Source organism: Salvia miltiorrhiza, chromosome 1 (assembly GCF_028751815.1).
Source record: "Salvia miltiorrhiza cultivar Shanhuang (shh) chromosome 1, IMPLAD_Smil_shh, whole genome shotgun sequence".
NCBI classification, from domain to species: Eukaryota; Viridiplantae; Streptophyta; class Magnoliopsida; order Lamiales; family Lamiaceae; genus Salvia; species Salvia miltiorrhiza.
Genome location: NC_080387.1, coordinates 16,577,359 through 16,647,312, shown reverse-complemented (window position 1 = coordinate 16,647,312; position 69,954 = coordinate 16,577,359). Strand labels below are relative to the sequence as shown.

General features: G+C 40.0%; 8 protein-coding genes across 11 annotated transcripts in view; 2 read left to right on the top strand and 6 right to left on the bottom strand.

Moving 5' to 3' along the window:
* Nucleotides 1–13,141: 13,141 nt before the first annotated feature.
* Nucleotides 13,142–14,830, bottom strand: LOC130987060 (uncharacterized). The gene is made up of 3 exons (XM_057910664.1): nt 14,495–14,830; nt 14,152–14,383; nt 13,142–14,049 (listed from the first exon to the last, which is right to left on the bottom strand). The coding sequence occupies exons 1-3, from the start codon at nt 14,828–14,830 to the stop codon at nt 13,142–13,144; spliced, it is 1,476 nt and encodes a 491-aa protein (XP_057766647.1).
* A 1,846-nt stretch (nt 14,831–16,676) lies between these two features.
* On the bottom strand, nt 16,677–17,918 carry LOC130986978 (uncharacterized). The gene has a single exon (XM_057910560.1). It carries the CDS (start codon nt 17,916–17,918, stop codon nt 16,677–16,679), a length of 1,242 nt encoding a protein of 413 aa, XP_057766543.1.
* A 3,530-nt stretch (nt 17,919–21,448) lies between these two features.
* LOC131006766 (uncharacterized) lies at nt 21,449–23,922 on the bottom strand. 3 transcript variants are annotated; one of them, XR_009095758.1, is made up of 3 exons: nt 23,352–23,922; nt 22,528–22,753; nt 21,449–21,764 (listed from the first exon to the last, which is right to left on the bottom strand). XR_009095758.1 is itself a non-coding variant. In XM_057933896.1 (2 exons), the coding sequence occupies exons 1-2, from the start codon at nt 23,757–23,759 to the stop codon at nt 22,601–22,603; spliced, it is 561 nt and encodes a 186-aa protein (XP_057789879.1). In that variant the 5' UTR covers nt 23,760–23,878; the 3' UTR covers nt 21,449–22,600. The 3 variants fall into 3 exon arrangements, 1 of the variants encoding a protein (XP_057789879.1); XR_009095759.1 differs by having other exon boundaries at nt 21,449–21,749; XM_057933896.1 differs by having other exon boundaries at nt 21,449–22,753; nt 23,352–23,878.
* Nucleotides 23,923–24,132: 210 nt separating this feature from the next.
* LOC131006765 (transcription initiation factor IIA large subunit-like) lies at nt 24,133–30,452 on the top strand. The gene is made up of 11 exons (XM_057933895.1): nt 24,133–24,268; nt 24,477–24,653; nt 24,759–25,001; nt 25,217–25,268; nt 25,430–25,488; nt 26,698–26,802; nt 27,574–27,690; nt 29,472–29,535; nt 29,642–29,799; nt 29,917–30,000; nt 30,110–30,452. The coding sequence occupies exons 1-11, from the start codon at nt 24,146–24,148 to the stop codon at nt 30,131–30,133; spliced, it is 1,206 nt and encodes a 401-aa protein (XP_057789878.1). The 5' UTR covers nt 24,133–24,145; the 3' UTR covers nt 30,134–30,452.
* Nucleotides 30,453–35,073: 4,621 nt separating this feature from the next.
* Nucleotides 35,074–38,518, top strand: LOC131006764 (D-xylose-proton symporter-like 3, chloroplastic). Its single transcript, XM_057933894.1, has 14 exons — nt 35,074–35,343; nt 35,451–35,536; nt 35,831–35,909; nt 35,978–36,037; nt 36,146–36,212; nt 36,301–36,425; nt 36,503–36,604; nt 36,690–37,067; nt 37,164–37,211; nt 37,322–37,384; nt 37,502–37,582; nt 37,719–37,817; nt 37,933–38,070; nt 38,183–38,518. Exons 1-14 carry the CDS (start codon nt 35,119–35,121, stop codon nt 38,315–38,317), a joined length of 1,686 nt encoding a protein of 561 aa, XP_057789877.1. The 5' UTR covers nt 35,074–35,118; the 3' UTR covers nt 38,318–38,518.
* Nucleotides 38,519–39,030: 512 nt separating this feature from the next.
* On the bottom strand, nt 39,031–42,072 carry LOC131006763 (uncharacterized). Of its 2 annotated transcripts, XM_057933893.1 has the most exons (4): nt 41,743–42,072; nt 41,254–41,652; nt 39,806–41,080; nt 39,031–39,615 (listed from the first exon to the last, which is right to left on the bottom strand). In XM_057933893.1, the coding sequence occupies exons 1-4, from the start codon at nt 41,849–41,851 to the stop codon at nt 39,572–39,574; spliced, it is 1,827 nt and encodes a 608-aa protein (XP_057789876.1). In that variant the 5' UTR covers nt 41,852–42,072; the 3' UTR covers nt 39,031–39,571. The 2 variants fall into 2 exon arrangements, with proteins under 2 accessions (XP_057789876.1, XP_057789875.1); XM_057933892.1 differs by having other exon boundaries at nt 39,398–41,080; nt 41,743–42,071.
* Nucleotides 42,073–45,193: 3,121 nt separating this feature from the next.
* Nucleotides 45,194–48,316, bottom strand: LOC130986892 (uncharacterized). Its single transcript, XM_057910471.1, has 5 exons — nt 48,051–48,316; nt 46,594–47,737; nt 46,033–46,220; nt 45,547–45,848; nt 45,194–45,357 (listed from the first exon to the last, which is right to left on the bottom strand). Exons 1-5 carry the CDS (start codon nt 48,314–48,316, stop codon nt 45,194–45,196), a joined length of 2,064 nt encoding a protein of 687 aa, XP_057766454.1.
* Nucleotides 48,317–66,171: 17,855 nt separating this feature from the next.
* The window catches only part of LOC130986809 (uncharacterized), a 5,279-nt gene continuing 1,496 nt past the window's right edge, over nt 66,172–69,954 (bottom strand). The window contains exons 2-3 of the mRNA XM_057910371.1: nt 66,993–67,486; nt 66,172–66,436 (exon numbers count right to left, since the gene is read on the bottom strand). Coding sequence (XP_057766354.1) covers nt 66,387–66,436; nt 66,993–67,486 — 544 coding nt within the window. The 3' untranslated portion in view covers nt 66,172–66,386. The remainder of the gene's footprint in view (nt 66,437–66,992; nt 67,487–69,954) is intronic.

Genomic DNA, 69,954 nt, shown 5'->3' with positions numbered 1-69,954 from the left:
AACGGATCATCACTCGTCATTAATCTAATCGTCACTCTAGCTTAATCCTCTTTATAGTGACTCTCAACCACTACCTCGACTCTATCTCTCGCACTTCGTCTCAACTCGAAAACAATTAACATCTCCATCTCAGCTCTAACATCATTCTCAATTCTCTTAACATCTCTATTTTACTCATATTACCATCCATCGATAACTTCCTCTCGTCTTTAGTAAGCTAGTCCTTAATCTCTCAATAGTATTTCGATACTATTGCAAGGTAAACAAAATACGGGGTGTTACATCCTACCCCCCTTAAGAAAAATTTCATCCCGAAATTTGTGTTACTCACCTTCGGGAAAAAGCTCTGGGTATTTTTCCTTCATCTTTTCTTCAAGTTCCCATGTTGCTTTTTCTTGGTCGTGATGTCTCCATTGTACTTTCACCAAGGAAATTGCTTTGATTCGTAGTTGTTGAATCTTCTTGTCCAGAATAGCTTCGGGTCTCTCTTCATAGCTCAAGTCTTGTTCAAGAGATACTTCTTCTTGGTGAATGACATGTCTGGGATCAAACACGTACTTTCTCAATTGTGAAACATGGAAAACGTCGTGGACGTTCGCAATACTCGGCGGTAACGCAAGTCTATAGGCTACAGGGCCTACTTTCTCTAGTATATCATATGGTCCAATATATCTCGGTTTCAGTTTCCCTTTGATTCCAAAACGGTGCACTCCTCGAGATGGGGAAACTTTGAGAAAAACTTTATCACCTACATCGAAATGAATCTCCGTTCTCCTGGTATCTGCATAAGACTTCTGACGGTCTTGTGCTTCTTTAATCCTCTGCCGAATCTGTCGGACAATGGTGATCATCTCATCTATTGCTTCGGGACCAAGTATCTTCCTTTCTCCAACTTCATCCCAATATAATGGGGATCTGCACTTTCTTCCATAAAGGGCCTCGTATGGAGCCATGTTGATGGTTGATTGGAAGCTGTTGTTATACGCAAACTCAATTAGGGGCAACACTTGCTCCCATTGGACTCCTCTGTCTAACACAACAGTTCGAATCATATCTTCCAAGATTTGTATGGTCCTCTCGGACTGTCCATCCGTTTGCGGATGAAATGCTGTACTAAAATTCAATTTAGTACCCAACTCTTTTTGCATGCTCATCCAGAATCGCGATGTGAACTTTGAATCTCTATCCGATGTGATCGTCATCGGTACTCCATGCAATCGCACTATCTCGCGAATATAGATCTGAGCTAGCTTGTCGGATCCATAAGTGATCAGAATCGGTATGAAATGTGCACTCTTCGTCAATCTATCAATGATTACCCAAATGGTTGTGTTCCCTCTTTTTGACTTTGGCAAACCAGTCACGAAATCCATAGCTATATGGTCCCATTTCCACTCAGGAATCTCTAGTGGATGTAACTTGCCATATGGTCGTTGGTGAAGTGCTTTCACTTGCTGACAGGCTAAACATCTCTCAACGAAGGATGTAATCTCTCGCTTCATGCCTTCCCACCAAAACTTTGTTTTCAAGTCTTGGTACATTTTTGTACTCCCTGGGTATGCAACGTAGGGTGTGTCATGAGCTTCGCTCATGATTTCATTCTTTAAATCTTCTACATTGGGCACACACAATCGTTCTTCAAACATGATGGCGTTGTCGGCCGCTTCATGATATCCATCCACCTTCTCAGTTCGGATCTTCGATCGCAGCTTCTCAAACTTTTCATCCTCTCTCTGCGCTGTGACAATCTTTGATCGTAGATCGGGGGTAATACTCAGCGTAGCAATTATGATCTCTGCCGTTCGGGGTGGTATTACTACTTCCAATTTCATCTTCTCGAACTCTCTAATCAGGCTCTTCTCTTGAGTAAGGAGAAATCCTAACTCTACTTGATTCTTTCTGCTCAACACATCAGCCACGACATTGGCCTTTCCCGGGTGGTAATTGATTCCACAATCGTAATCTTTTACCAACTCAAGCCATCTTCTTTGTCGCATATTCAGATCCTTTTGCTCAAAGAAATATTTGAGACTCTTGTGATCTGTGTAGATCTCACACCTAACTCCATAGAGGTGGTGTCTCCAAATCTTCAAAGCATGTACTACTGCTGCCAACTCTAAATCATGCGTTGGGTAACTCATCTCATGCGGTCTTAGTTGTCGTGAAGCGTATGCTATAACTTTTCCCTCTTGCATAAGCACGCATCCTAGACCATTCTTCGACGCGTCCGTGTAAACGGCATACTCCTTATCTGCCTTGGGTACGACTAACACTGGGGCAGTAGTGAGTCTCTTTTTCAACTCTTGAAAACTTCGTTCACAATTATCCGTCCACTCGAACTTGACTTCTTTCTTTAGCAGGTGCGTCAATGGCTTAGCAATTTTTGAAAAGCCCTCAATGAATCTCCGATAATACCCTGCTAATCCTAGGAAACTACGAATTTCATGCGGTGTAGTCGGCGATCTCCACTCTTGTACTGCCCGAACTTTCACTGGATCTACCTCAATTCCTCTCGCAGAAATGATATGGCCGAGAAAATTGACTTCCTCGAGCCAAAACTCGCATTTGCTGAACTTAGCATAAAGCTTTTCAGCTCGCAACCTCTCTAATACGATCTTCAAATGCTCTTCATGCTCTTGTTTACTCCTCGAGTATATTAGTATGTCATCTATGAAAACTAGCACGAACTTATCCAAGTATTCGTGAAAGACTCAGTTCATGAGATCCATAAATACTGCGGGGGCATTCGTCAATCCAAAAGGCATAACTATGAACTCATAGTGTCCGTATCTCGTGCGAAATGCCGTCTTCGGAATGTCTTCTGCTCGTACCTTCAATTGATGGTATCCTGTTCTCAAATCAATTTTTGAAAACGTGCTTGCTCCTTGAAGTTGGTCGCACAAATCGTCAATCCGGGGCAACGGATACTTATTCTTCAACGTCACTTTGTTTAACTCTCGGTAGTCGATACACAACCTCAAGCTGCCATCTTTCTTCTTAACGAAAAGGACCGGCGCTCCCCACGGGGAAACACTAGGTCGAATAAAACCTAAGTCTAGAAGTTCTTGGAGTTGTAGCTTCAATTCTTGCAACTTTGCTGGGGCCATCCTGTATGGCGCTTTCGATATCGGTGCGACTCCAGGTTCAAGGTCGATCGTAAACTCAAGCTGTCGATCAGGTGGTAAACCTGGTAAAGTTTCAGGAAAAATGTCTTTGTACTCTCGCACAACTGGCACGTCATCAATATCTGCTTTGGATTCCTTCCTCTGATTTAAATATACGACATACGCGGTCGTATCTTTCCTTTGCAAAAGCTTCTTGGCTCGCAAAGCCGAGATGATTGGCGTCTTCTTCCATTTTCCTTCAATGCCAACGAAGGAAGTAGGCTCTTGGCCAGGTAGCTGGAATGATATCCATCTCTCCTTGCATTGTATCTTCGCATGGTTCTCTTCCAACCAGTCCATTCCCAAAATTATATCCAAGTGCCACATAGGCATCAACCTCAGATTTTTAGCCTCGAGCTTTAACGTTCCTAACTCGAATTCTAAGTTAGGATAAACGTGTGAAATCGTAGTAGTTCTGCCTATGGGTGTAGTCACTTTCAGACATTGTGGAGCAGGCTCTACTTTCAGTTCCAAAGTATCTACACAAGTGTGAGAGATAAAAGAATGCGATGCTCCAGTGTCGAACAAAACTACTATGGGTACACCTTTCATCTCGCCTATACCTGTTAGATTACCCCGATTCTGGCCTTGAGTTTTCTGATCGATCGCAAACATTCTTTGATGATGTTGCTGTTGACTCGCCTGCGGGTCAGCTGGCTGTCTCCCCGACTGATGTTGTCGATGGCTTGATTGCTGGCGTTCTGGCTGTGGTAGCGGTAGGGCTCCTTCCATGGCCTTGAGTTGCGGCTGGAATGGTTTCGGTCTTCCACCGGTTCCACTTTGCTGTCGGTTCGGGCATTGGTTGGAGTAATGTCCGACTCTTCCACAGGTGAAACAGCTATTTGTTCCCATCTTGCACTCTCCCAAATGTAACTTATTGCATTTTGGGCAGGGAGGTATTCCTCTTGGTCCTTGCGCTGCTGCCGCTGGGGCTACATAAGGTCGTTTATCTTTGCCTTGAAAATATGATGGCGCATTCTGACCTTGCCACGGCTTCTTGGGACCTTGGTTTCTCTCATCCCACTTCCTTTTACCTTTCTGTCCTTGTCCATAAAAGGATTGACTCCCCGATTGAGCATTCGGGTTCAAATGGAGTACAGAGGGTTGACTCGTCTTTTCTGGCTGCATTGCCAGTTCCATGTCCAGTGCTCAGTTCAGTGCTTCAGCATAAGTAAGTGTGCTCTGACTTGCTAGAACGACTCGAATTTCTTGCTTCAAACCGGCACAAAATAATTCTGAGATCTTCTCATCGGTATCTACTCGATATGGTGCATATCGAGCTAAGTCACAGAACAATCGGTCATATTCGGCTACCGTCTTATTCCCTTGCTTCAAACTCACGAACTCCATTTCTTTCTTCTTGCGATAGCTACGTGGTATGTATTTCTCACAAAGAGCTGCTTTGAATTGCTCCCACGTAAGTTCGTCTACTTGTTCTGGGGTCAAAGTTTTCTGTTTGGCCTCCCACCAAAAATCTGCGGACCCCTTGAGCTGGTAAGACATGCACATGAGGCGCTCAGCATCGTTACATCTAAGGAATCTAAAAATCCTTTCCATGCTTCTAATCCATTCTTCCGTTTCAGCGGGATCTCCAGTTCCGCTGAAAGTAGGTGGATTTTGTCGTAGAAAAAGCTCTTCTACTCTTCTCTCTTGCTGTGGGGGAGGTGGAGGTGGTGGTGTGGGATCTCTCTGTTCTTCTTCCTCCTCTTCCTCTTCTACTCGGTTTCGATTCGGTCTTCTCGGAGGCATGCTATAAGGAAAATAAAAATTCATGTTAACCTCGGAACTAATCTCTCTCTATGTTACATAACTGATGAGGAGTAATATGTGCAGAGCAGAGAAATGATATAAAACAGAGGAGCAGGCTCTATTAGAGAAATGGGCTTCACCAGTGGAATGGATAAATCAGAGAAATGGATTGTGCCAGAGGAACCACCTTTGTCAGAGGAATCACTAGAAACGCGGAAAATCCTCCCGCGTGAGGACAATTTTACTATTATGCTCTTGACCACGCAAGGCGCATGCTCCAGTGATGAATTTACCATTTTACCCTTTATGTGAAATCTATATCCACTCGATTAGGTTTCACCCATAGCGTAAGCTCTCTTTGCCTCTACTCTATTGTATTTCTCATCATCTCATAGTTCTCGTTCATCGGTTACTCAATTCTATCATCACACATCAAGTCAAGCAACATCGAAGATCAAGTAAAAATAAAGACCCTCTGGTCATCATCATATATATAGTGAAAATTGCCTCTTCGAGGTCTTTTACAAAAGCTGGGATCTATGTACAGCAAAACAACCCCTAATACAACAATGATGCTCCATCTATACCGGCATCATAAGTACTAGGCATCTATAATTACGCACTATTATACTTTTCCATCTATGTACATCAGCTATGCATCACTAATATATACTGACATCCATGCTAAACAGCACGGTCATCGACCGTCATCAGCTCCAGACACTCCACTCTCTGCATCATCAACTAACATGTCCTCACTCGGCTCGGTCTCTTCATCCTCGTATTCATCGATTAAGCGATACACGCTGTCATCATTCGTCTCGTCCTCCACATCGGTATCCATCATCGGCCCGTAGACAGGCACCTCGGGAACAGGTACCCACGTCTCCTCTCCATTGGCAGCCGTCTGACGCTGCAGTGGCCGGGTCTATCCATAACCAACTGTCATCTCGGGAGTTTCCTCATCGGAATCCTCCTCATCACTATCGAGTCGTGCAGGCCGCGATCCTCCCTCCTGGGTGTCCCAGGATGGCGGATACAGAATCGAGTGCATATACAGCTGGAAAGCCCGCGTGCCCGGCTCGGGTAGAGGGGTAACTCGCGGGTAGGGATCAAAAGGCACAGTCTTAATCGGCGGCTCTGCAATCACAACAGACGGTGCTATCTCTGGGAGCGGTAATGGAAAAGGCGCCGTCACCGAAGTAAAATCCCATGATGGTAAATCGGCACTGGGAAAAGGCATAAGTGACAAGGATGAAAACGGATCATGATCTCTCACGGGCGAGTAAGTCTCGAAAATAATCGGATCGGAAGCAACCGGCTCAGGTAAGACTGATATAGAATCAGCTGGAGGTGGGGGAATAATTGGATAAGGATCCGCTGGCAGTGGAGGTGCTTCTTCTGCTCTTCCCTGCGCTGGTCCGTCGAGGGCTCCATAAGGCGGTGAAGGTGGCTCGTCGAAAGCGTAGTAGTGGTAGCTGATCATCGCAATAAATCCATGGAAATTGGCGCTCACGAAGCGTCCAAAGTCAGTCCTGAAGATGTACTGCGGTACTAGCGAAGCTGCCCAATCCCGCCACTCCGGAGGTAGCTGCGGAATCAAATGAGTGATGGCCTCTGCCTCGTCAATGCCGTAAGAAGTAGTCTCTATCCAACGTCGGTGGTAGAGTGCTAAGAATTCTCCCAGCGTTTCGCCCTCTCGAGGTCCAGCCTCTCTGAACCATCTACGCATCGCCTCTCCCAATCGTCGCTGCATCCTGTAATAGTAACATCGTTTTTATCAAAAGTGGACGTAGCACTTGCTTGGTATTCCTCAATCAACAACATACTCATTCTCGTTTGGTACGGTGGTGCAACGGCTATACTAGCCTCAATATCTCTCCACAAAAGGAACAATCGTCGTCTCATGTCATACTCCATCACCTCAAGCAGTCCCATCATTAAACCAATTCGTTAACTTATTAGTGAAACAAGCTTAAAACTCATCATGAAAGCAGTAAGGAACAACAATAACTCTTACCTCAGTAAGCAGGCGGAGATGGGGTGTTGGGGTGTCGTTTCGAAAAAAAAAACTCTCAACTAGTCTAAGATTCAAATTTAGACTAGGACTCCATTTAAGGACAGGTGCTAGCAAAGTTCGACTTAGTTAAGAAACATACTCAGAGCAGACGACCTGATCTCTTACCACTCTGTCGCAGCCCGCCGTCTAGCCAGTGATAGCGTAGACCGGGTATCGATACGACTAAATAAAAGAAGGAAACAAAGGCTGGAAAACTGATCTCATCTTTATGCGGAAGCAAGGTAACAATTCATACTAACTTTAGCAGCATAATATCCTTTCTAGATCATAAACATCGGCATCGCTATAAAAACCAAAGCATTGGAATTTTTGTCAACATTTACAAACGGTCGTAATTCAATATTTACAAGGATTCAATATATACAGAGTTACACAACAAAATGGTGATCAAACTATATGTATGGAGACATATAGCTGAGAGTGTATTCCTTAATTAAGTCTAGAACAACTCAAAAACATAATGCTGCCATAGAGATAAAAGTACGACAGAAGGTGATCATCCGAAACAACAATCCCCACCAACACCAAGCCATCCTCCGACCATGCTTATCCTGCACATTTAGAAATATATGCAGGGCGTGAGCACATAATACTCAGTGGGCAGACGCCGAAAGACAAGAAAGGTGCTCTTAGAGCTATATGTTTGAAGCTTGCCACATCGTCAGCAATACACAGAAATAAAGTTAGCGTAAATGAATCTGTGCATGCAGTTTTAATCATAAACATCGTAAATAAGTGTCTGCAGACAAGTAATCAACATGTATGTATCGCATCTACAACTTATCATCATAACCAAGATACTGAGAAGTAGGCCTACTTCTCAAGCACCGTGACCGGCCGACCCGAAGACGGCTCACAGTCACCTCTGTGTACACAACCCCGCTGGTGGCAGGATCCGAATTCGTCTCATCAGTAGAGGGTAACACACAAGTTCATCGTCAAAAATTGGCAAGTCGAACAGTTCTTAAACATCATTTAACTCAACATTTGATAAGCTCATAACATCATTAAATCATTTCAGAAAGCTCGTAATATTTGCATACTCAAAGTATTGTCCACGTAATAGTGGTTATGAACATACTGCCCACCTGTAGAGCTCGGCTTACTGCAGGTGGTACTCAGAGAAATCTTCACTTGCGTCCTCGACTGGTCTCTTCAGTTGTAAACATCAGAGTAGTGCATGCGACAAGTTAGAGGAACTAGTTAGAAACTTCCTCTCTAAAAGCTTAACCTTAATCTTATTATAACATCCATCATAATTATTCTTCAGCTTATCTCCGTCTAATCACTCAACTCTATGACAATAAACTCTAATCTTATTCTCAACTTAACACTCAAAAGGCTAGATTAAAAGCAATCAAGCACATAGGCATGCACAAACACATAAGCATACAACTCACATATAAACATATCACAAACAAGCAAACATAAGTTTGACTCGGTGACCAGAGCAGAGAAATGCTCGGTGGTCAGAGTGGAAAAACTCAGCAGAGCAGAGAAGAAATACTCGCCAGAGCGGAGGAAAGCTCGCCAGAGCAGAGGAATGCTTGCCAGAGCAGAGGAAAATTCACGTCAGAGCAGAGGAAAATTCACGTCAGAGCAGAGAAATGAACTCTCTGTCAGAGCAGCAGAGAAACGAACTCTCTGTCATAGCAGCAGAGAAATGAACTCTCTGTCATAGCAGAGGAATGACTTCTCGGTTCAGAGTAGCGAAATGAATTCTCGGTTCAGAGCAGAGGAATCACAACTCGGCAGAGTAGAACAAGACTCAAGGTAGAACAGTGCAGTCAAGAGCAACTCGAAAATTCGTCAACTTTTCATTCTCAAAGTTCATCAAACACTCCCAAACATCAAAATACTATCATTCAGCATCATAGCCAACTCACGAACTCTTACAAACACTAAAATCATCAAATATCACGTTAATCCATTCATAAGTTCTTACTCATCATCAAATCATCATTCAAGACATAACTTACAGATTTTTCCCAATTTCTTATATCAAACTAAATTTTGTAAAAACTCATATCTCAAGACTAAGTTTTGCAAAACACACCTTAATCACTTCAAATCATCACATATGACACATTTCTCATCTCGATTTAAGAAAAGAAAGATTTTTAAAGGGCATGAACCCTAATTTTCGAAAGTGAAGAAAATGGAGGGGAGGGAGTTTCTCATGCTTAAATCATCCTTTTTCACACATATATCTCACAAAAAGTCTAGACCCAAAAGATCAGAACACTTACTCAAATAGTTTCAAGAAAAAGGAAGTCTTCTTCTCTATTCTTCAAGCTTTAAACTCCACTAATTTTCTTGAATCAAGAGTAGAAAGTGTTTAAGGACTAGATTTAGCGGAGTATTTTATCACAGTTATGACTTGAGAAGCTTGAGCTTAGTCTCCAATGGAGGAGAGAGAGAATGGCGTGAGGGAGAGAGAAGAAGGTGAAGGGCCGAAAATGAGAGTGAATGAAAGAGAGAGAGAAAGTCTTTTGTTTTAATCACAAATCTTACTCTCTAAGCTAAAAGCATTAAATGCCCAAATAGTACTTTGTCTCCCCACTTGGCCACTTGTCTAATCCCACATGTGAGGAAGATTAAAATAATGGGAGTGAGTGTAGGAATGTGTGGTGGTAAATAAAAATCATGTATGCTATTATTCAAAAATCACAATTACTCAATTATAAGTGCACACGTATCAAGTAAATCACATAACGTCAATCAAATAGCTCACAAGGTTATCACATTAAAAACGGATCATCACTCGTCATTAATCTAATCGTCACTCTAGCTTAATCCTCTTTATAGTGACTCTCAACCACTACCTCGACTCTATCTCTCGCACTTCGTCTGAACTCGAAAACAATTAACATCTCCATCTCAGCTCTAACATCATTCTCAATTCTCTTAACATCTCTATTTTACTCATATTACCATCCATCGATAACTTCCTCTCGTCTTTAGTAAGCTAGTCCTTAATCTCTCAATAGTATTTCGATACTATTGCAAGGTAAACAAATACGGGGTATTACAATGCTGAAGGGGACAAAGCGCTGGCCTTGCCCGCAGGGGAGCCAGAGGCTTCTGGCTCCAAACCAATCTCGGCTCGGAAGGGGCGAGACTTCGTCCACGCTCTGCTTTCCCATATCCATCCCAAGGATAGGGAAGCCACACAAAAGATAAAAAAGGCGACGTTGGCTAACCAACTCAGCCAGTTGGTTCTTTAGGTACCCTGCATTTTTTGCCATGTTTAAATGACTTTATTACTAACCTCTCGATTTCTCTGCCCTGACATTTTCCCTTCATTTCTTTGCAGCTGGAGTCCCGGGTGGGGGAGGCCATCCAGTGCATCGATGACTATGATGCACTGGAGAAGGACCTTAAAAAGGAAAGGGAGCGGACAGCTTAGCGCGACGAGGAGGTCGCATGCACAGTGGAGCGGTACAGTAAGGCTGAGGCAGACATGGCCAAGCTGCAAGCCCAACTTGCCCAGGCGGATGTGGAGAAAACCTCTCTAGCCTCTGAGCTGGAGAGGGCTAAAAAGGAGGGCTACGATAACCTCGCCATGTTTCGGGCGAGGTATGATGAGGAATACAAGGAGGCCAAACGCGGCTGGAGGCGAGCTTGCGAGGGTGCTCAGAACCGGGGCTACGCGTTGGGGGCCCGGGACCAACGCCTAGAGTTTTTCCTCTCTCCCCAGGGTCAGCAGTTCCTGGGTATGATGTTGGAAGGTACCCTGACGACCTTTCAACGGACTCCGGATTACCTGGAAGGATTCGCCCCCATCTTCGCCCATGTGATAAAGCAGACATCGACGAAGGCGGCAGAGATGGTGGGTGCATCAGCGGAGCAGGTTGCTGCTCTGGATATGGAGGCCTTGATGGACAACATCAAGGATGAGGATCTGAATAGGCTGTTGGGGATCACTGCTGAGTCCCCAAAGAAACCTGAGTGGTGGTTCCCGGTCTTGGAGAAGGCCCTCCCCCAATTTGCTTTTGGGGTCTGCTCTGAACCGGCGCCTGCTGCTGCCGTATACCGGCCTCCCTTCTGCGCCTCTCTGGTGAAGTTCGTGAACCAGCTGATGGGTCAGGCTGGTGACAGCTCCTTGGGGTTCTCACAATTCAGCATGGAGCCTCCTCTTCCTTCTGGCTTCCAGGCCTCAGCCTTTGAAGATCTGGCCTCCCTCTCTGCTGTGGTAGATCGACTCTATGCCCTGTACAAAGATGAAACAAAATATGCACAGGAGGCACTGAAGTTGTTAGACGTGGAAGCTCGTCTTCCCGTGGTGAAGGACTCTGGCACGTTGCCAGTGTTTGAGGTAGGGGGCCCTCTGGCGAGGCCTCTGATGCTGTTGCTCCGGTTGCTGTGAATCATCCCGTCTTTGCTGCTTCCGCATCTACTGTCCCTGCTCCTTCAGACTCCACTACCCCTGCTCCTGCTCCTCCCTCCTGACTGCTTCTGCCCTTCCCTCTCTTACCTTACCAAAATTTTTGTAATTTCGGTTTTGTAAATATTTAGTGTTATTTTGATCATACTGTACAGTCTCGCTGTTTTGGCGTTTATGAATGAAATTTCTTCATGCCTCTTTTCTATGCTGTTCTGCATTCATTCGTCCTTCATATTGTTTTATTGTTTGTTGTGGTTGATGTGAACTTGCATTCCAGGACCTCGAGAAGTGACCCATGTTTTTGTTGTGTAGAGTAGGATTCTTGTTTTTTGTTGAAGTGTTTATGGTTCCTCTAATTGGCCTCCCTCTAAGCGGCTTCTCTGGTTATTCTCCCTGTTTGATTGCTCGGAAAGATTCTCCTGGATGGTCCCTCTAAGTGATTTCTTTGACTTTTCCCTCGTGGATTTTTTTGACCTTTCCTTCGAGGATTTCTCTGACTTCTCCTTCTGGGATTTCTCTGACTCCTCCTTCTGGGATTTCTCTGACTCCTCCTTCTGGGATTTCTCTGCCTCCTCCCGCGAGGTTTTCTCTGACTTCCTCTTCGGGGATTTCTCTGACCTGACTCCTTGCTTCTAGCTATTTCTCTGCCGCTTCCCTTTGAGTCATCCCTTTGCCGCATTCCTCTGCTGCTTCCCTTTGAGCCATCCCTCTACCACTTTCCTCTGCTGCTTCCCTTCTTGCCGTCTGGAACACTCTGCGCGGAGCATGGAAGACCCGGTGGGTACGACCAACTTTCGCGGCTTACGATTTAAAAGAACACCCTGCACGGAGCATGGAGGACCCGGGGGGTGCAACCAACTTTCGTGGCTTACGATTCAACAGTAACCCTCTGCGCGGAGCTTGGAAGACCAGGGGGTGCAACCAAGTTTCGTGGCTTACGATTCAACAGTAACCCTCTGCGCGGAGCATGGAAGACCCGGGGGGTGCAACCAACTTTCACGGCTTACGATTCAACAGTAACCCTCTGCGCGGAGCATGGAAGACCCAGAGGGGTACAACCAACTTTCGCGGCTTACGATTCAACAGTAACCCTCTGCGCGGAGCATGGAAGACCTGGGGGGTACAACCAACTTTTGCGGCTTACGATTCAACAGTAACCCTCTGCGCGGAGCATGGAAGACCCGGGGGGTGCAACCAACTTTTGCGGCTTACGATTCAACAGTAACCCTCTGCGCGGAGCATGGAAGACCCGGGGGGGTACAACCAACTTTCGCGGCTTACGATTGAAGTGATTCCTCTGCTCTTCCCTTGATGTTTGTTTTTCCCTTGAGTTGCTTAGTAGCAATTTTGAATTTGTTTTTCCCTTGACTTCCTATGCAGCAATTTGAATTTGTGAATTGTGGATTGTGGGTATATACCCTACTCCCCCCTCTGGTGACATGTGCAATGCTCTGCATGAACATGTTAAGTAAAATATGTAATTTGGAAAGAAATGAATTAAAGTAAATGAGTCAACACCAGGGAATTCCCTAGAACCACGTATCCGATTTTATTGATATCATGGCCCCGAACCTCGTTAAAACCCCTGTGGGGAAAAAGAGTATTCGGTCTACAATTTGACATGTCATTGAATCAACATTATACATAGAACTTTTTCAAAGTATTGATATTCCATGGTCTGGGGAGGGCTCTGCCGTCTGGATCCGACAAAGTGTACGCTCCGCCGCCCAGGACCTCGGTGATGATGAAGGGACCTCCCAATTAGGCTCGAACTTGCCCATTGGCTTCAGTGCATCGGCCCTCTTGAGGACTAGATCGCCCTTGGCTAGCTTCCTTGCTCTGACCCGCTTGTCGTATCCTGCCTTGATGATGCTTTTTGTACTTCGCTGCTATGACTTGAGCTTCGTCCCTCTGTGCTTCCACAAGGTCAAGTTCTGTTCTTCGGAGTTCGGAATTTTGCTCTGTGTCGTAGGTGGTGATGCGGTATGACTCCAGTCTGGCCTCCGCTGGTATTACTGCATTGGATCCGTATACTAGGGTGAAAGGCGCTTCTCCGGTTGCTGTCTTTGGGCTAGTTCGGTAGGCCCAAAGGACAGTGTCCAACTCCTCAACCCACTTTCCTCTGCTCTGGCTCAGCCGCTTCTTGATTCCCTCGCAGATTGATCTATTTGCTAATTCCACTTGCCTGTTTGCTTGTGGATGAGCCACAGACACGAAACGTTGGGTGATGTCCATTCGGTCACAGAAATCAGCAATCCTCTGCCCTGTGAATTGGGTTCCATTGTCTGACACAATGATTCTAGGGACTCCGAACCGGCAACATATGTTTCGCCAGATGAACCGTTCCACTGTTACCTCATCAATTTTCGCCACAGCTTCAGCTTCTACCCATTTTGAAAAGTAATCCACCGCCACTATGAGAAAACACTTGCCTCCTGGTGCGGTAGGCAACTTCTCGACGATATCTATACCCCACTTATCAAATGGGCATGCGGCATACATGACCCCCATGGTTTCCCCGGGGACATTGATTCTCTCAGCATGTCTCTGACAAGCCTCGCATTTGCGGACGAATTCCCTGACGTCCTTGTTGACATTAGGCCAATAAAACCCTGCACGAATTATTTTTCGTACGAGAAACCTGAATCCCGTGTGCCCACCACAGCAACCTGCATGAATTTCTTTTAAAGCAAAGTTAGCTTCTTCAGGCGATAAACATTTTAACAAGGGTTGGGTAAAAGATCGCTTGTACAGTTGATCATTGATCAAACAATAATTCTCGTATCGAGCCCTCTGATTAGATTCTTTGCTCAATCGTTCCCCCGTATTAAGAAAGTGTATAATTGGTGCGCGCCAGTCATCCCGGATTTCCACTGAAAAGACCTGTGAAGTCCCCATTTCTCTGGTGTCACAGAGCAGCGTAATCTCATCATTCCATGTTTGTTCCATTGCGCTGGCCATTCGCGCCAACAAGTCTGCCTTCGTATTCTCTTCCTGAGAAATCTGCTCGATTTTAAACTCCATGAACTTTTGCTTCAGTTCATTGATTTTGCAGTGATATGCTTTCATCCAGTGTTATTTGATATGATATGCCGCTGATAGTTGCTGAGCTACCAATTGGGAATCGGTTCTAATGATAACACACTCGTCCCGCAACTCTGATAAAATGTGCGCCCCTCTAACCACAGTCTCGTACTCAGCCTCGTTGTTAGACAATTTGCAAGTGAATTTTATGTCGAATTGATATACCTCCGAGCTTGGAGAAACAATATACACACCAATTCCGCATCCCTCCTTTGTGACCGACCCATCCACAAAAGCTATCCAGAACTCTTGTACCGGGCGGCGAGTAGTTTCCTGAATGAAGTCCGCAAGGGCCTGCGCCTTAATAGCCATCCTTGGCTCATACTCCACGTCGTACTCCCCTAATTCCACAGCCCACTTCACCATTCTCCCCGATAAATCTGGCCGCCCCAACACCTGCCTGAAAGGTAAAGCAGTTCGCACTACTACCCGATGTGATAAAAAAATAGGGTCTCAATTTTCGTGCCGTGACCATGACTGCCAGAGTAGCCTTTTCAATCTCGGAGTAATTCAACTCAGGGCCCTGAACGATTCAGCTGACAAAGTAGATTGGTTTCTGATGACTCCCTTCCTCTCTGATAAGCACAGAGCTGACTGACTCCTCTCATACTGCTATGTATAAGTACAATGTCTCTCTCGGGACTGGCTTAGTCAGAGTTGGGAGCTCCGCTAAGTAAGCCTTGAGATCCTCAAAAGCTGTTCGGCATTCCGCTGTCCACTGAAACTTAGTCCCCTTTCTCAAGATTTTAAAAAATGGCAAACTCCGTTCCGCTGATCTTGAGATGAACCTGCTCAGAGCAGTGATGCGCCCATTTAGAGTTTGTACTTCCTTGATTCCCCGGGGTGGTGTCATATCCATGATGGCCTTGACTTTATCTGTATTGACTTCGATTCCCGCGGGAGTGACTTTGTATCCCAGGAATTTTCCCGTAATGACCCCGAAGGTACATTTCGCTGGATTGAGCATTAGCCGATGCTTTCTAACGACTATGAATATCTCTTCCAAGTCAGAGACATGATCCTCCACCCTGACACTGCGCACAAGCATGTCATCAACATAGACTGATATGTTTTTCGAGAGTTGTTCCTTGAAGATTTTTTCCATCATTCTCTGGTACGTGGCCCCCGTATTTTTTAATCCGAAAGGCATGCTCCTTCAGCCATAAACTCCACAACAGACGGCAAAAGTCGTTTTAGCGATGTCCCCTCTGTTCATCTTCACCTGATGATATCCCTGATATGCATCCATCATGGATAGTAACGCACAACCCGATGTGGAATCTACAAGCTGGTCAATCCTCGGCAGAGGATAGTGATCCTTGGGGCAGGCTGCGTTAAGATCCCTGTAATCCACGCATATGCGCCAACTGTTCGTTTTCTTTGCCACCATCACGGCGTTCGATATCCACTCTGGATATTGTACTTCTTCAATATGGCCCGCGTCCAGCAGACCCTGGACTTGTTCCCTGATTGCGGTATCTTTCTCAGCCCCAAAATGTCTCGTTCTTTGTTTCACCGGTTTGACCTTCGGATCCACATTGAGGCAATGCTCTGCCAACCCTCTGTCTATTCCCTTCAGATCGGCCGTGCTGAAGACAAATACATTCGCATTCCTCCGAAGGCATTTGATTAGCTCCTCTCTGGTTTGGTCATTCATGGAGGACCCAATCTTGGTCTGGAATCCCTCTCGCCCAGGAAATAATTCTATCATGTTACATACATCGCTGGTGGAGACCAGGGCGGCCTTCTCTGTACTATCCCGATCTTTTAACAATTCCGCCAACTTCTGTCGCTCCTCTACCGGAGCAGTGATTTCGCCCACTTTCCCTTTTTTCCGAGCGTCTGATCCCTCTGTTATTCTTTCCTTTTTCTGCCCTGAAGAGTGTGTAAGCATCTGCACATGGCATACTTTCGACATTTTCTGGTCGCCCCATACTTCTCCCACTCTTCTCCCTCCGATGGGGAATTTCATTTTTAGGTGGAACATGGAAATGATTGCTCTGAACATCGTCAATGCAGGACGGCCAAGTATCACATTGTAGGATGGTTTCGGCATATCCACTACCAGGAATCGTATTACCCTGGTTTTGCTGGCATCTGCGTTGCCAAGACTTAATGACAACTCCACAAAACCTATTGGCATAACCATTTCTCCCCCAAACCCGAATAACGGAGCGTTCGTTAGTTCAATGTGGGCTTCGACTCCCATGTTCTAGAGACACTCCAGATATAAAATGTTCACTGTACTGCCCGAGTCCACGAAGACGCGATGGACAATGCAACCGGCTATGTCAGCTGTGATTACCAGTGCATAGTCGTGCGGATACATAAGCGTTCTCAGGTCCTCTACCCCGAAGCTGATGACCGGCTCCTCTGCCGCACCCGTAATCTCCATTACTTGCTTGGGATAGTACCCTGATTTCACTGCTCGTACAACCTGTTTCTTGGCTCTGTTGGATGTGGGTGTCCCATTTTCCCCAAAGATCATGTGTACCTCTCTTCGGTACGGGAAGGGAGGTACCCGACCCTCTACTCCCCCTCTGCGATTATCCCAATTTTCCTCTTGTCTACGATCCCTGTTATTCCCCTGATCTTGTCGGGGCTCATTTCTCTGCTCTGGTCTCTGAACCTGATCCTCGTTTCTTCTGGCTATGAACTGATCTAAGTTATCCTGGCGCACCAGAAACTCCAATTGGTGTTTGAGATGTCCGCAGTGCTTGGTGTAATGCCCATAAGAATTATGGTATTCACACAATTTATTATTAGGGCCCTGTTGTGGCTGCCCATCCCGATAAGTGTCGGGTGCCCGGAAAAACGGCTGATTTTTGATTAGATGAAATATCTCCTCCGGAGATTTGTTCAAGGGAGTATATTCGTCAAAACGATTGACTTCATTCACAGTGCGTTGCTGGCGGGGTGGTCCCTCTGCCTGGGGAGGAGGTACCCTCGGGGGCAACCCTATGAAAGGAGCCCGATCCTGGTTTCTGTTATACCGCTCTGCTGTATCCTCGGCCTTCTTAGCCTTGTGTTTGTTGTTTTCTGCCTTCCTTGCCATCCTGGCATCCTCCAATTGTAGATACCCTGGCAGTCTAGCCATGATGTCATCGAAGTCCCTGGCCGGTCTGATTTGTAACTCATCAAAAAAGAGTCCCGGCTTTAACCCTCTGACATAAGTACAATTTTTAATTTGTGACTCCGCCTCTGGAACCTCCAGAGCGGCGAGGTTGAACCTAGCTGTGTATTCTCGTAGTGTCTTGCTCTGGTCTTGCTTGATGTCCATCAGGGAAAGAGCTGACTTCCCAACCCTCCGCGAGCTCGTGAACTGCCTTAAGAAACACGTCTGTAAATCCTCAAAAGAGTGAATAGAATTTGGGGCGAGCGTCCCAAACCACAGCTGGGCAGGTCCAGTTAACGTGGTGGAAAATATCCTGCACTTGATGCCCTCCGAGTACATGTGAAGAGTGACTAATCCCTCAAACCGGTTGAGGTGTACTTCCGGGTCGGTGGTACCATCATAATCCAGAGAAATGGGTTTATAACTCCTTGGTAGAGTATCCGCCAAGATGTCAACGGAGAAAGGGCTTTTGCTGGTGGTGGGGACCCTTGACGTTTTGGTTCTCTTATCATCCTTGTTCCTCCCATGCTCCCTTCTGTCCCTTGGTGAGTCATGAGCAGGACGTTTGTGGACCCTGTGGTCCTACTTCCCAGAGGAATACTCCTGCTCCCATCTCTCTGGCTTTCTTGTCTGGTGTGACTTCGCTGACCGGGGCGATTTCTTGGACCGGTATGATCTCTCTGGCCTATGGGATCTCTCTGACCTCTGCCCTCGTTCGTTCCTCTGAGATTTCTCTCTCAAGGAATCCTCCAGATCTCTGAGCTGATTTTTCAGTTGTGACACTTGATTCTTTAATTTTGCGGTCTCCCTTGGTCTTTCATCCTCGAACGTAGGAGTGATAGAGTGATGTCGGATTCATCAACCCCTTCCCTTATGACGATGCTATTGAGCCTGACTCGGCTCCCCTCTGGCCTTCTCTCCAGTTCCCTCTCAGCGGGGCCCTTTGGTGTCTCCTTAGGCAGCATAGCCTGCTTGTTGACGAGTGGATCGTTCACCTCCAGAGCAACAGGAGGCAGGGCTTCAGTGCCCTGTGGGTTGATCATACCCATAGCGGGAGTTGTGGCGGGAACGGTGGACAACAGGGGAGTCCCCATCGCCTGTCGCACAGCAGCGTAGTTGAGCAGAGCCATCATCTGTTCTGTCAACACAAAGTTTAGTGGTACACCACTAGATGTGGGGACCAAGCTTGGCATGTCGGAACCTGGGGTCACCAGAGCAGATCTCTGGGCATTAGCATTCTGACCCGTCAGCAGGGTAGCAGAGACGGCGTAAAAACCCGGCGGCGTGGTGAAGACGGTGCTAGCTTGCAGACCGTTAAACAGCGAGGTAGGAACCTCAGTGGTATGAGCAGCGGAGCTAAGGACAGCGTTGTCAAACTCCTTCTCAAGAGTGCGGTGAGCATCCGAAGAACCCATAGTACCTACACAGGGAAAATGTGAGAAAATATTTCGAGAAAAGAAACAGATCAGACCGTCCGCTATCAGAGAAACACAAAATGTAGAGTGCCCCGATCACTGGCACGAAGGCCATTAGGAGATCCCATGAGAAACACCCCCGTGTACTGGGAAATAAACCCAGGACACGATTTAAAACGTGAGCAAAGAGAACGATGGAGATTTTCCATAGATTCGGAGTCAAACTTCGTGAGAGATAGCGTATTTCCCGGTAAAATAACCATGAAAACCCAAAAAACACAAAAACAGAGCACCAATCAACAGATCGTTAGCAAAATACATTAATTCGTAAGAAAAACATGAATTATGCGAGAAAACATTATAACCATGCACAATTATCACGATTACGTAAAATAATCACAAACTAACGCCCGACCCTCAGCGTCCACCACCTTCCCAACATGCACATGCAAGGAAAATCGTAAAAAACCACAGATCTCAAAGGTTCGTAGGTAGATCCGCACGAAAAATATGAGTATCGGTCCGGATTTGCTTGGGTACTCAGATTATCGGCTCAATTAGGGCCCGCGCACGCGAATTCGATCGTAATTACGGATCTGCATACGCAGGTGGTCGAAACTCACGTCCTAGCCCAGTTTTCCCACAGACGGCGTCAGCTGGTGAATTGTGATTGAACGGATATAGATTTAATCGGTACATTATTGTTAGATTTCGAATTATACCTAGTGTTGTTTGGAAGAATGAGAGAAATGCTAAATTGTTGAAAGCACGAAGATAAAACCGCAGTAATATTGCTAGTGAAGTAAGCGTGAATTACAAGGTGCGTGCGCATGGCTATTTATAGATTACATGTTGAGGGTAAAATAGTAAATTCATTGCTAACACATGCGACCCGCGTGGTCAAGGGCATAATAGTAAATTTGCCCTTAGTCGGGAGGTTTCTCCGCTCTTTTGATGATTTCTCTGGCGAAGGCCATTTCTCTGGCGAGAATCACTCCTCTGGTAGGGATGACTTCTCTGACATAAGCCAATTCTCTGGTGAAGTCCGTTCTTCTGACAAGGCCCGTTCCTCTGACCAAGACCGCTTCTCTGATGGCATCCGTTCCTCTGACAAGGTCCGTTTCCCTTATAAAGGTCATTCCTCTGCTCTGCATATATTACTCCTCATCACAATGTGGTTGCCGGAAATGACAATGTGACACATTTATGACATGTGGAAAAAAAAAATTTAAAAAAGAGGAAAAAAACCACATCATCATCTTCTCCCCAACCTCCCCCTTCCCCCAAACCCTAACTCCCATCCCTTCCCCTCCCACCTGTCGCCGCCACCCTCTGCCGCACCACCACCGCCCCTTTCCCCTTCCGCCACCCTCCTTCGCCACCAGCCACCGCTGCCACCTTCGCCGAATTTGAACAAAACAACCAAATTGAATTTCCCACCTTGGCGCCCCCTCCCTCTCCTCACCTCTGGCAGTAGTGTTCTTAGAACAAGTCGACGACGCGGCGGTTGATAGACATAGACGACCTAGGCGTCAGCCTCGCCAAGTTCAGAAGCGACGACTAGAATCGCCGGATCTATTCACGAAATTTCGAACGAGGGAGAGGAGCTTCGTTCTGGGTTTTGCTTGGAGTTTTTTATTTTGTAGGTAATTGATAGGTGGGATCTCGACAACAATGGCGATAGATTTTCGGCCAGCCCGATCGAGTACAGCGATCCACGCATCTACCTAGAACGCGAGTCAAAATTCCAGGAGCTGGACTGGAATTTCAAGGTGGAAGGAGAGAGGTATCGGGGTGGGTGAGCTCCAGCGCGAACAACCTCATGACCAACGTGTACAGATTTGGGGAGGGGAAGGCCAAGGCGGTCTGGGGAGGGGAAGGCCGGTGAGATCTAGGGAGGGGGATGAGAAGGCCGGCGAGGTATGGGGAGAGAGAGGGGGCGGCGGGCGCCAAACTGGTGGCAGGCGGCGGCAGCGACAGGTGGAGAGAGGAAAGGTAGGGTTTGGGAGTTGGGGAGCTTGGGGAAGATGATGATATGAATTTTTTTATTTTTTTTAAGTTTTTTTCCACATGTCATACATGTGCCTTGGTATCAATTTTCAGCTGCCACAGTGTTAATTCCGGTTGTCACCGTGTCAATTCCGGCGTCGGCGTGAGAAAAAACCGATCACCGAATAAATTCGAGACAAAAACAAAAGGTTATGTATGTAAAAGTAGAAAAATAAAATTAAGTGCAAAAACCAATTCCGTGTATACGTTATAGATTTACAGACAATTACCCATTGAATTTATGACAAGTATGCGTGTATCTAGATAAAATTTCAAATATATAATTTTGGTTGGTTTTCTTTGGAAAAACACACTTTTTAACATAATTTTTTTATTATAATTTTATTTATTTTTTAAAACTTCCTTTAATGAATTGTCGAATACTATTACATTGAAATAAAGTAAGTATCGAAATAAAGTGTTGATTTATTTTTTTAATTCACACCACTTACAATTTACCAATTTAAGTGATTTTTCATCGTAGACGGATGTCACTAGTAGCACCTAAACGTAATACACCTTCAAGTTATTATACAACAAATGCCTAAAAGCAAGTTTGTACATCAAATGTAGCAAAGATAAATTGGCTGTTGCAGAAGGACTTTATACTTAAGATCCAGACACCATCAACTTCAGGATATATCTGAAATCATATTCATCAACATCCACTCCAGGTAGGGTGAATCCTGCCTAATTAACTGATTTTCTGCATTGAAAATACCTATAAAATCAAATTAAAAATACTTTAAACCACAGGGCAATAAAAAGATATCTTCTTTATTCTTTCACCTAATATATAGCAAAATCACAACTTTCCAATATATTGGCACAAATCAGTTATAAACAACTCCCCTTCCAGCTATATTGTACAAATTTACTAACTGTGCAGATCAATAAAATTTACTGATATATACCTTTCTCATCAAGTTTTGAATAGTATCAAACACAAGGCCAACAACATTCTTGATTCTTCTAATCCCAAATCAAATCACCAATGCCGCTATGAATGTCATCAACCAATATAGATACGTTCAAGTTTAAGAGGTAATATCACGAGCTTTGGCGCCCACCCAAAGTGCTAGTGTTAGAATATACCAAAACCAACCCACTGATCACGAGTTTTAAGGCACGCTTCCTTTTTGAAACGATTTTACAATGCATGAGAAAGTATAGTTTTAAGAAATCATTTTATCCCCTCCAATATCTAAGTCACAACTATCGAATAACTTCTAGATCTTGTTGAAACAGGTATCAACATCAACACCTGTGAGAAAAAGCACAAGGACAATTTTCTCACAAGTATAGACAGAAAAAACCCAGAGCTAAAAACAAAAAGATTGATTCAAAAATATTCCATCAAATTGAGCTTCCTCCATATATTTGACTTGTCGTTGACCCATCAGACACAGTCTCAAGTTATTGTGATTAAAGGTGTATAGTCAAAGAAAAAGTATTGTATGATACAACTTCAAGAGTCAAAAAACCTGGAAAGTGATATCGTGCGTGACATCCGGCTGAGCTGGCATTTGTGTTTGATCTCATATGAAATGACTGTCTCTAATTTTTCCTGGGGCGTCTCATTTTGAGCAGATGGGAAACACCAGCCACAACATGGAGTCGACTATTGGGAATGCCTGTTTTTGCGAGAGCATTGCCGTGTTTATCAACTAGGACAAAGCACGGTACATACTTAATGTCATAATGGAGAAGCTGCACCAAATAAAATCACATAAACTCATGTCAACAAAGTTAGCTCCATATGTCTTGGATATAAAAAAACAGATGCACGTCTTTTCAAAAAAGTCAACAAATGTGAATGGGATGTGTTCTTGATTAGATTAGAATTCTATGCTTATTAGGGTTTTTTCCTTCGTTATAAATAGTCCGTCATTGTAATTGTAGAGTGCATCATATCTTCATCATAAATTCTCTAGTGGAAAGATTCCTAGCTTGGCAGGCGTGGGTAACCAAATATATCTAATTGGTATCTTTCTTAGATTATACTCAAACCTACACATCAAATTCTAAAAAAATGTTTGTTCGTATACTGAAATGCGAATTGCAACAAGAATAAATGCAGATTAACTTGAGAAATTTTTCATCACATTATGCAGGCATGCTGCTCTCTCTCTCTCTTATGCATAGGCGTTTCAAATTTCAATAGTATGCTAGATATCACCAAGTCCAACTACCGAATTTTGCAATGGCTAATAAGCGACTAATAATAAAAGAGAATTTAATATTTTTAGTACATATCAAGATAATCAAATCAAGCAAGGAAAACTTAGAGAGAGGAGAAAAAATTAACCTCAGGTAGCCAAATATCATTCTCAGCATCAGCCATGACAATGTTGAGCCAATCAGAGTTGCGATTCTCGATTTCCGTGACAAATGGGAGCAGAGAATTGCAGAGCCTACACTTGGGAGAGTAGAACTCAAGAAGCGTGGCGTCTCTGGCGGTGGCTAGGGCGGCGGCGAATGCCCTTTGCTCCGCCTCTCCTTGCACTAGTTCGGACCCGCTGGTCTCCTGATGGTTGAAACGGAGAGGAGCGTTAGCGGCGGAATTGATCAATTTGAAGGCGGCGACGCCCAAATTCTTGAAAGACTTGAAAAGCCAAGGAGTATCGAGAGTGCAGGGAGGAGTGTTGTTGTTGAAACTGGGGTTGTTCCACGGCCATTTTACGCAGAAAAGATGGTGTTTTGGGGCTGGATTCATGGGAGGGAGTGAATTTAGGGTTTACGGAGGGGAGAATCAAGAACGCCAAAGGGCATTACAATTGAAATTAGATTGTCGCGACGACAACGCTCACTGCGTTTCAATGAGAAAAAGAAAAAGAAAAAGAAAAAGAAAATGTAATCTATCAGATATTGCCACGTAGACTCCAAGATCACAAGCGGATGCAAACCTATTTATATTCCCTTCTTTTTTCCTTTTTTCTATTCCGCTTCTTCTCTCTCATCGCCCTTGGGCGTCATTACCTTCTCCACACTACTCCGTCTCAAACAAAAACATCATCATTTGTTGATATAGAACCCAATTCAAGTGTGTTTTTTGTCTGTTGGCATTGAGGGATTCCAATTTCTCCCAGGAATTTTGCTAGAATGGGGAGCTCGGCAACCAGTAACGTATACATCCATGTCATTGAAGACGTCATCAGCAAGGTCCGCGACGAGTTCATCAACAATGGCGGCCCGGGCGATGGCGTACTCGATGAGCTCCAAGGAGTAATAATTTCCCCAATTTTATTTGATTGTCTGTTTCGATCAATTCTAGGGTTTAGTGAATACATGATTCGACTTACTTTTTGTGGCGTATCTGAATTGTTGGTTTTAACTTACGGTTGAGATTGATTTGGGAGGGTTTTTGTTTTCTAAAATTATTGGATCTGTAGTTGGATTTAACTGTTGATGAGTTTAAGATGGGAATCTACAGTTATGGGAACTGAAGATGATGCAAGCTGGAGCAATTTTGGGGCCGATAGACAGGTCAGCCACGCAAAGGGGGGCCGCTGGTGGTCCTATTACACCTAATCCTGTGCATGACCTCAATGTACCATATGAAGGCACTGAGGAGTATGAAACTCCCACTGCTGATTTACTCTTTCCACCGGTGAGGTCTTAGTCTTTGTGCCCCTGAGGCCCAAAATTTGAACTTGAAAATGGAGTGTTGAATGAATGCTCTGTGATTGAATTTTGGGTTTCTGGGGTTGTGCAGACTCCACTGCAAACCCCTATGCAGACACCACTGCCTGGAACTGCACAGACGCCACTGCCTGGAATGGCTCAGACGCCATTGCCTGGAACTGCTCAGACTCCTCTTCCTGGAAATGATAGCAGCCCGTTATATAATATTTCCACTGGTGGTACGCCAATCACCCCTAATGATTATGCATCGCCAAATGAAAATGGTGGTGTTCCTGAGATCAAAGGTGGACTAGGAAGACCTAGCCAATTCATGGTATCATTATTTCTTGAACTTTGTCTTCTGTTGGACTTCATTTTGCTGTAATATTAAGTGCAGTGTTTTGTTTCTGGAATCTCGTACACCATGTCATGTGGTATATATACTAGTTTCTCCTCTGTCTTAGAATAGTTTATGGTAGGATGCTATGATGGTGAGTCTCTGTAGTGTTTGGTGTATGGTAAAGCTGAGATTTACATTCTAACCTGCAGGCTCCACCATCTCCTTGGTTAAATCAAAGACCTCGTCTTGATGTGAATGTCGGTGAGTACAATGTTAGGACCTTGTATATAAACAAGCATTACTTAACAATACTTATGTTGCAATGCAACATAATGTTTGTGTATATAAATATGTATGCTGGTAGAAGGCATCACGATAATCTATCATTCATCTGATTAAATATTTTCTTTGTCCTTTTGCAGCTTACACTGAAGGTCGGGAAGAGGGTGAGAGGGGAGCGCCTCATCAGCCATCAACTCAGGTTGTTGTCATTTGTGGTGTTTCAGTTTTACCAAGTTTGTTTGTTTGATCTCAAATTTGGTTGGGTTTCTTACAGAGTGATTTCTGATTAACTCTATAATGGTAGAGACTAATTATTTAGTGATTATTAGTAGGTTAGGTTTTGTTTGGCAATATGCTACATTCAACAGAAAGAACCACGCTTGATTCTGTTAGATGAACTGCAGAGCAGCGGGCGTTATTTAACGCTGCTCTATTGGGGGCTGAAGATTTTTGTTTATATCATGTTTTCTTTTAACCAAGTTGGCTCTGTAGTTTTGTTATCTTATGGTATTACTATTAACTATTAAGATGTGTTAAATAAGGCAACTACATTTTCTTACCAATCCAGATAAAGGTCTAATTTCTTGATGGGACCTTAACCTTGGCACATTTGACTTTGAGCTTCAGCTTGCGTCAGTTTTACGAGGAAAATTTTAGTTGTGATATCTGAATATGGTTAGTTCTAGTTTCTTTGAGAGTTTGTAGACTTTATTACTGCACTTTCATGTGATATCATTGATTTCACAGTGATCCAAATCCATATACGTTGATAGTCAGTGTAGTTTGGCATTATTAACTTTAGAACTACTATGGACCTATGGTAAAGTATTCAGATAGTTGAAATTAATTATGTCAGTACAGGACAGTACTGCCTAAATATGATAACTTTTTAAGATAGAACTTGTATGCGCTCAAGTATTTATGCTTGGCCTCAAAGCTCGATTTTATCAATCAAGATGTTGTTTCCTTGCCCTAGCAACTGTGAAGTTGCATGGTTACTGTCATTGATCCAGTATAACAGCAAGATATGAATGATTGTGTTTTGTAACAGCTATTGGAGTGAACCAGATAAAAGATTTGTGTCCTTTAATTAATGTCTGCCTGATTTCGCTTTTTGCTTCTGTGAATATGTGAAAATGATTTCGTTGCAAATGCTCATAACGTGCCTTATAAAAATGACTAAAAGTTCAATTAAAATGGTATGACGATAATTTTCCTGATAAAACCCGACCTTTTGAAAAATAACAAATTAGGAAAGAACCATCCTTTTCAGTTTTTTGGGATGAAAGGAAAATTAGAAAAGACTGGTTAATATTTTTTCTTTGCTGTTTCTCAGCAGCAGATTTCTTTTTATTAAATCTCGATTGCACTTTCAGTTAGTAACATAATTCTAGGGACATAAATACAGGAATTCTTCTTGGCTACTGGAAAGCGAAAACGTGATGGTCCGTATCATCCGGGATACATTCCGCAACAAGATGGAGCGTCAGATAGTCTGTCAGATGAATCAAAGGTATATTTTCTGTGTATCCTCTAATTCTCTTTATTTCCCCTTGAAAGGAAGACTTTCGTAAAGAATATTGATGCATTTTCATTTTGTTTAACAACTTGTACACCATTAATTGTCATTTATTAATTCAGTCTATTATCTGGTCATGTCTCATTATGACTACTTAATTTACATAAATTCCAGAGATATTGCAGAAAATTACATACTGAGTAAAGACACCAGAATTGTTTAGTTTCACTTATCCTTCCGTCCTAATTGAGGGGTTTTTGTTACTTTCTGATTCATCAATAAGCTAGATATTCTTCAGCAGTCATCTTTAAAATTTAAATAATTCTTGGTATGTCATCTTCATGTTCTCCAAATTTTTTGTTTAAACTTCTAGTGATTTTGTATGAATCTCCAACGTGGGCAGTGGGCACAACCATAGTTGTTAAGAAACAGTGTTTTTTGCATTCTTTTTTTAATTACTATGAGCTCTTAATCTAATTGATCAGAAGGCCTTTATTTGACTTGTACAATTATTTTGAGATTATTATTTTGGATTAACTAACTCCATGTGTGTCAATTATAATTGGTAATAGATCCTTTCCGTGGAGAAATAAGTTAAACAAGAATTTGTGCTTCATATTCTGAAAATAATTTCAATCTTTTAAAAAGGTCATAGGGGGAAGCGGATCACCCTCTGGAAACTCTTCACCAATTTAGCCTATCAATCTCCTTGTATATATGTTTCTTTATTATCCACAGTATTGTTTTGTAATTGAAATTTGACAGGTGAATGAAGGGGGTATTCCCCAAACGCTCGATCAAGAGGGGAAAATGTCTGCTAGGATTCCTCAGTTGGATGGCCCTACACCAGATCCATATGATGATGTGCTTTCTACACCCAATGTGAGTTAATCTCCTTAACTATTTGCAACATGAAAATGAGACATGTACCAATAGTGAAATGTCTGGATTACTGGTGATCCCAAGCAGTGACGTAGCTAGAGGGGGGGCAGTGGGGGCACTGGGCCCCACTGAAAATTTTAAAAACATTAGGGGTATTTTAGTAATTTTATATTTAATATTAAATAAATACAAAATATTAGTATTATTTTTAGTAATAATTCCAATTTCTCTCTACTCAATCGTATATGAGATATGTTATCGAATGATTGTCTAATATCTTACATCAGAAATGATGAATTTGTAAATATGTACTAATGAAACGATTATGTAGCGATTTCAAAACATGAAAATTAAATAGAAGAGAAATTTTATGATGGTAGAATATTTATTTTTATTTTTGTAATATTATGGTGCAACTAATGTAGCATTATGATTTTATTGAAATTGCTAATATTCGGAGTCTTTTATAATATTATGATTATTATTTTCTTCGTCTCAGCTAAGTTGATCAACTTATTTTTGACAGAAAATTTAAGAACTTAGTATTTTAAGTGTCTTTGGTAATAAAGTGAAATAAGTGATTAATTTTATTTTTTTGCTTATATATATTTATTCCATATAAGAAAATTGATCATCTTAATTGAGACGGTAAAAAAAAATATTTACGAAGTTAGTTGGAACCAAGAGAGTATTTGGCCCCCCCTGACTGAAAAGTCTGGCTACGTCACTGATCCCAAGTCAAATTGCTAAATTGATGCTGTATGATCCTGAGGTCTGCATTGGTTTATTTCTCTCAGTATAACTATAACATCAATCTGTCAGCACATGACCCTATTCTGTCAACTGTCCTTTTATTAGATTAGTGATTAGTGATGATGCAAGGAACATGTATAATCCAAATATTAGTAGGAGTGGTAATGGTGAAGGAGCAGACAGGCTGTCTTTTAAGTTAACTGAAATTTGGGCCTTGGCTGTTTGATTTAAAATCATGTAATTGGTTAAGAAAGCTAGATGCTATATGTGGAGCTTGTCTTGCTGTCTTCAAAGGTTTCAACTTTTGTACGATAGTCATGCTAGTGTGCTACATGTTGTTCACTTTAAAAAATCAAATCCTTACTAGTTACTATTGTTACTTACTTCTTTCGTTTTCTTGTGTTTGCAAATGAACAAAAGATTAATTTATTGAATGTTGTTGCTATGGCAGTATGCAGAGGAAAATGTGTGTATTTATCCCCTTTTATTGGCTTTGCATATCCATTCTAAATTTAGAGTGATAAGAAAATACCTTCTTCTTATGCTTTATAGGCTTTGCTTACATATAAACAATAATTGTGCAAAAAGTATGTTGACATTTTTTTCCATTTGATCCTCTTTGAAATGTTAGTTTACTAGATTTATTATTATGAATGTTATTTTAGTTGTTACTCATATGAATCACTTGACTTGCAAACTTACCATTTTTGTTTTTATTTATCTTATTTTTGCATCTTGTGTTTGCACGGCATCCACCAGTACCTTGCACAGTGCTCCTTGTGCATTTAATGGATAAATTTTGATTTAGTATTCAACTCAACTGTAGTACTTGAAAGCGTTATTATGCATCACCATAACGTGGGTGGCTACAGCTTGAAAATATTATAAATTAAGTCAACCTCGTGATGTCAACTTGGTTACTTCTCTGTTTCTTTCTAGCATTATGCTCTTGTTACTTCGTATTTTTCCGACTATTGGATACAACATAAATCCAAACTAACCCGGTTTCTTTATTCTTACCTTGACAGATATACAATTATCAAGGAGTTGTCAGTGAAGACTACAACATAGTGAACACTCCTTTGCCAAATGGTATCATTGTTAATAAATTTGAACTGCTTCTCACATCTTATTTATTATTATTTTTTTGCTCTTGTTTTCTGTTTTCCAATTCTGATTTAGTAATCTGCACTTCTAGAGATGCTAGCAGCAACTCCTGCTCCTGTTCAGAATGACACTGGAGATGATGATGATGATGAACCCTTAAATGAAGATGATGATGATGATGAACTGGATGATGTGGGTCAAGGGGAGGATTTAAACACAACACATTTGGTTTTAGCTCAATTTGACAAGGTGCTCTGAAATTTTCCCAACTGGTTGTTTTTCATGATTTTCCTTTGTCAATGCTATTCTTTCTGCCTTGTTTCTCCACGGTGATGCTATTCTTACCAGGATCATTCTTTATTTTAGGTGACTAGAACCAAGAGCAGGTGGAAATGCACGTTGAAGAATGGGATCATGCACATAAATAAGAAGGATATTCTGTTGAACAAGGTAGGTTTTGTCTTATGCCGCCTGATTTCCCATTTTGACTTGCCTTGCGAAACTCATTGCTCAGTTTCACATTTGCTATAATATATTGGCTTTTCTGTTTGTTTCACAGGCAAATGGGGAATTTGACTTCTGATATGTGCTGAATTTCAGAGTAAAACTGGATAATTTGTTATCTCTCTCTGGCCGCTCTAGTTGCAGAAAAACTTGATAGGTATTAGGATTGAGTTTTGATCGGCGGCATGTACATACAGAGTTTTGGGTTGAGTTTTAAGCTCAATCACACATGTACATTTCACTTTCCATGCTTTTGGTGTTGATAATTTATAACAGCATCATATTTTGGTATTCTCTAATTTCGATGTATGTCTCTGATTTAGCCGATCGCTTATACAATGTATTTGGCACACATTTTAAGTCGCACAAGAGGTTTAAACATTCTGGGTTTAATGAGATGTCAAGAACTCTTTGCTCGTGTACATCAACTATATTGGGTGATCATGGTAAATCCATTTTCTGGTTCTAAGTTATATTTAATCGTTACATGTATCCACGCGTATGATAGGGTTAATTATAGTTGATAACTTGAACTTGTAAGTTTTTTTTTTCAATTTACAACCTTAATTATATCAACCAAAGAGACAATGACGTTGAGAGCCTTCTCAGTATTCTTTGATTCTCTTGAACAATTAATCACCATCTTCTCAGTATTCTTTGATTCTCTTGAACAATTAATCACCATCTGCATCAGTACGTTGATCATCCATCCAATATAAATTTTCAGGTCAAGAAATCGATATTTTTAATATAGGAACGAGTCCGAACTTTTCAATAGGCATAGTTCAAACCATCGAAGATTGGAGGCCTAGGAAAAGTATGATTTGTTATAACCACTATGGGCCCAATTAGGACTACACTTAGTGTATCAAGTGTAGTCTTTGAAATCAATTGAAAGTTGTTGTTCCCGCAAAACAGAGTATGTTGGATAATTTGTTTGAACAATAGAACCAACAAACACTAATGAAAGTAGTGAAACAACGGAAAAGTAAAATACACACAATGAAATGATTTTACATTGCAATGTTAATTAATTGCAGTTGTGAATCCAATATAAAAATCTCTTTCACAATGAATTACACAATCTACTTGATAGAATCCCTCTTGTTAAGTAGATCCAATAAAGAAATATCAAATCCCTTCTAATCCTATCGTATATGCTAGTAACAACTAGACTTATACTGAAACTAATATGTGTATCACAAACATACAAAATCTATCAGCTAGTCCTAAACATACGAGTCTCCTACTCAAGGTATGGTAAGCTAGATGTTGAAAAGTATGTTGGAACAATACAGATTAATAGTCTTGCTCTTCGACACTTGTATTTCTTCGTGTATAATCTGGTATCAAATGCATAGACCTTCAACCCTATTTATAGATGAATACTATGTTTGAAGAGTAAGCGTTGGAGGCTGCAGATCGTGCTAAAAGAATGTGAAATCAGTTGCAAACTTGGAGCCAAAGTTTGCTTGGTTAGTAAGCCCTAACCAATATTCCTACTTTTATGTTTTCTTGACTGATATTTTCTTCCATCTTACAATTTTTAATAAATCCAAAAATCTTTAATGATTCTCTTTAAAAATCATTAAATGGAAATTATAAGACATACCAGTTTTAATTCAATAGATTCGAATGTAGAGTTAAGAAATTTTAACTCTTTAACATGTTTGAATCACAGTTTAATGGCATAAATCATATGAAGCAACATTGGTAAAATTCTCCTAAAAATCAAATCATCCAAACTTTTAAAAAATATCAACCGATCCAAACCATAAATTTACCTCCAACCGATCCGATTTGAACCATACTTAAACTTCGGTTTCAGTTTAACTGAACTTTGACATAATATTTTACTTTTTAATTTTAAAAACCTACTCCAATATTTACTATAAATTAAATCGACCTCAACTCCAATATTTACTATAAAGCTAGTCACATACAACTTAAAGAGACATGTTTGAGCTGTGCAAAAATAATGGAGCAAACAAAATGTGACGCCCGGGGACGAAGTGCGGAGTGATCGCCGGTGCAAAAGAGGCACGGACAAGGAGCGACTCCGATTAAGATTTCCAAGCGGAGGGGCGCAGGGATGAACCGGAACACACCCGAATGAGAGGATTTCTGAGAATATGCAGGTATGAGACTGCATATTCGAAGAGAGCTTAAATGATTTGATAGGTGCTAATTAATCCATTGATGAACCCACCATTTATTTAATCCATGCAATTAGCACTACCCCTACTCTCTAACTTTTACCCCACTCAAAACAACTTTATCAGCTTTCTTAATACCCGTGCCGGCACCCAAATGGGGCACTTTTTCGTGGACGGAGGGAGTACCAGTTTTAATTCAATAAATTCGAATGTAGAGTTAAGAAATTTTAACTCTAACATGTTTGAATCACAGTTTAATGGCATAAATCATATGAAGCAACATTGGTAAAGTTTTGATATTGATAGAAAAGTTATTACCTTATACACTCTGAATATTAGAAATCTTTATAATTCTATTTGAGTGTTTGTGAAATTATAAATTATGCCTTATTGATGGAAAAAAAATATCATTTTATTATGGTGATGATTTCGATCAATTCGCTCATCATCAGCGGTTGAAATTATAACAACGATCGAAATCATAGACTTGATCTACAAAATTCTAAACATTCGGTTTTCGAGTGAAGCCAACAAGTTCACACTTTTTTATATGTATAAAATTTTCTTGTTAACCATATTATTGTAACAAAAAAGTAGGTTCTATTTTCTCAATCCAGACATTTTACCTTGTCTTAGACACAAAAATAAGCATCATTTCCACATAATCTTACATAATTATAAGTAACTTCGTTGTTACAAGTAAGAAATAGATATACATTTCTCATAAATAATTACATTTCTTTTATTTTTATGTCATAATATTTTTTACTAATTGTTCAAGAAAATAAAAACATATTCCACAAGATTCAAAATCTTATCATCGAATTAAAAAGTAAAGTAATGAAGCAAGATAACCAAGTATTAAGAAAAATTTGGTTACTCAGGTCAATTCATTCAGATTCTGGTTATTTTGGATTCGAATGATTCGGGCTAAAAAAAGTTCGAGTTAGAAATTTCAAGCTATTTATCTTTATATTTGAGTCGATCTATCGATTTGGAACTAAATTGGCATCCCTATCAAACAATCATGAAATCTTAATTTCACAGTGTCGCATCAATGCTATATTGAAATATTAGTTTGAAATTTTTGTAAATCAAGTCAAGAGATACATATCGCAGTCTCAATTCAAAGATCGTCTACAGGGCTTGTTGGAATAGGCACAAAAAAAATATTGACTTATTTTATTGATAGGTTAAAGTTATTAACAACAATAATAGTATATGTACTTTCTCCGTCTTAATTTAATACGGTTTTAAGGGTTGGTCACAAATGTTAAGAAACAAGTAATTTATACTGATTCCGTCCACGAAATATTGTCCTAAGAAAGGGAGGCATGAGTTTTAAGAAAAAAAATACTATATTATTTATTTATTGAGTGGAGAAAGGGATCCATAAACCATAACTGAAGAAAAATGGAAAAAGTTAATTAAGTCAGTGAGTGAAGAATATGACTCACATGTTAGTAATATGGCTCATAAATTATTACTAAAATAGATTAGGACAATATTTCGAGGGAGTAATAGAATAAGAGAGAAAAAATAATTTTTTTTGGAGAATGTATTTCATTCAAAAAATAAGAGAGATAAATAAAGATTCTTTTAAATGAAAAGATAAATAATTAGAAACAATAGGGCCGAATGACCCTATTCAACATACAACATCAAATTTTGTCCACCATTTGAAAAAACATAAATTTTAGCCATTTTTTGTATGTCATGGCTATTCTACCCTTCTCTCTCTTTCCTCTCTCTTTCTCATCCCCCTCTTTCTCTCTCCAGCGGCTGCGCTATCTCCTCTCTCATTCTCATCTCCCTCTCTCTTTCTCCAGCGGCTACGCGGCAGCGGCGCCGAGCAGAAGTCATCGGAGCAGATCTGATCGCAGCGGCGGTGCCAAGCAGATCTGATCGCAGCTGATCTGATCACAGCGGCGGAGCTGATCTGATCGCAGCGGCGCCGAGCAGAAGTCAGCGGCAGAATTCGTCGGAGTAGAGGATGAGGCGGCGGCGGTGGAGGAGATCCGATCCTCTGAAACGCGTGGAGGAGGGATTGGTCAGGTGGCGGATGATGAGGCGGCGACGGCGGCAGATCTGATCTGTGTTGATCTGATCTGTGATGCACGTATGGCACTTATGGCACTATTAGTGCCATAAGTGCACACTTCCCCCTAGGGTTTAGATGTTCCATTTAGGGTTTAGATGTTCCATTTAAGGTTTAAATGATGTTGTTGTTTCTGTATTTGTGCTGCACGTATGGCACTTATGGCACTATTAGTGCCATAAGTGCCCAAATGACCATTTTACTTAGTTTTATTTTGAATTTTCGTTGGCACTTATGGCACTATTAGTGCCATAAGTGCCAAAATAACTATTTTACTTGGTTTTATTTTGGATTTCCGATGGCACTTATGGCACTATTAGTGCCATAAGTGCCTAACCCGACCCGGCACGCGACCCGCGTGCCTGATCCTACCCAGTCCGCCTCATTAAGGGCAAAAACGTCCAAATCAATAAAAATGGCCAAAATTTGTGTTTTTTCAATATGTGGCCATAAATTGTGTTTTATGCTTCATTTTGGCTACTTCAAAATTTTACTCTAAATAATTATGTGTGGACCGTTGTTGTGATATAATATTATGTAAATAATGAGTTATAAGAATATTAAAGTAATTCATTAAAATAAATATCTAAATAAGAAAATATGATTTATTAAATTAAATTGCGAGGGAATATTAATTTGTTATTCTATATCTAATAAGGGGTACAATGATAAGGTATAAAATGCTATTTTCCCTATTATAAAATCCATATTATTTATTACTAACATCTAACATGACTTTGCTCGATCAAAAAAAAAAAAAAAAAAATTACATATTCAAATGATCGGTTTCTGTTGAAGCGTGGGTGAGAAATGGCTCTAAATTGTGCTCCGCCATTGCTAAACTTGAATCTCAAGCTGTGGAACAAGCACCGACAAGCCCATTTCTGCGTCACCAAGAAATCAAATGACGTAAGTGCCGCTATCAGTAGCAGAAACGCTCTTCTCCCGGGTTCTCACAGCCGCTCAATTTTGGCAAATGATAACGGATTTAGAATGCATTTTTTACGGGCTGCTGCTAGACCCAATTTGACCAAGGTAATACAGAAGGAGATAGTTTTCGTTTACTTGGTTCCTTATAATGGTCAAATGGAGCTGAATTCATCCTGACTTAAAGAGTTTGGATATAATTTGTTTGGTGGAAGGTTGGAGCTTCTTCGGATGAAGCTCAATCGTTGAATTCCGAGACTGCGGAGCAGGAGGACTTTGCTTGGTCTTCTGTTTTGTTACCGTAAGTCTATGTTTTTATTTGGGCTCTTTGGTTTTCGATTTGAAGTTTAACTTGAATATGTCTCTCTTCGCTCTACAGAATAATGGAAAAGGAATGCTAAATAAGTTATTTGCACCTGTTACCAGAAGAAGGCTTTACTCTGTTTTGAAATGATTCATGCGATTTTAAATTATACTATATATAATAATAACTTTACTATGGAGTTTGTAGCATAAAACCTTCTTAACTACAACTTAGAATACTTAATGCATAGTAGCTGAAAACTAATATGTGAGTGTTATACTTCATTGTCAGTTTTGTATTCCCTGCTTTGGGGGGTTTGTTATTTGGCTATGACATCGGCGCTACATCTGGAGCTGCTATTTCACTGACGGTAGCATTCCCACTTTGCACATTCTAAAGCTTGGTGGGTTATGGTTAATTATTATTTTGTTTTTACAGTCACCTGAGCTCAGTGGTATCAACTGGTTCAACCTTTCAGCTATTCAGCTTGGTTTGGTGGTATGCTTTAAGATTATATCTCACTCCTGGTATCTCTTGAGATGCCTTATTTTTCATTGATTCCTGATTCCTTTTTTTTTTTTTTTGGTGTTTGGTTTCCTGATGAAGGTTAGCGGCTCCCTTTATGGTGCTCTTTTTGGTTCGCTCATTGTATATCCCTTGGCTGATTTCCTCGGTATTCTATTTTCTTAGCAACATTATTTTAATAATTTCTCTGAATTTCAAAAGAAAATTTAATAAGTCTTTTAGTTGACTAAATCTAGGAAGGAATAGAGAACTTATCATTGCGGCCCTCCTCTATTTGAGTGGTGGTTTGTTGACCGCCTATTCTCCTGGCCTTGGAGTTCTCTTACTAGGCCGATGCCTGTATGGTCTCGGTATTGGGATGGTGAGCTTTCTAAGGTTTTTTCTTTATCAGTACATGCCAATAATTTTCCATTTGTGAATCAAATTTTTTTTGTGCAGGCAATGCATGGGGCGCCTCTTTATATTGCAGAGACCTGTCCATCTCAGATTCGGGGCACGTTAATATCTCTAAAGGAGCTTTTCATAGTTCTTGGGATATTGGTAAAACCTTTTACCATTACCAATAAATTCTTACAGTGTATATTTTGTACAGAAGCTAAATCATGAAGAATGATCTTCTACACAGTTAGGTTACTTTGTTGGTAGTTTCGAAATCAATGCTGTTGGAGGGTGGCGTTACATGTTTGGATTCAGTGCCCCAATCGCATTGATTATGGGGCTAGGAATGTGGAGTCTCCCTCCATCTCCACGATGGTTGCTTCTTAGGGCTGTTCAAGGTAAAGGGTCCTTGCAAGAATACAAGGAAAAAGCTGTGCTTGCATTGAATAAACTGAGAGGCCGATCAACTGATGATAAAGCATCTGAAAAACAAATTGAAGAAACCATTGTTTCCTTGAAAACTGCATATGCCGGTCAGGATTCAGAAGCAAGTTTCCTCGAGGTTTTTCAGGGCCCAAGTCTGAAAGCCTTCATAATTGGTGGAGGATTGGTCCTTTTTCAGCAGGTTTAATGCCATGCTTCCAGTTACATATCTAAGCTGTTGTCTTAGACTCTTAGTTTAATTTCTCATGGAAACAATGCATACTGTAAAATGTATCAGATTACTGGGCAACCAAGTGTTTTGTACTATGCAGGTCCAATTCTTCAGGTACTCCGATTCTATTAATTTGAATTTCTCTACTATTTTCTCATTCAATCTTCCATATTTATTGATATTTTTTTGAATATTGGTTTATGAAATCTGTCATTTATCCTAAGACTGCTGGATTTTCTGCTGCCGCTGATGCAACAAAACTCTCAGTCGTTGTGGGGATATTTAAGGTACTTGTAAGCAAAATGATTCTCATGAGGAAGCCTTTGTTGATTTGCATTTATCAAATAAAATAAACTTCCCATTGTAGGCAACCTAGTCTAATCAGTGTCGTCTTCTTTTTGCAGTTGCTCATGACTGGAGTAGCTGTCCTGAAGGTTGATGATCTAGGAAGAAGACCCCTGTTAATAGGAGGGGTTGGTGGGCTTGTATGTAACCTGCTGTCATTGTTGATTATGTATTTAATTGGTCATACTTCAAATGGTTTTCAAGCTAACTCTATTTCTAATTGCTAATATCAAGTGAATTATACCTAACTCAAACTCCCTATCACATTCATCATAGGCTTTGTCTCTGCTGCTGCTTTCTGCCTACTACAAGTTCCTAGGAGGGTATCCTCTTGTCGCTGTAGCTGCATTGCTTCTCTATGTCGGTTGCTATCAGGTGATTAGATTACCTATTAAAGTCTTGCATATGAAATGAAAGACACTTAACATTGAAATATGACTGTTTCAACCATATAACAAAACACTAATTTTGTTGTTGATTGGAATCCCAGATATCATTTGGACCTATCAGTTGGCTTATGGTGTCCGAGATCTTCCCTAGTCGGACCAGAGGAAAGGGTATCAGCCTTGCAGTACTTACGAATTTTGGCTCAAACGCTTTAGTAACCTTTGCATTCTCACCATTGAAGGTACTGAGAACACTCCCATCCTTATGTATTTATGTGCATTGCTTTCTGGAATTCAAATTTTGTATGGGAAGAAGAAGATATTTCAAAAAGAATAATGTGTGCAATTCTGCAGGAGTTACTTGGAGCCGAAAATTTGTTTCTTCTATTTGGAGCAATTGCTATCCTCGCGCTTGTGTTTGTTGTAGTCTATGTTCCTGAGACCAAAGGGCTGAGCTTGGAAGAAATTGAATCCAAACTTTCAAAGTGAAATTCTTCAATTTGGCATCTGTGGCTATCATTGCAGGTTTCGATTCCTTGATGTCTATATATAAATGTGAATATATTACTTCCTCTGTTGACATTTCAGACTCGTCACTCTACTCTTTTCTTGAGTAGAACTAAATATTGTGCAAGTGATGTAATGCAACATTTGAAGACATAATAAAATAAGTAAATATCATTTCGTTTAGCAAGTTGTTAGCATTTTAACTGTTCAGGAGGAGAATATGATATTAATGTACAAATTTTGAGTTAGGGAGAATGAACTCTTTGAAAATATCTATAAGAGAAAGGCATACAAAATGAAACTAATGGCAAGGAAATGCAACAATTTTAAATTTACAGTCAACACAGGGAAAAATTATGTGACCATTGAGAAATCTTTTATGATTATGGCTCAAATTTTGAATAGCGGAAGTATTTCTTTTCTTGAATCCGAATCACTACATACTAATTATCAGCAGAATACTAAATATTTAAATTACTATTCCATTTTTTTTAGGCGATTTACTATTCCAATTTCTAATATAGTAAAACCCAAAATAATCTAATATGGAAACACAATAAGATGATAAGTCGATGAGGAACAATGTAGTTGATAGCATACTCTAGTTTATAGCTAGAGTGGTTAATGCCTGAGGTCAAAGTTCTCTGGTACGAGTTCACTGTGGTGCAAACTTTAAATTTAATGTTGCAACTACCAAAAAAAAGATAGCATACTCTCTTATATGCCCCAACTTGAGGGTGTGTCAGTTTATGTATATAAGGAAAGTGTATATTCTGGAATTAGGGAGTTAATAACTTAATATAGATGTGAATTGGTAGGAATAGTTTCCTGATTTCTAATGATTATGTTTCCTTTAAATAAGGAAACATGCAGTGTACTTAAAACTCAGCCCTGTAACTTTCTCAATATATGCCCAAAATAATTTTCTACTTCCTCAAAACTACACTTACCAATATCATTTTTTCTCCAAGTATGGATGAGCTTTTAGCATGCAAAGACATGCATGTTACAAGTATCACATGTCAAGAGATCTAGACTAGCTCCTACTTTTCTCCTTCATCCAAAAAGGCTGAGCTTTTCTGCATTTTCTTTTCAGTATTACAAATTAGTGGGAGTAAGGCTCTAAACCTCAGCCTAAACACAGGCGGGTTAAAACAAAAAATTACACAAAAGCGAAAATGATATACTAAATTTTGCTCTGCTCAGTGGGTTGTTCAACTTGCTGCATATGAACCTTCAGTTGGCTTGGAGAATCTTTCCATGGTTTTCTTCCTCATAAACTGTGATCATCCACATCAATGAACAAGTTATATATTTTTAGCTACTTTAAATTCATAAGAAATTCTTGAAGTATTTTCTGTTTCCCTATGCTAAATCTCAAGGTTATGTGGAGTACCGTAACTGCTGCATATGATATAATATTGACTCTGAACTGCTGTAGTATAAGAATGAAGTAAAACAGTAGATCACCTTCATGAGCATTGGTGGACACTGGGATAAGGGGCGAGTTGTTGGTACTGTCTGTGAAAACTTTGGTAGAACGAACATGGACTGAATTAATGCGGTTCAGTTGAGCATTCCTTGGAATAACTGAAGTGTCAGGAGTAGCAGGAGATGGGCTTGCAGGTTTTTCATGGATTGAAGTAACACGTTTCTGTTGAACGACCGTTGGAGTGTTTGAAGTGTCAAGGGCAGAAAAAGATGGGCTTGCAGTTGCAGATTTATCTGCATGGGTTGAAGCCATGCGGTTCAGTTTAGCAATTGTTTCTACTTCTGAAGAAGCAGGGGCATCAGAAATTGAGCCTGCAGATTTTCCCATTGAGTTGGAGGCCTCCTCCTGCCTGAAAAACGAAGTGACGGCCTCTTTTACCTTATCCACCACACCTGTCTCCCCGGTGCTTTTCCTGGGACTGATGGCCTCTGTTATAGCCTGTGAGAGTGCTCTTTCATCTTCTCCAGGCTCCAGCTTGTTCAAGAAATACTCCTTCACAGAAACTCCTTTGTCGTATGTTTGAGGACTGCCGGTCGCATATTGCTTCAGGGTTCCTGCATTCTCACTCACAATTAGCTGTGCTTTCAGGTTTCCCGCATCCTCACTCATTAGTTTTGCTTTAGCTCCCTGAATCGGTTGTGTTTCCGGAGATGTAACAGCAATGCCAGCAATCTTACTAGCAATCTGGTGGGTTGCATCAGACACGGCAGTGCAGGCCGGAGCCAGTTTGTCGGCGACAGCATGAGTAGTGTTTGTGATCATGTTGGTGTTAATATTGTGGGTTGCATCAGACACGGCAGCACAGGCTGGAGCCAGTTTTTCAGCGACAGCATGAGTAGTGTTTGTGATCACGTTGGTGTTAATGTTGTGGGTTGCATCGGACACAGCAGCGCAGGCTGGAGCCAGTTTGTCGGCGACAGCGTGAGTAGTGTTGGTGATCATGTTGGTGTTAACTTTGTGAGTTGCATCAGACACAGTGGCACAGGCTGGAGCCAGCTTGTTGGCTATAGTTTGAGTCGTGTTGTGAGCTGCATCAGACACAGCAGCACACGCTGGAGCCAGTTTTTCAGCTACAGCGTGAGTCGCGTTTGTAATCACTCCCGTGTTTGGGGTCACAGGTTTATCATTTCTTTGCAATGCTGCTTCGTAATTCATGTTTGGTGCCCTATGACTCGCGGACACGACAGGCTCCGCCCTCGGGTGCTGCCTCGCCGTCTCCTTCAGACAGTCTGGTGCTGCTTCTGACTCATACACTGGATTCAGAAAAGCAAATGATGTTAGGAGTCTAGGGTGAGCATAACCGAACCGAGCAGTTCGGTTAGAAATTCAGAAACGGAATTGAGTTTCGGTTGCTTTCAGTTTCCACGGAAGCGACCGAAACTAAGTCCAAATCAAGATTCAGAAATAGGGTGGATTAATTAGCTACTTGGAGCGCCAAGATATTCTGGATCATAGTCTTGTTCATGATCGTAGTCATCTTCCACCGTAGCGCCCCAAGAAGGGGTAATGTGGTCGTGGTCGTGGCTGTGGCTTTGGCTGTGGCTATGTCCATGGCCATGGCTCAGGCCGCGGTTATGGTCGTGGCTATGTTGGTAGTTGTGGACGTGGCTGTGGTGGTAGTTGTGGTCGTGGTCGTGGTCGTGGAATTCGATGCCGTTCTTGCGGCGGCCGCTGATACTGTGCCTCAGCTTCTTGGCCGTGTCCTTGACCTTAGAGAGAACCGACTTCTTGTTGTCGCCGGAAGTGCAATGGCTGGGGCACACTTCATGATCATGGCATGCTCTACCGCCGGGCGACACATTTGATGACCAGTATGCCTCTTCAACTATATTAATTACATTATTATTTCGTTTCAAGATTCTAAATAAATAAAGGCAAGAGGAATATAAAATTGAAAATGAAAATAAAATACTACCTCTTAGGAGCTGGTCGAAAGTGGGTGACGTTTGAGATTTAGGCGATTTAGGGCTGCTTTCTGATAATTTCTTTCTCCTCTCAAGTTGAGCCATTCTTGTGTTTTTCATGTGTTGATTTCGCGAATGCAAAGCAACGAGGAATATATAAGAGCGCGCGCAGCCACCTTTTTTTAAGCCATGTTTCTCGGCTTCTTCAATGGACTACAATCTAAAACTATATTCTGCCTTTGGCTTTCCAAATATGTGACTCCATACAATTGTGGAGTACTTTATTTAGTAACTTGACTTGGTCCTACTCTACAATGACTCTCCTGCTTCATTACTTTTTTTATAACCATTCTCTCAAATTAAATTTCGTATGCAATCATAGTTTTGTTGATTTCAAGGGTTTTAGTTTCTGTTTTTCCCTAATTGGAAACTGGATTAAATATCTATTCTGTTTTTCTTTATGTATCCTTTGAAGCTAATACATATGATAAGTCAACATATAGTCAACTGAATTATTTATGGTGATTTGAATTTTTAAAAAGTTGAAAATTGATTTTTAATGTGGTACTCCCTTCGTCCCAATAGTAATGTCTCATAGCTTTTGGGCACAGAGATTAAGAAATGTGTAAAAAGTAGATAAAACGAGTTGATGAAAATTATTTAAATATTAGGTATAGAGAGAGAATAAATTGTAAAAAAGGGAATGAGATATTTGTATTGAGATGTCTCATTAAGGAAAGTGGGACATTACTATTGGGATAGAGGGAGTATTAAATTTCATTTAGTAAGTATATAATAGGTATGCATTATACCCTGCTCCCTAAAAAATAGTCTAGTTGATGGAATGGGTGTGGCATAATTAGGAGTTCATATACTTGAATGAATTTTAGATTAAAACTAAAGGCAAGCAAATCCGAAGCGAAAATGCTAAATCGAATCAAATCGAACCCGTCCGAATAATTGTTATTAATAAATATATTTTTTCAAATATTTAAATCAACTAGGGCTTATGTTATTTCCACATTCAGATTTAACCTGCGCCAGTTTTCTCTGCTGAAATAGAAATTTTACTAAAAGCAAAAAGAAAAGTACCAAGAAAAATCCAAAAAACCCCTTGTGAGCACAGGCGCAAACTATGGGCCGGACCTCAAAAAATAAGAGAGTCCGTCAAAAGAGAAGAAACAACCAAAGAAAGCAGAGGTACAACAGAAATGAAAGACAAACAAAGGCCACAGATAGAGCTGGCAAAAATTGACCCGGCCCGCCCGTGTTTTGGGCTAGTTGGGCTGTACAAAATATAGGCCCGAAAAAACCCGGGCCTAAAAAGCCCGCCCAATGAGCCCGCCGGGCTAATCGGGCCCAGAGCTAAAAAGGCCGTGGTTTTCGGGCTAAAAAGTCCGCCCGGTTAATTTTAATATTTTATTTTTATTAATTACTATTATTCTATTTATACTTAAGTTTTTATTTGAAAGTGGAAGAGTTTCAATATATATATAGGTGTATTACCCATTTTAGTTGGAAGAGAGAAAATTATATTCTCTTTTCAATATCTTTTATTTTAATTAATGTTTAGAGTAGTTGTACCATTTCATAGAAAAGAAAAAGAAAAACTTAAAATATATGTATGCAGAAATATATATGTATATGTTAGAATTGTTGGAACCAATTGTTAGGAAACATAAAATGAAAATAGTAAAATAATGCAATTGTTGGGAATAATTTCTAGTTATATAAAAGAAATGTTGTAATTAATGTGATATGAGTTATTGATTGTAGTAGACTAATACTCCCGCCGTCCCAAACGAAATGTCCTGTTTTTCATTTTGGGCTGTCCCAAACGAAATGTCCTGTTTCTTTTTTTGGCAATACACTCTCTCTCTATACTTAATATTTAAATAATTTCCACCAACCCACTTTATCTACTTTATACACATTTATTAATCTCCGTGCCGAAAAGAAATAGAACATTTCATTTGGGACGGAGGGAGTATGATTTTATATTTCTATATTGTTTATAATTATTATTTAGATTTATCTTAGTTTATTTAATTTTGTGTAAAAATAAAAATAGAATTTAGTGGAAAAAAAATTATTGGGCGGGTTTGGCCCGACCGCCCGATAGCTCGGTCGAGGCTGGGTTGGGCTTGAAAATTGGCAGCCCGGTCGAATTCGGGCCGGGCCGGGCCGACCCGGTCAATCTCAAAATATCGCTGGGCCGGGCCAGGTTGGCCCGGCCCGCCCGTTTGCCAGCTCTAGCCGCAGACCACGAGAACGAAAAATAAAAAAACACCGAAAACCAAACGCCCACAACCTAAACCACCGAAAGACTCCATCAGCACAGGAACGGACGAAAACACCAACCACCTACAAAGCCAAAATCAGAAGACCAGACGAAGACGAAAGAGAATCAACAACAAACCCAGGAGAAAAACAAGCCCAGGGGAAGAACAACCCTCCCCCCCACAAAGTTTTAGATAATCCTCAGGCAGCAACCACAACACCAGTGACAGACACAAGTGAAACACCCGCCAAACAACACACAGACCAACCAAGTCAACCAAGATATTTCCCAAAGAGTGTTCAAAGCTAAGGTTTTAAGAAGCAATAGCAACATGATACCATGTCAACCGATCAGACTCAATTCTCCGCTAGGAGTGAATTCCCCAATGCAAGTGCCTTTACAGTCGAAACTCATTCTTCAAAACAACTGCTCTTAACAGAAGGCCCAAGGTCACGAGATCAACACTTTTGGAGGAGTTCCAAAATATTCCCGCGTGGTTTCCCTTGCTCATAATGAAGGTAACATCAATTCAAATTAAAAGTTCAATTTATGAACAACCAAACATCAGAGGAGCAGAAACCCAGAGCAAACATTCAAACAAACCAGAGAAAGACATTAGGCATATGCAATGAAACCCCCCTCCCCCCCCGGTATCTACCGGACAAATCACGGCCAAAAATTGCTTATCAAGCTGTTGCAACCAAAACATTAAACCAATCACACTTCCAGGAAAAGTAAGTATCAAGAGGAAACAAGGAAACAACCAAAGCCAACCCATCACCAGAAACAACAAGTGAATAATCAACAAAATGTGTGGTGCCCAGAGGAGTAATCTAAAACCAAGAAGAGAGGATCGAACACCCCACCCAAAGACAAAACCCTCCCAAAGAAGAAACAAGTACATAACACAAAACAACAAGAAAATGAGAAAGAGAACATCCCTGAAAAATGGACCGCCCAAGCAAGGTCTCTGAAGCTTCAGCCAAGGCAACGCCCCATTAAACCACCATACGCACGAAAAAAAGGTTTAACCGCATCTGCATGAAGAAGAGAGCAAATCTCCGGGATGGCAAAAGGCCACCACCCCTCAACATCCAGCTTAGAAGCAAGGAAATCAGCAACCTGATTTCCCTCACGATAAATATAAGAGATACGCACAGCAGGCCAGGAGATCGAATGCTTCAAGCGTAGCCAACGAGCTTTAAACTTCCAAGGACTTTATGAGCCCTGCTATTAACAAGCTCAACAATGAAAGTGGAATCAGTTTCAATCCAGATATGTGACCAGCCAAAAAACAAAGCTCTTTCAAGAGCCACGACCAACCTAAAAAACTCTGCCTCAAAAGCTTGTCATTGCATAGCGGCAAAATGAAAATAACCAAGAACTTGGAATGAGTCATCACGAGCCACCCCCCTGCAGTTAATATGTCCGTGTCTGGCCGAGCCATCGATGTTAAACTTAATCTAAGGATAAGAAGGGGCTATCCACCGAACATTAAGGAACGAGAGAGGACGACGAGGATTGCTCGGAATACCTAGACCATGCAGAAGAAGAAGATCTGCAACCGTATTGGCCATTAGACCGAACTGAAAAGAGTCAACCGACTCCCGAATGAAGATCTTGATCATCTTGACAATGCCGACCACCGTTGGACTAATATCGTCAAAAATCGTGCGATTACGCATATGCCAGAGCCCCCAAATTGCAGAGATGAAAGCGACTTTCCAAAGACCTTTTAACTGAGGGCTTCCCTCGTGATCAATGGCTGACAAAACGAGGCTTCCAGAGTCAGTAACCCCAGTCCCAATGAAACCAGTCTTTGATACGACGCCAAACCTGCTGAGAAAAGGGATAAAACCAGAAAAGGTGATCAAGGTCCTCCAAAGCATTACGACAAAGGGGACAGCAGCCCGGACCAATAAAACCATGTCTCTGAATAGTATCATGAGTAGCCAGACGTCTGTGAGTAACTCTCCAAGTAGTAATGAACCGCCGTGTAGGAATCTGAGAAGACCATAACCAGGAACCCCAATTCACCTCCAGTAAAGTGGGAGTGAGAAATCTACGGGCCGCCTTAGCCGTGAGCTGGCCGAAATCCTCATGAACCCAGGCACGAGAATCATGCAAGCCAGAAAAGGGAGTGGAGATGATATCAAAGACAATGTGAGGATGAGCCTCGATAAAATCCAACGTGAAGTGCCAGATACCCTGAGAAAGATAATCCGCAATCATGTGCTGATGAAAAAAAGGATGTAAGAAATGTGGAATGTTCAGACGATCCACAATCCTATACCCTAACCAGTTGTCAGTCCAAAAATGAATAGTCGAACCATCACCAATAAAGCAGAAGGAATCCCTAGAAAGAAGCTGGATGGAATCACGCACGGCCAGCCAAACCGACGAAGAGAACCGTTTGGAAGTATGATCAACGCAATCTGTGAGATATCGGCGGCGAAAGAGCCGATGCCCAAGGGAATGAGAAGTCATGATCTGCCACCCAAGCCTAAGCATAAAGCTGTCATTAATTAAGGAGGGAGAAATGTATGACCCCAAGACCCCCTTGCCGCTTTGGTAAACAAACTTTGTCCCAAGCCACAGAATTATGAGGAACAGACCTAATACTCCCAGTCCAAATGAAATTCCGACAAGTCGTGTCAAGCTCTCGAAGAAGACGAGCCGGCCAATGATAGACCATCATACTGTGAATAGCAGAACTATGAACCACCGAGGAGACCAGGCAAATGCGGCCAGCCATGGAAAGCTGCATGCCTTTCCAACGAGAGAACGTGGAGAGAATACGATCTCTAAGGCCAGAGAGGTGATGAGCCGAGGCACGACCGGCGAAAATAGGAACCCCTAGATAAATAAAAGGAAGGGAGGCAGGGCGAAAGCCAAGAGCTCTTTGGATGCGACGTCTAAGCTGAACAGGAACGCCCTTGCCAAAAAAGATGGAAGACTTCTCTCGATTACAAAGCTGCCCAGAAACTCCATCGTATATCTCCAGGATGGACTCAATCATGATAGCATTGGCTTTAGAAGCTTGGTAGAAAATGAGCACGTCATCCGCATAGAGCAGATATGAGGGAAAGTCCAGAGTCCGGGAAAACCACATCCGAGAGAGAAAACCATCGTCCGCTTCAGAGGAAAATAGCCGGCCAAGAACCTCCTCCGCGATGCCAAATAAAATAGGAGATAAAGCATCACCCTGACGGACACCTCTAGAGCAAGCAAAATACCTGTGGAGAGAGCCATTGAAAGCGACAGAAATACGGGCAAAGTCGAAAATCACTTTGATCCAATCACAGAAGCAGGTCGAAAAACCAAAACAAGATAAGATATCCAAAATAAAAGACCAGCTAATCGTATAAAAAGCTTTCAGAATGTCAACTTTAATGGCCATGTTACGTCCTTTGAGATAATGTTCCATGCAGTTAACCCCCTCAGAGGCAAGCCGAATGCACTCGTGAATAGATCCCCTGGAGATAAACCCAAATTTGTGCGGATGAACAATATCAGCAGCCACAATATTAAGCCGACACGCCAAAATTTTAGTAACAATCTTAAAAAAGAAGTTACTAACCACAATAGGCCGATAGTCTGAAACCCTAGAAGCATCTTGCTTCTTATGGATCAAGATCAGCAGGCTCGAATTAAGGCCCTTCGGAAGATACCCATGAGTAAAAAATCTACGGATCGCCATAGAAACGTCATCACGGATGATATCCCTGGCAGAATGAAAGAAAGTGCCATTAAAACCATCTGGCCCCGGAGCACTGTGTTGCGGTCCAAAGAAAAAATAGTAGCCTTAATCTCCTCATCAGAAGGAAGGCTAGTGAGAAGAGAAGCTTGAGAAGAAGTGACCACATGAGAGATATAGCTGCCAATCCAAGAGTTGTCAGAGGGAACAGAAGTCGGAGCAGCAAAGAGTGCCTAATAAAACTCAAGCACATGCTGCACCATCCTGTCACCATCTGTCACAATGTCCTCATCAATCAACAAGTGAGGGATGGACTGCTTCGAACGATGAGCCTTTTTTACCATATTATGATAGAAATGAGTGTTGCGATCTCTGTCATTGAGCCAAGAGACACAACTCTGTTGTCGAGCCAAGGAAGCTTGGCCTCGATCGAAATCTCATTGTCAAAACTCTCCTCAGAATAGCCCGAAACCGCAATGTCTTCCTGAAGGGCCCCAAGATCAGCATAAAGAGAGGCAAGACCCTCATTAAAGTTACCAAAAACATTTTTATTCCAAGTCCGAAGATCGGAACGAAGTCTCTTGAGCTTCCTCATCACACGCACCATAGGACACCGAAAATCACAAGTAACATCCCAAGAGTAGGGTTGTAAACGAATCGAATAGTGTCGAATATCGTGATTTTATATTCGTATTTGAATACTAACCGAATCGAATCGAATCGAATACGTATATTTCGAATCGAATATTTACCGAATACGAATATCAAAATTCGAATATCGAATCGAATATGAATTATTTGATTAGTTTACAATCGCAATGAAAAACTATGACTTGTGGTTAGTGCTGCCAAGGGCCGCCCGGAACCGGCGGTTCGACCCTGAACCGGCCCGCCGGTCAACAGTTCCGGCCCGGACCGTTGACCGACGGGCCGGTTCAGGGCCGAACCGCCAGTTATCCGGGCCGGTTAAGGTTCACATTTCCCCCAACCCTGAACCGCCGGTTCCGGCGCGGGGGCCGAGGAGAGAGCAGGGGCGCAGGGGGCAGGCGGGTCGCAGGCAGGCTGCCAGGCGCAGCCGCGCAGGCAGCAGCTGGGGGGAGGGCAGCGTGAGTGGGCAGCTAGGCGCCTAGGCCTTTTGACCGGCCATCTCTCTCTCTCTCAATTTCAAACTTTAGTTTCAATTTCAAATGCAAATGTTTTGTTTTATTTTTTATTTTATTTTTTCAAATTTTCAACATTATAATTATACTTTTCCCCACACAATTTTGTCTAATTCACATTTTCCCCCACCCAATTTTATCTATAAATACCCCCCTTCTTCCACCTTCAAAATTACTCCATTGTATTAACAATTCTACACTCTCCTCTCTTCTACTTCTAATTCTCATCCATTCTTTATGTGCTATTGCTCTTGCTCTATAATTCTTTAGCTATTCTCTTGCTTATTCAATTGCTTTACTTTATTATTCTTGCTTTACATTATATTACTACTAGTACTACTATTAAGTACTAAATACTATACTATACTATATATTTCAATTACACTATCACTACACTCACTTGCTCCTTTAATTTATTGTTCTTGCTTTACATTATATTATTACTAGTACTACAATTAAGTACTAAATACTATACTATATATTTCAATTACACTATCACTACACTCACTTGCTCCTTTAATTTATTGCTCTTGCTTTACATTATATTACTACTAGTACTACTATTAAGAACTAAATACTATACTAACTATACTATATTATATATTTCAATTACACTATCACTACACTCACTTGCTCATTTACTTTATTGTTCTTGCTTATTATTCTCTAACCTCTATTATCTATATTCTCTTCTCTACTTGTTTATTTGTTATCATGTCTCATGGTCGTGGTAACCGTGGCAAGTCTATCAATGTCGACCACGAAGAAGATATTGATAGCACTCCCACTTCTCACGAGTTTACTCAAAATGTTCAAGTTCCATCATCATCCTCTAGGAGAAGGGTGAAAATTCCAGTTGAACGAGGACCATTCGGCGCACGCCGGGAGGCTGCCGATGAAGCATATGCTAGACAACTTTAAGAAGCGGAGGATGAAGAATATGCACGTAGAATTCGACAACAAGAGGCGGAGGAGGAAGCCGAGCAAGCACGTCACAACGTTGAGGAAGAAATCTCTCCCACTAGAGGTAAGGGTAAGGGTAAGAGTAAAGCACTTTCTTCTAACATTTTCATAAAACATTTTAGGAGGGAACCCGCTCCACCACATCCAAATGATGCTCCAAATGCTCCCGGGAGGTTCATTGCCTATTGCAACTATTACAACGCTACTTATCAATGGAAAGCGGGAGGGGGTTATGGCACCCTCATAAGGCACATGGAGAAGCAACACACTGTCGAGTTTGGAATCCATACAACTCAAACTCAGCTACATCCCGAAGCTTTCGAACAACAAGGTAATGAACAAGGTAATATTTTATGGAAATATGACCAACAAAATGCTCGAGATTACATGGCTCGTTATGTTTCAATGGAGCATTTGCCTTTTATGCATGCCGATAAATTTACTTTTGAACATACTATGAAAAATGTTTATAATCCAGCCGCCAAAAAAATTGGTCGAACTTCTATGTGCAAAAATATTAGGCGACAAGCCGAAGAAAGAAAACGTGATTTACGAAAACATTTTAAGAATTTAAATCAAAATTTTTCTATATGTTCCGACATATGGAGTGATTCTTTCCAAAGATATTCTTATATGGGTATTACTTGTCATTGGGTTGACGAATGTTGGTTAATTCAAAAACGTTTAATTGCATTTAGAGATTTCAATGAAACACATAATGCTACTAATATTGCTCAATTGATTGTTTCTATGTTAAATGAGTATCGCATTTTAAACAAGATATTTTCGGTTGGATTTGATAATGCATCCGCCAACACCGCCTCCATTCCCGAGTTAGTTGCCGCGTGCGCACCCTCTTTTGAAGGTAGGTATTTTCATGCTCGTTGTATTTGTCATATTTTAAATAGATGTGTACAAGATGCTTATACTCTTATTAATAATGTTGTTGATCCCATTAGACAAGCCGTTAATATGTTGCATAGAAAAGCCGCTATTGGCAAAAAATGGCAAAAATATTGTCGTCACAAAAAAATTCGATATACAAATTTTGTTAAAGATATTTCTACACGTTGGAATTCAACATTTGGCATGCTTGCATCTACCATGGAACATGTTGAGCATTTATGTGATTTTTTTAGAGCAACTCCCGAGGCTAACTTGCTTTTATTGCCCTCTTATTGGAAACAATGTGGTAGTTTATTTCAACTTTTAAAGGTTTTTCAAAATGCTACCACGGATTTATCCGGTGTTTATTATTGTACTAGTATTAAAGTTTTAGAACATTGCATGTTTATTGGTATTGCTTTAAATGATTGTTATAAAAAAAACGATTTGAAGGATGTATCATATCAAATGATCATTAAGTGGCTTAAATATTTTCTTGAAATTCCCGATGTTTTTTTAATTGCTAAGATTTTAGATCCTTCAATGAAAATTGATGGTGTTTATCGTTTATTAGAAATTTATTATGGTACCTTTAGAGAAATCTATGAGTCAAGATTAGGAAACAATGAAATGCTAGAATGGTACCTTCCCAACTTTGATGATATTAAACATAGAATAGATAACACACTTAGAACTTTGTTTAATGACTACGAACAAAAATATATGCTTGCAAACCCCTCATACTCTTCAAGTGGCACTGCTAGTTCACAAGGTCAATATGGCTCCTCCACCTTAGGAAGTAGTTTTGATCAAAACGAATGGGCTCAAGCCGCTTATTCATTTATGAATACACAAAGGAGCTATACTACTAACGAGCTAGATATATATTTGTCTAGTACATTTGCTCTCAAAAGTGTAGGTGGTATACAATTTGACGTCTTGAGATGGTGGTCCACGCACGAGAGGGAATATCCCATACTCGCCACCATGGCCAAGGAGTTATTCGCGATCCCGGCCTCCACGGTCTCCGTCGAGCAAGCATTTAGCGTTGGTGGGCTTGTCTTGGACGAAAGAAGAAGCACCATGGATCCTCAAAACATGGAGGCCACCATGTTGCTTGATGATTGGTCCAAAGCCGAGTTGCGACAACAAGAGAATGAATGGGAAAGCCGACGAGAGCCCAAACGATGAATTCACCGAGTCCGAACGATCCGAGCCCGGCGAGGACTACGATTAGGTAAGTTAAGGTAAAAGAACTACGTGGGCTTTGATTCTTCATTATTCAATGAAGATACGTAGGCCACTCAATTTTAATATTTATATTAAAATTGAGCTCAAACCCTTAATTTTTTTATTTTTTTCCCCCTGTTAGACAACTCTCTTTCGGAATTTATTGTAAACTTGTAATGAATTAGTTATTTAGTTAGTGTTAGTTTGTTTACTTATTCAATTTTGAAGATTGTAATTTGTATCCATATAATATTTTTTGTATACATATAATAAATTCAATTTTTATGCATTATTTTGATTGTCAATGTGTTAGAATTATTGTACTTTTATTGTATTTCAATTTTCAACACAAGTCATTTAATAATAAAAAAAAGCACAAGCATTACTTAAGAATTAAGATGACATAACAAAATATTATGTTAAAAATATATTAATTGTCATGTTTATAAAATATAAATTTTCAACAAATCATTTAATTTAAAAATATGACATAAAAAATATTACATGTTTATATTTTCGATTTCAACACATGTTTATATTTTATATTGTAAGTTGAATTAAAATTTTGAAATTTCATCACAAATCATTTAATTTCATAAAATATACATTTTCAACACAAGTCATTTAATTTAAAAATATGACATAAAAACTATTACTACATGTTTATATTTTCGATTGGGCAAATTGCATGAAAATACCTCACTTTATACCAAAATCTGGTTTTTTGACAATCTTTTCAATTGTAGCAAAAATTTGAACTACCTTTCAATTTGTTGCAATTGACTTCCGGAGTAATTTTCCGGCCAACTTAATGCTGATGTGGATTCCCGTAAAATTGATGTGGCACGCCTCGCCGGCTAATCAAATGAAAAATTGCATGAAAATACCTCACTTTATACCAAAATCTGGTTTTTTGACAATCTTTTCAATTGTAGCAAAAATTTGAACTACCTTTCAATTTGTTGCAATTGACTTCCGGAGTAATTTTTCGGCCAACTTAATGCTGATGTGGATTCCCATAAATTTTCTAAAGAAAAAAAAAACATATGAATTAAATAAAACTAGATTATTAGCAACAAATTCTGGCTGCCACCTTGTCAATTCCGGCTGCCACGGTGTAATTTCCGGCGCCAGCGTAAGAAAAAACCGGTGATAGGAGAAAAACGAGACAAAATAAAAGGTTATGTATTTAGGGGCCACACCTTCGAAAATGGGAGCAAAAACCAATTCCGAGTAAACGTTATGAATTTACAGGCAATTACCCCTAAATAAAAGTATATTTTAAAGAGTACAAGATACTTGATGTGGGTGTTTTTGTACATGATGAGAAGTAGCGCCTCTTGATCACTAAATTATTAGCAACAAATTACTGCAACTAACACGGTGCAATTGTAGCACAAATTGGTAACCAAGTATCGTATCCACAGGGACTGACACAACGAAACTACTTTAACTATCTCCTAAACAAACTTAAGTAGTAGACAGGCAACAGAACGTAGAGATTGGTTGACTTAAACTAAAACGCAAATATAACAATAATTAAAATCACGTAGGAAATATCAAATATAAAAGACAACTGATCCTAGGGTAGTAAATTCATTAACTAAATCTACGTAATTAATCTATTAATCCTATGTACCAATTTAATCCAGTTATGATGAGAGATCACTTAATTAATCAATTACTCTCGCTAGAGCAGCAACAATCGTAGATTAGTAAATTCTCTATCTCCGTTAGGTCTCAAGAAAATCTACTAACTCCCAATAGCTCCTAAGAATAGCTCCCTATGATCCACCTATCTCCGCTAGGTCTCAAGGTTAAAATCATATCATACATTCCTGAATCCGCTAAACAGTTATCTCCGCTAGGTCTCAAACCGAATAGCTAAACATGCAACTATTGGCCAAATAATTCACAAGAAATCAAGCACCAGGAATTATGAATCATAAACTGGAAGGCACAAATGTATTAACAAATAAATCACATAAATTCAATCAACTATTTACAAACCCTAGAATCAGCTAAAGGAAACTAGCTAGACATAGCAAAATAAAACATCAACATAATTAAAAATAACGCAATTGCAAAAACTGAAATATATAAAAACCGAATGAAAACTGAAGTAGCGACTTGAATCTTCAATCTTGATCCAAGCCTTGAAAACTGGAAAACAATAAAATTCTAAAGCTAGAAAACTGAAAATATGAATGCTAGGGTTCTCGGGTTCTGTCAATAGGTCAAAAGAAGACCTATTTATAGATTTCAGATTTCCTTCGGATCACCATGGAAGTTGCCATGCAAAGTAGAATTCTAAAGGTAATAGAATCGTGTGAAATAAGGCAACTCTCCAGCTGGATGCGCGCTTCGGAAAATACTCCTACTCTCGCCGAATTCACAGCTCTCGCCAGAGGAATTGTGATTTCTCTGGTCTCGCCAGAGAAACGGCTATCGCGCCAGAGAAATGAGTCGCCAGCGGAATGGTGATTTCTCTGCAATCTCCAGAGGAACGGTGATTTCACTGGCTTCTCGATTCCGATGTAATGGACATTGCGATTCCGCTGTAATGGCTTCTCTCCCCTCTGCTCTGATTATTGACTCCTCTGGTGATGACTTCGCTACACTGGCTTCTTGACTCCAGAGAAATGGTGATTTCTCTGGCGATTGATTCTGCTGCACTGGAGACTTGAGGTCTTTGTTTTCTCTGACTCCAGAGGAATGATCATTTCTCTGCTCTGGAGACTTCGGTTCCTCTGCTCTGGAGACCAGAACACCTAGAAAATGCCAAATTCATCCAAAATTCTCCAAAACTGCATTCTTCTATCTCGAAAGCCTAAATCTCCTGCAAAGCATAAAATACACCATAAACGCACCAATTTCCAGAAGATTATCTTAAAACATGCACATACAAACCCTTAAAAATAGAGTAAATTAAACATAAATCACCTCTCCGGATTAGTCACACTATTTGAAGCCTGCAAGATGCACGGCTCTGGTTCTTCGCATCTGCAGAATTTTGGAGGTAAGGGGAAATTGTATGAGCTCAGTTGTCCCGTTTGAGAAGAAGAATCCATCAGTTCAAAGATTTTTGCTGCAAATGAGAATTTATGGAACAAGAATTTCAACTGAGATGAGAAAATTTGGGAGAAGAAATGAGGACCTTTGAAGCCCTAATTGACAAATATATAAAACTAGAAATTGTAATTTGCTTAAAATCGTGGAAAACGACATCGTTTAAGGTAATTAGAGACGTTGTCATTTGATTAGCCGGCGAGGCGTGCCACATCAACTTTACGGGAATCCACATCAGCATTAAGTTGGCCGGAAAATTACTCTAGAAGTCAATTGCAACAAATTGAAAGGTAGTTCAAATTTTTGCTACAATTAAAAACATTGTAAAAAAAATCAGATTTTGGTATAAAGTGGGGTATTTTCATGCAATTCGTCGTCCGGCGAGGCATGCCACATCAACTTTACGGGAATCCACATCAGCATTAAGTTGGCCGGAAAATTACTCCGGAAGTCAATTGCAACGAATTGAAAGGTAGTTCAAATTTTTGCTACAATTGAAAAGATTGTCAAAAAATCAAATTTTGATATAAAGTGAGGTATTTTCATGCAATTTGCCCTTTTTGATTTCAACACATGTTTATAATTTATATTTAAAGTTGAATTAAATTTTGGAAATTTCATCACAAATTCACAATCATTTAATTTCATAAAATATAAAATTTCAACACAAGTCATTTAATTTTAAAATAAGACATAAATCATTTAATTGCATAAAAGGAAAAAAAATATGACATAAATCATTTAATTTCATCACAATTCACAATCATTAAATTTTCTACACAAGTCATTTATATAATTATATTATATATTTTAAGATTTAAGTTGAATTAGAATTTTGAAATTTCATCACAAATCATTTAATTTCATAAAAAAGAATACAATTTTTTTTTTAAAAAAAAGGAAAAACCGAAAAAGCCCGGAACCACCGGTTTTCGGCCTTTGAACCGCCGGTTTTCGGCCCGGACCGGAACCGCCGGTTCAGGGTCAGAAAACTGGCCCTTAACATTTCATCCGGGCCGGTTCAGGTTCGCCGGATTCTCGACCTTGAACCGCCGGTTCGGGCCCGGAACCGGCGGTTCCTGAACCTGCGGCACCCCTATTTGTGGTGGAAGAATGACTTTAATTTAAAATTTTGATTTCATAAATTGTGAAGTTTTACTTTTTAAATGTGAATAATGACTTTAATGCATGTATATTATGATTTTTTTTTTTTGCATTTTTCCTTTTTAAAATTGTCAATTATTATATAATACTATAATTATTATATATATATATATATAATTGAATATTTGTGAATATAAAATTAAATTCATCCAAAAAAAGATGGATCTACCGTAAATTTTATAATATAAGGATGGAAATTAGTTCATTATTTATTTTAGCTCATCCACACACATATAAATATAATATTTAATTAGGTGTCTACAAATATCGAATCGGATCGAATCGAATATCATAATTTCATATTCGTATTTGAATACTAATCGAATCGAATCGAATATTCATATTCGAATTCGAATCGAATATTTTCGAATACGAATATCAAAATTTCGAATCGAATACCGAATCGAACAAAAATATTTGATTCGTTTACAACCCTACCCAAGAGGACCGAACAAAAGGCAGGAAGTTGTCATGGGCAGTTCACATGTTAAGAAGCCTGAAGGTCTTCTTGTAACTAGTATTATTACTGAGACAGCGGAGGAGTAGCGGGGAATGATCGGAGCTGAGTCTCGGTAAGACCATGTAATAACAGCTGTCCCAAAGGCCGAAAAAGGAGTCCGTACAAAGCACTCTATTGAGGACAATTCAATCGGAGAAATTCCCCTGCGATCGGTCCAAGTAAAAACCGGGCCTGTGGTCGGAGGCTGAGTAAGAGCGGCCGTATCAATAAAATTCCTGAAGTCCCTGCAGGCCGACGAAGAGGGAGAGCGTCGACCCCGACGCTCATGACAACCCAAGATAGCATTGAAGTCCCCAAGGAAACAAGCATTAGTACCAGAAAAAGAGATGAGATCGTCCCACAAAACACGATGTTGGATATAATCACAACTACCGTGAACCACAACCAACTGCAAAAGTAAATTACCACAAAGAAAAGACAGAGCCACCAATTGAGAGGTAGAAAGAGTAACCTGAACCGTGAGGTAAGTGCGAGCCAAAATCCAGATATTGGGGTAGCTCGGCAACCGATTATTTTCATGGATGGGAAGCATATTGATGGAGCGCCAATAAGAATTATGAACAGTGTGAAGAGAAGTCTTCGGCTCAATTATCCCAAATAGCAAAGGTTTGTAAAGAGTACAGTACCGAGCTAGAACGAGGCGAGAAGGATTGTTAAAGCCTCGAACATTCCAAGTTAACATATTCATGAGAAATTATGGAGAGAGTCGTCCCCATGGGGATATTCAGTTTCAAATTCTTCCTCTGAGTTCGTCGTGTGTTCCATAATATCTCCCCATTTTCCGCTCGAAACAACAGTCATTGCTGCGCTGGCAGCCGAAGTGGTGCTACCAATAGTAAAATTAGAAACATGATGACCTTCCATGGAAGCATCAAAAAGCTTCTCGAATAAAATCTCTGAGCCCGATTTAGAGGAAGGAACCTCGGAATCTCCTCGATTGCCATCCATGGTACGACGGAGAAACTCAATACCTTTATGTTTGTTAGGGTCATAATCCAGAAATAAAGTGTCATCATTAGGCGAACTACGGAAGGAGACATACTGAGAACTATGCTGATTCGACTCAGTCACATGCAGAGAAGAAGTTGAAACATCTAGAGCTTGGGAAAATGATGAGATTTGCCTCGATAAACTGTTAAGAGGAACAGCCGAGGACGGCCGGCCAGGGATCTTAGGAGGCCTAGTACCAGGAGGAAACTTGGTTTTAATACTGTCACCACTTTTCCTGTAAGGAACGATAGCCTTAGGGTCGGCATGATGGTGGGCGATATTTTTATGTTCAGCAGTCAAATTAGACTTCTTTTCTAGAATAATTTCCATGTCTTCAACAGTGACGGGAACCCCAGCCAGAGAAATAGCCTGAAGTGGCTTAGGCTCTTCATGCACATGAGGTGTTTGAAGAAAATTCGCAGAGGCTTTATCATAAACAGCAATTTCACGCCCACCATGTGTTTGCGTTAAAGCTGCAGAAGAAAACTTTACCAAAGTCCTATTGTTGTCACACTCTGCTACGGAAATATTGTCCATGTAGTCGTCCCAAAGAGAAGGTTCTTTGTCTTGAGGAATGACAGCCGCGGTTTCATCAACGAGAGGGGCGAAGGCATTGGTCCGAGTGATATTTATCGGACGCCAATTAGAAAGTTTCGTATGATTGCGGCCCTGAACTATTTGAAAGCCATCATCATTGGCGTGAAGGAATATTAAACTGAATTAATGCTCCGTTTGCCCGATGATCGTTTCTTGGATTATTATTAATTTATCATACAACGATTAATCCTAACATGCTCCTATGAATTTAACAACTGCACGTTGGAGTTAGAAAATACCTGAAGAATTCCTAAGAATTCGTCAATCTGTCGCTGAACAGGTCAGTCAGATTCAAGCCTTCGTTTGAAGCCTCAAACGTCCTCAAATCGTATTTCGCCCAGCAATACGACTTCTTCGTCTTCGAGAGAGCTTTCCGTGGCCGCCTGATTCGTCTGAATCAGAGTTCTGTGGAGGAAGTTATGGCCGTTTTACGGAGACTGCCAGAACTTGATTTCCTGCGAAAATCTGACTCCAGCTCTGATCTTCTCGACTGTATCCCGCTCAATTCCCAACGTTGGATGGACAACGAGCTATGGAAATTCCCAAGACAGAAATCACCTCACGTTTTCTTGCGCCTCTCTCTGCTCTCAAAACCCTAATTTTATCAGTGTGTTTTCCTGAGAGCTGATAGCTGTATTTAATAATACAGAAAACTGAGAGGGGGCGCCAGTTTCTATGTGAGGGCCGAAAATCTGCCCTACTTGGGCTAGGAGACATTGGGCCAGCCCAGGGACCAGATACAAGGAATAAAGATGGGCCTCAAATAAATTAATTTATCTATGGTCAGCCCAGACCATAATTAATTTATAAATATCAGTTCATTCTAATAGAGAACCGATACTGACTTACCCCTTTATTGCCGGTGATGAGTCGGGGGCTTGTATTTAGACTTATTAAATCTCCGTATTTAAAATATCCGACATCCATTAATTAATTAGAGCTCTGACAGCTTAAATTAATTAATCTCTTTATAAATCCTTAAGCAGTACCACTCAAACCTTATTATTGCGCCTGAACTTAATCAACCTGCAGGGTTTAGCGCAATAAACCTTATTGAGCTCCTTAAGGGGATGTCATTATCCTATACCGGATACGGGTACTAATACAGATAATCAAATATCATATATTAACCGCTATCACCCAAGATACAGAGTACTCGAGTTAGTATATAACTTTCACCCATAGTAAGTCAAAGTGATATACGAATTAACATATATATCTGAATACTTATTAGTATTAAGATCTTATAAGTCACCGAGATCTTGATTCTTCACTTAAGTCAGATAGAAGAATACATCTCAACTGTGGTCCTATCAATACGTAATTACGTACCAGTATAGACAAGTAGCCAAGACAAACTACTTCCATCTATACTGTAGCCTAAACCAATAACTTGTCCTAGAGTTATTTCGGCTGTGATCATATTATATCTCTTAAGGTTATTCCAATTATATGGTCTTCTGTGATCTACAACACACCATATAATCTACTTATATAGAGATAAAGAACATACATATGCAATCATGAACACAATCAGATAGGAGATTAGATAGTGAACTTAGGAAACATTGTATACAAGCATAAAACGTTCTTGCTTTCAGTATACAAATCCAACATGGCGGGAGTAACATCTGTGGACGGAGTGGATGAGATATTCGAAGCATCAGTCGAAGCAGCAAGCTTTGCCTTTTTGCACGAATTCAGGGCATGCCCAGAAACTTTACAAAAGCTGCAATAGTAGGGAAGATTCTCGTAACCAAACTCGACAGTAAAATTTTATCCCCGCACTGGACATCCAAAGAATCAGGAACTAGACCCGATACATCAAGTTCAATCAAAGCTCTGGCAAAGTGACCCACAAAAGCAATCGCAGATTGACCATCTATATAAATCGAGACACCAACATGACATGCGATTCCGACAATAACCTCAGGATGCCATAATTCATGGGAAAGACGGAAGATCCGAAGCCAAACTTGAGCAATGGACGAAGGAGGATTGTAGGGGTCAAAAAAGGGGACCCAAGCTTGAGTGCAAATATATCCTTGTCGAAGACGCCATGAAGTAGAGGCGTTGGCCGTAGAAAAATCAGTTGCGGAGGAAAATTTCAAAGAGAAGAACCTCTTGCCCAGCGGAATAACCTGCCACGGATGTGAAGTATGCCAGAGATCCGATAGTTCCTTGTGGAGATCAGTAGCAAACCTGGGAGTATCCCCTTTACGTAGGAAAAGGCGTGCGTGCAGGGCATGAGCGAAAGTTTTGGTCTGCCGTTGGTGAAAATCCGTTGACAGGATCAACATGGGTTTGTTGTCAACAATGGTAGGCTTGAGGACCGCATAATCCACGGCAGGGACGTCCGGAGGTCTATCAAACTGACGCTTAACTGTGGAGGCGAAAGAAGGTCGCAAAGTAGGGTTAGGGTTTGGAGGTGGCACTTGAACCTTAGGGTTTTTAGACGGCACAGGAACCCTGGGGTTTGAAGGCAGCGGTTCATGAACATGAGCCCTAGAGAGCGAAGAAGAAGCCAATGTGTAACACCCCGTATTTTGAGAAGCTATTTGTGCCCTAGCTCGAACTTAAATTAAGTTTTTAAATAGTAGCTAGAGTATTTATGCACGTGGGCGAATAAATGAGATAAGAATTATTAAGAGTTTATTAGGAGGCGATATTATTTTCTCGGGTCTTATAAATTCTATTATTGAGAAACCTATCTTTGCCCTATATTTTTATTGAAATGTCTATGTGATATAAATATTTTACTTAGTAGAATATTCACATATGATTTATTGATGCATTGTTATTATGATAATAGTAATATCATAATGGAGATAAATTTTTTTCCTCACACGTGAATAGATATATTTTCATGGGATACATTCCTACACACAAAATAAGAGATATAATTATTCAAATATATCATGAAAATATATCTATTCATTATCTTTTTATTCTCTATTGAGTTCAATAGAGAATTATCTTTTTATTCATTATGAACAAATCTATTCATTTTACGAACAGATCAACATAAGTAATGAACAGTCGTATTTAGTAAAAATAAAGAAAAACTCGCCACCAACAGGATTCGAACCCTTGGCAAATTATTGTTCATGTGGTACATTGATGTGTTCATTAAAATTATAGATCTGTTCGTTTTTATTTTACGAATTCTCTATTCTCCACAATATTTAGCTTCTCCGTTGAACCCTTCTCTCTCTCTCTCTCTCTCTCTCTCTCTCTCTCTATATATATATATATATATATATATATATATATATATATATATATAGTGGATTTTTAAAATGGCCACTTTCATATTGTAAAATTAAAAATTGTCCGCTAAGATAAAAATATTAAAAAATGACCACTGTTACCAAAATACCCTTCCACATTAAAAATTAAAAAAATGTCCACTTTACATCACCCCTTTAAAAAATCCCGCAATTCACAACCAGAATTTTTTATTTGTGAATTCACAACCAGTCGAATTCACAATCAAAATTTAATTCACAACCAGATTTTTTTGGTTTTGAATTCACAACTGAATTGAACTGAAACCCTAAACCCTAAACCCTAAATCCTAAACCTAAACCCTAGTTGTGAATTATTACGATTGTGAATTCACAACTGAACTGAACTGAAACACTAAACCATAAACCTAAACCCTAGTTGTGAATTATTACAATTGTGAATTCACAACTGAACTGAAACAGTAAATTCACAACTGAACTGAACTGAAAGCCTAAACCCTAAACCCTAAACCTAAACCCTAGTTGTGAATTATTACGATTGTGAATTCACAACTGAACTAAACTGAAACACTAAGCCCTAAACCCTAGTTGTGAATTATTACAATTGTGAATTCACAACTGAACTGAAACAGTAAATTCACAATTGAACTTAAACCCTAAACCCTAAATCATAAACCTAAACCTTAGTTGTAAATTATTATGATTGTGAATTCACAACTAAACTGAAACAGTAAATTCACAACTGAATTGAACTGAAACCGTAAACCCTAGTTGTGAATCCTAAACCCTAACCCTAACCCTAAACCCTAAACCCTAAACACTAAATCATAAATTCACTCTAAACCCTAAACCCACTCTAAACCCTAAACCCTAAACCAGAAATTTTTTGTTGTGAATTCATAACCAGTCGAATTCACAAATAGAATTTAATTCACAACCAGAATTTTTTGGTTGTGAATTCACAACTAGTCGAATTCACAACAAAAATTTAATTCACAATCAGAATTTTTTGGTTGTGAATTAACAACCAGTCGAATTCACAATTAAAATTTAATTCACAACCAGAATTTATTTTGGTTGTGAATTCAAGTAGTTGTGAATTTGGGGGTTTTAAAGTTTGAATTCACAATTAAAATTAGAATTTATTTTGGTTGTGAATTTATAAATTTGGTTGTAAATTCAAAAATATTAAGTTGTGAATTCAAGAATATTAAGTTGTGAATTCATCGAGTTGGTAGTGAATTCAAGAACATTAAGTTGTGAATTCATAGATCTGATTGTAAATTCATAGATGTGATCGTGAATTTAAGAACATTAAGTTGTAAATTCACAGATCTGATCGTAAATTCAAGAACTTTAAATTGTGAAACTACTTTTTCAACGTTTTATTCTTTCCTTTTGTATATAAATAGTGCAAAAAACATGATACATAATTTATGAAAGTAAAAGAGACAAAAACTAATGAGTAAAGGACCACAACATGCCAAGTTGCCAACTAAAGTGACAAACGAACATATTAAAGTAAAATATATAGTCTCTTGGTCTTCCTCGAAGCAGATACAAGACAAAAAAGAAAAATCGGATGAGAAGCAGCATCCCCGTCTTCACTCATAAGTCATAATCGCAGATGATCTGGCGTACCTGCTGCCATCGTTGCTGGAGGTGGAATTCGCGGTGGTATTCGACGCGATACTCCACCTCATCAGCGAGAGGTTCAATTCCAACATTCATTTCCTGTGGAAGATCAAGCGTGCCCTAGGCGTCGGGAAGGAGAAGTAGCTGCGAATTCGCAAATTAAGATGATCACGAGGGAGAAGGAGGAGCTACGACAAAGATCATCACTAGAATCAGAGGATCTCCTCTTGAGATTCCCGAGCTCCGCGATTTCTCTGTGATTTCTGTGGGAAATTGGATCTGAAGCCATGGCGAGATCCCTGAGCTCCGTTTCTCTGTGATTTCTCTGGAAAATTGGATCTGAAGCCACAGTGGTTGATGTCTACGATTTTTTTGGATAGGGGCACTTTAGACTTTTTACACAAAACTGGCTATTTTTTAATATTTTTATTTCATAGGCTAGATTTTAATTTTACAATATGAAAGTGGACATTTTTATATATTTACTCATATATATATATATATATATATATATATATATATATATATATATATATATATCTCTCTCTATCTCTCTCCCACATTCCCTTCTCTTTCTCCCCCTTAAATGAAGCCACATGCAAGCATAGTAAACCTTCTATGCCTATACCTATCTAGCAAACACACTCCACCATTCATGCACTCACATGCACATGCACACATCTCTTTCCTCTCTCCCTCTCGACCTCTCTCTCTCTTCTCTCTTCTCACTCTCCTGCTTCCCTTACCTCATGACATCCTCACCCCTTCACCTCCCTATTGCCTACAAGATTATGTATTTATGAGAAAGATCACACCATCCCATCACTTCTCATCAAAGACAAGTCCCCCCTTCTTCTTCATAATTTTGGCAGCCCCCTCCCTCCTCACCTCACTTCACCACACTTTCTTTTTTTGTTCCACCAAATTTAGTAAGAACAAAGGTTTCTTAAAGTGTTCATGCATCTTCAAGCTCAAGCTTCAAGAAATCCTAAGCACCATCCTCTACTCCACTTTCTTTGATTTGGTTGGTAATAACCCCTCAAATCCTCTTCTTATGATATGTATAAGTTTATATGATGAACAAGCATGTATATTGAAGCATGATAATCCCTTCTCTACTTCTATAATTTTCGAAAATTTTGGTGAAGGAAAGTGTTATGAACTCTTTCAAAACTTTCAACTACTTTTCACATGCTTATACACCTCTACATGTTAGATGCATGAGAAGGGAAGATATATTTTTGAAAAACCCTTAAGAGGGTTATATGTTATGATATTTGAAGAATGATGAGTTCTTAGTGTGAAAATGCATGAGAATGGTGGTGAAATTGAAGATCTAAGATGATATGTGTAAATGTTATAATTTCAACCATTTTGGGAAATTTTCTTACGTACTTGACTGATGAGACGACGAGGTTTTCCTCGTCTAAAAATCTTCAGAATTTTATGGTGTGTAGATATATGTGTCTTGCAAATGCTGGTAAAATGTCAAGTCATTTGAACTTTGTTTACTACCTTTTTAAATTATAAAACTTCTACTGTGAAATTCCACCGGAAATTTGGAAGAGCAGTCTTTGGAGTCACACTTTTCAGTAACTTTAAAAAATATTCAGCCTCCCAAATTTTTATGGCAGAAAGATACATGTGTTATACAGATTCACGTCAAATTTCAAACTATTTGGTCAACGTTTACTAATTGTAAAAAATCCTAGCTTCCAGTCGTGCAAAACTGCCGAATCTGGTAGACTGTGGGAAAACATCCATCTCTTAAACCACTTGAAGTTTTTCACTCTACGTTTTTTTTAAACAAAACTATACTCAAAGAGGTTTCAACGGTATAAGTCTTGAATCCAGGAAATTTCTGAGTTAAAACAGTTTATTCTTTAAAGTTGAGGCAGAGCAGAGTGGTAAGCTGTAGGTGTCCGAAAATTCTACTTTGATTTTGTATTGAGGATTTTAAAGTTTTGGTGGAGAAATACACCATGTTATGTTATGAAAATGCTACTGGAATATATATATATATATATATATATATATATATATATATATATATATATAGGGGGCCGCTCCAATGAGACCCCCTAATTTTAGTGAGATTTAGGGCACGATCTGGTGCATTTATTTTATCAATCCTATGGCTGATATTGTATCTGAAGAGTGATTTTTTTTTTCGCAGGGTTCGAATCTTGGAGGGGGCATAATATTTTAAATTTTGTTATTCATCGGTATATACTGCATTGTTCATCAGTATATACTGCCCTGTTCATCAGTATATATGTCTTATTCATTACGAATTTTGTAAATTTTATTTTTCATCAGTATATACATCTTGTTCATTAGATATACGTTTTGTTCATTAATATTATACTCCCTCCGTCCGCGATATCGTTTCCACATTTGCCATTTTGGTCTGTCCGCGATATCGTTTCCACTTCCATTTATAGAAGTAGGGTCCACAAACTTCCACTCACAACAATAGTGGGACCCAAACTCCACTCACTACATATCCACTACTATCCACCACTTTTCTTAAAATCCGCGCCATCCACAATGTGGAAACGATATCGCGGACGGAGGGAGTATGTCTTTGTAACAACCCGCTCTTTTATTATATTTTTAAATCCAGTAATATGATATTATTATTTCATCTTTCAGTAAATCAAGCCCAGTAATTATTTATGATTTAAATTCAGCTTATGACCTTGGATTATATTCAATTAAGCAGGATTATTATTTTATTACCAAGTCAGTAGCTTCGCGTAAATAAAACCGCGATGAGAATTATTGAGTAAGCCAATAATTATTTATTTCAGATTCATAACTGACTTAGTTAAGTCACGTTATTTATTAATCACAATAGAATTATTTTTCTATTTTATTATTATTTCTTGAGTCGTGAATTTATTCCGGTTTATGAAGAATTAAATCTACGGATTTAATTTAGAATTTATTCTAGCTAAGAAAGGAAGCAGATATCGAGTAGTTTTATAAACACGCGATATTAACAAAACCCGGTAGTTGGATTTTATTTAAAAAAAAAAATGCAATACAATATTACAGATATAGAAATTCCAAGACAAGAATTATTGCTTCTGTTTATACTTCACTTTACAAACCCCTATTTTTCTATCTATCTACCAACATTAAAAAAAAAATGGAATAGTGTATGTGTGTGAAGAAAATCTGCAGATATCCTTTAAGCATGCTCAAGCATGCTCAGCCATCTATTGACATTTTTTTTTTTGACTCCAGCTCCAGCAGCATATCTGCAAAATTTTCACACCCGAACACCTTCATTTGGTTTCAGTTTTCAACAAACAAATCTAATCTCATTAATTCTTCAACCAAAATCTCAAGTATTCAACAGACAAATCTAATTTGTCAGCAGCAAATATAATCTCATTGAATTCTTCAACCACGCCTAAACTTAGCCGCACTATTCACCATATTTTTCACACTAGCAGCTTCAGTATTTACTCCCTATAAAAGGCATCCTCACTTACCTAAAATCCTTAGCAGCTGCAAAGAATTTTAGACGAAACAAGATCACCATATATAACTCAGCAACAACAACCAACAAACAAAACTTTCAAGGTATTCACTATCTCATTTGCACGCTTCGGTTTAATTAGGAATACAGAATGGTAGAGAACCTACATATGCATAAATGGACATAGCAAATATAGCAAACCATTCGTTTCTGTGATACATAATGAGCTATGATATGTTGTAAAAATAAGAATACAGAAAACCAAGTTTTCATTCCAAAATCAAGTCTTTATACAAAGTTGAATTTTCTGAAAATTATTCAAATTTACGAACCTATCGTGAGTGATAAAACGAGAGAGAAAGGATGGTGGATTGTCGGAGCTCTGCGACTCACGGCGACGGCGGCTCCGGGAGAGGCGGCTGCCGGGCTCTTGCTGCCAACAGCAGCGGTCGGCGGCGGCGCTCCTCCAGCGAGCCACTGACCACCGGACGAGCCTGCAGCAACTCCAGGCCGCGACTCCGGCGAAGCAGACCAGCCAGCGGCGACTCCATGAACAGCAGCGGACGGCGCGACTCCATGAACAGCAGCGGTCGGCGCGACTCCGTGAACAGCAGCAGTCGACGGTTTCAGGCGAGGAGCTCGCCTTGGTGCTCCACGAGCAGTCAGCGGCAGCAGCTCCACGCGGCGGCCTCGCTGGCGACCGGAACGGCCAGGACGCGGGGAGGGGATGGCCGGAATCGAGCGAGAGAGAGAGAGAGTTGTGAGCAACGTTTTTAATTGTGAGAAAGAGAGAGATGCAGCATTCCTTTCTTGAGAGAGATGCAGTCTTGAATATTAAGATAAAGTGGGTTCTGCTTTATAAAAAAAAAAAGAGAAAGAATGTTATACTTTAATAAAGATAGAGAGATTTGATGATTAAAAGAGATAGTGGGTGTGAGTGTTTGGTGGTGACTGATAAGAGAGAGAGAGATAAATAATAAAGTGTGTGTGTGCGTGTATGATTCTAAAAGAAAGGGGAAAAAGGAAGTTTGGAGTTTGGGCCGGATTTGGGCCGACAAATTGGGCCTGGTTCAGTTTATTTGTTGGGCCGGATATTAATTCAATTGGGCTTTGCTTATTTTATTTCCATTGGGCTAATATATATATTGTTTGGACTCTATTATTTTTATAAATGGGCTCTTATTATTTATTTTGATTGGGCTTCTATTAATTGTTAATAATGGATTTATTATTTTTATTAATTGAACTCCTACTATTTTAATTGATTAAGTCCAATGAAATTTATTTATTTAACCCAATAAGAATTATTATTTTAGGCTTCTTTATTAATCCTAATTATTTTAATTAGTGATTAATATTAAAATTTACTAATTTTTAAAGGATGATGATGGGCTCACTTATTGGGCTTCATGATTTTATTATCTTGGGCCTCATTTGTTGGGCTCTAGAAATTAATTGATGTTGGGCCTAATATTATTAATGCACTGGGCTTCGAATTTATTCTTTTGGGCTCGAATTAAATTCCTTTTGGGCCTTGATTATTTTTATTTTAATTGGGTCGTCATAATTATTCTATTAAATTTAATTAGAGAAGATTTTAAGACTTACTAATTATTAATTAGTAAGTGAATTAGATTATTTTAAGATGAGTAGATTATTAAAGATTAATAATCCGACCTCATAAGACGAGCTTTAATTCCTTAAATAGGATTAACATCTCATAATTTAATTAAAGGAATATGAGTCATGCATAATCATTTCACGCATCCTCATTTATTGAGATTTTTCGAGAATTAGAATCTTATTTTATTTTCTCGGATTAAAGGTCAAGCACCAGAGTTAGAGCTAAATCGTGAGTCTGCTATCCAGGTAGGCTTTCTACGTATAAACTAAAATTATATATTAGAATTGTTAAGACTTTATGCTTATGAATTTAAATGATATTGTCAATGCCTAAATGCTTTATGTTTTATTATTAATTGCCTATCTGATGTTAATCGAATTCGGATTCTGGATGGGACCGCAAATCCCTTCGGAATTAGTGTACACCTTGTGATCGTGAGTCATCTAGCGGGTTGGCCGATCATAGTGTCCGTAGAGGGAGGCCTCCCTCTCGGCACGAGTTACTGATATGGTGATTAATGATATAAAATACCTGCGCGGGTTATTGATGAAAGAAATGATATTATGTTTGGTAAATACGAGTCTTTAAAGGAAAACCCTCGTATCTTACTACTGTTGAAAGGCATGACAATAAAATATTATGCATGTATGTAAATTTCGGCAAGTGTCCACTAAGTACTTTTGTACTTAGCCCTGCATGTATTTTTAAATGTGCAGGTTGAGCGGTGATCGAGGATGTAGTGTGCAAGCGGAGCTTTGTCAAACTAGGATGATTACCTCAGAGTAGAGTATATGTCTTCATACATATACTCAAATTGTTATTCCGCTGCGAACACTGATTATGTTAAGATATTATGTCAAACAATATGTATTATTTAATAATGTACTCAAACTCGTTGAGTACCTCTTTTGGATAATATTATGTACGGTTCCTTTTGACCTTCGTTAAATTCTAGTTAATTTCAATTGTTTTCCTTATACAAGTCGAGTCATCAAGAAACCGAATATGCCCTTTTCTAATCCCGCTCCTAATTCCCCTCCCTTAGTCGCGGTTTCCCCGAATTTGCTATCCTTAGCAAGTGCGGTCGTGACAGAATGGTATCAGAGCATTTCTTTTGCTCTGAGTACTACTCAGTTGAGTCTAGATTAAGTAAGTAAATACACTTTGAACTAGTTGACAAAAGCTTGGCACTACATCTCGTCACGCTCAACGGAGGTTATGGTAAGTACTTTCAAGTTTTAATTAAGTTAATTTCTTGAAATGTATGAAGCATGAATAAGTATGACTATGGTATGAATCACAAGAACTTAGAACTGTTAAGTTATATATGCTCACTCTCACGACGGAACATAGAAGAGAACTTAGGGAGATGCCTTAACTTTTTCTTCATGTTACGATGACATCGACAATGACGGTCGAAATAGAGAAAGAAGAATTACACGAAGGGTCGCATGATGAAACCACGAGCATGAAGATTGAGCAGCGTAACGAACACCAATAGTACGTTGATGGCATGGGCATAGCTTAAATATTCGAGTGTTTTTCTACGATGAGATCTCGAATTAGCTTGGCCTTTTGAACTTATTTTGTTGAAACTTTTAGTGCTCGTTGCTAGATTTAAGAAATATCATCATCACATAACAAGCCCTAAGTTCGGTAAACAACGACAC

Coding starts and splice junctions, on each gene's coding strand:
- LOC131006763 (XM_057933892.1), bottom strand. CDS start 41,851: ATGAAAAACACAAGAATGGCTCAACTTGAGAGGAGAAAGAAATTATCA. Junction 41,653..41,742: donor TTTCGACCAGCTCCTAAGAG/GTAGTATTTTAT, acceptor TAATTAATATAG/TTGAAGAGGCATACTGGTCA. Junction 41,081..41,253: donor AGAATATCTTGGCGCTCCAA/GTAGCTAATTAA, acceptor TTCTGAATCCAG/TGTATGAGTCAGAAGCAGCA.
- LOC131006765 (XM_057933895.1), top strand. CDS start 24,146: ATGGGGAGCTCGGCAACCAGTAACGTATACATCCATGTCATTGAAGAC. Junction 24,269..24,476: donor TACTCGATGAGCTCCAAGGA/GTAATAATTTCC, acceptor GGGAATCTACAG/TTATGGGAACTGAAGATGAT. Junction 29,800..29,916: donor TTTTAGCTCAATTTGACAAG/GTGCTCTGAAAT, acceptor TCTTTATTTTAG/GTGACTAGAACCAAGAGCAG.
- LOC130987060 (XM_057910664.1), bottom strand. CDS start 14,830: ATGGTGAAGTGGGCTGTGGAATTAGGGGAGTACGACGTGGAGTATGAG. Junction 14,384..14,494: donor TTAGAACCGATTCCCAATTG/GTAGCTCAGCAA, acceptor AAAATCGAGCAG/ATTTCTCAGGAAGAGAATAC. Junction 14,050..14,151: donor GGCTCGATACGAGAATTATT/GTTTGATCAATG, acceptor AAATTCATGCAG/GTTGCTGTGGTGGGCACACG.
- LOC130986892 (XM_057910471.1), bottom strand. CDS start 48,316: ATGGTGCGTGTGATGAGGAAGCTCAAGAGACTTCGTTCCGATCTTCGG. Junction 47,738..48,050: donor CTCATTTCTATCATAATATG/GTAAAAAAGGCT, acceptor TCATTCTGCCAG/GGATATCATCCGTGATGACG. Junction 46,221..46,593: donor ATTCTGTGGCTTGGGACAAA/GTTTGTTTACCA, acceptor TATCTTTCTCAG/GGTATCTGGCACTTCACGTT.
- LOC131006766 (XM_057933896.1), bottom strand. CDS start 23,759: ATGAATCCAGCCCCAAAACACCATCTTTTCTGCGTAAAATGGCCGTGG. Junction 22,754..23,351: donor ATGATATTTGGCTACCTGAG/GTTAATTTTTTC, acceptor TATTTGGTGCAG/CTTCTCCATTATGACATTAA.
- LOC130986978 (XM_057910560.1), bottom strand. CDS start 17,918: ATGTACTCGGAGGGCATCAAGTGCAGGATATTTTCCACCACGTTAACT.
- LOC131006764 (XM_057933894.1), top strand. CDS start 35,119: ATGGCTCTAAATTGTGCTCCGCCATTGCTAAACTTGAATCTCAAGCTG. Junction 36,213..36,300: donor TCCCTTGGCTGATTTCCTCG/GTATTCTATTTT, acceptor GACTAAATCTAG/GAAGGAATAGAGAACTTATC. Junction 36,426..36,502: donor ATGGTCTCGGTATTGGGATG/GTGAGCTTTCTA, acceptor TTTTTTGTGCAG/GCAATGCATGGGGCGCCTCT.